A 72,089-nucleotide genomic window follows, 5' to 3' on the forward strand; every position below is an offset into this window, starting at 1 on the left:
GGGTTTTCCTGACGTCCAGGTCCAGCATGGTAGGGACCCCACAGCCCCACTGCTCTTTGCCTTTCTCTGTCTCTTTCTCTTTCCCTTGTTCCGTTTTTCCTTTGATCTTCTGTAGTCAACTCCTCTTTCTCAAATGCTCCCTTCTGAGGCCTCTGGCTCACTTGGTGTGTTAGACACTTGGACTGAGCTCAAGCTATTTTCCAAAACCCCAGCTGTGATGATATGTAGCCATGCCTCTCCCCTTGGTGCCCCGGTCATAGGTTTATTTTTATAATGAGCCTCTGCCTCTTGTCTCCACTGTAGACTTAATTGCCCGTTACACTAGATAGAATGCCAACTGCTTTATGCAGAAACTGAGCAAAATTGTACTATAATGGTCTACTAATTTCTTCCAAACTATTATTTATTTATTTGCCCACCTTTTTATCCTAGTGGTGAAGGGATCAAAAGGGGAAGAGGAGGGAGATTTTGTTAATTCAAATTTATTTATCATTTCTAGGATCATGTTCTCTAGGAGAGTCAGAGAAATTCCTAAAAAATATGTTTAACTGTCCATCTCTTGGACATTTTAAAACAAGATCCTCTTTTAGGACATTTGTATCAAGCTTGGGGGCAGGGTAGGGACCATTCATTGCAGAACGAGCTGTTTGCCAACAAGAAGGGGGTGGACAACTTCCCCACCAGGCACGTGGGCTCAGTGCCCAGGGCTCTCCACTCTCCATCCTTTTAGGAGTGTATTCAAAATGTCTTAATTTCTTTTAAAATCAGAAGAAAGAAAATGAATGTAGTGGCATTTGTCTTTATACTAATGCAGTTGTAAAATGTAAGCTTTCTATTGTTTTATGAAGAAGGAACCGTGAAGTGGAAAGTGCTCCAGGCCCAGGGAAAGCAGAGCACCACCCACTCCATCCTGTCATTGCCAAGACTGAAGTCTCTCTCCCCTCTCCCTCCCTCCGTTTCCCTCTCTTTCTTTATTTCTCTCCTTTCTTCTTAAGAATCCATGCTTAATGCACAAACAAAAGGTGGTAACCTCTCTAAGGAGACAGTGTAGCCACACAGGGCTGAACCCAGGCAGGAAAGTGCCTGTGTTCCTCTCATGATACCCTGTTTTGCATGACCTTCCTTCCTTCCTTCCTTCCTTCCTGCCTGCCTGCCTGCCTGCCTCAGACTCTTGGGCTCAAGTGATCCTCTTGCCTCAGCCTCCTGAGTAGCTGGGACTACAGGTACCTGTGACAATGCCAGGCTAGTTTTTCATTTTTAGTAGAGATGGGGTCTCCCTCTTGCTCAGGCTGGTCTCAAATTCCTGAGCTGAAGCAATCCACCCGCCTTGGCCTCCCAGAGTGCTGGGATTACAGATGTGAACCACTGTGCCTGGCTGACCCTTGGCTTTACACTGATTTTATTTTATTTTAATTTAATTAATTATTATTATTTTTTTTTGAGACAGAGTCTCACTTTGTCACCCTTGGTAGAGTGCCATGATGTCACAGCTCACAGCAACCTCCAACTCTTGGGCTAAAGAGATTCTCTTGCCTCAGCCTCTCTTGTAGCTGGGACTACAGGTGCCACCACAATACCTGGCTATTTTTTGATTTTGCGTGTTTGCTTTTAACAGGCTCAGGCTGGGTTCAAACCCACCAGCCCCTGTGCGTGTGGCCGGCACCTTAACCACTGAGCTACAGGCGCTGAACCACTGATATTTTTTTAAAGTCATGAAGTGATAGAAGAGAATGGGAATGCAAAAGTCATCAAGTGCCACAGTTTCCAAACCATCTTTTAACTGCAGAGCATTTATTAAAACAACAACAACAAACCAAACCATCCATGGCAGCATTTGCAAAATAAGAGAGAGAAGGCAGAGAGAACCAACCAAACATGGGCTGCCCAAGTAGAGAGGTGACACCACCCCAGTTCCATGGGGCTCTCTGGAAGGTTCAGAACACTGGGCCTCCTCCACCTGACCCTAACAATGACTGATCCAGCCCAGCCCCAGTTCCTCACTTCACAGGGAGACAGAGGAGCTGGAAGTCTTATTTCAAACCCCAGGGCTTGACAGCAAAGGCCCATTCTGGCCCCCATGGTTCTCTTTCAGCATTGGTTCTCCTAGACCAGACTTCAGAACTCTTTAATTTGGTTTGGCTATAAGGATTCATTGATGTCTCTTTAGCAACCACAGGTTAATGTGCAGCAAGATGGATTTTAGGGCAGGGTAAATACTAGATGTCCAAAATTATACTCTTATAAAATCCCTACCACCACACCATGAATCAGGTGTTACTTACGTCATTACAGGCAAGGATCCAAGCCAGTGCCCTTTCTATAGATTTTGCTTTCTCTTTAAAAAGACAGGGAAGTGTTTGGTCCCTGGTCCTTTCCCTTCCTCCCTCCTCCACTGTGCTCCCCTCTTCTCCCTCTCCCCTCCTTTCTTTGTCCCCTTGTCCTCCCTCCCCTTTGACAGTGGAGGGAAGTGGGTTCTGGATTCTTGACAAACGCTTGATAGTGAAAATAAAATACAACATTATAACATTTCATTGCACAGTTGTGAGCCAAAAGAAAAAAAGTGTAATTCTACCATGCATTATGCATTGCAGCATTATGTCATGTGCCTTTGCATATCCTGTGTGTGTGTGTGTGTGTGCGCGCAGACATGTATTCCCTTATATTCAATAAACTTAGGGTTTATAGAAGTGGTAACATTTTGGTTACCTATTTCTCACCTTTTCTGCCTTTGCCCCCCCCACCCCCTGCCGTCAGCACTTTCTAATTCAATTTTCTGTATCATGCTTTAATTCCTGCCTAATATTCCTTACATTGGATAAACTAATGAATTTAACATCCTTACATTAAAATCATTTAGTTTATTTCTTGTAGCTTTGACATCATAAAGGTGTAGAACAATTGATAAAGACGATTTTGTATTTTACTTTGGTCTTTGCTCTCCCTCTGTAAAGGAGGGAGCCACTTTCTCTGTTGCAGGAGCACAAAGCCATTCTTTCTTCCTGGCTTTTGTTTGAGTAAGTGTCCATTTATTGAGGGGATTATGCAAAGAGCAAGGGCAAATAGCTTTGTCTGGGAGTGGAGTTTGGGAATCATCAGAGGGAAGGAAGAGAGAGGCAGGACAGGATTCTGGGCCTGACAGTGCAGGGGGTGCCAGGTTCTTACTGGGAGCAGCTGCTGAGTGCTGACCTTGGGCGATGGGCTCTTAGCCTTGACAAATACTCCCTCTCTGAAGGCACAGAACCCAGGTGCTGCCTTTAAGAGACCAGGCCAGCTTTGAAAAGGAAGCCCTCAGTGCTCACCAGACTGGGCTTCATGTAATCTTTCTGGGACTAGAGACCCTAAGAAGAGATAGGAGTCTCTGAAAGGGGCCATGATTCATTTGTCATTTTCCTGGTAGGTTGGTGGGGACACTGTTATATTCATTTTGGTTTAAAAGTTATAAAGTAGGGCGGCGCCTGTGGCTCAAGGAGTAGGGCGCCGGTCCCATATGCCGGAGGTGGTGGGTTCAAACCCAGCCCCGGCCAAAAATCACAAAAAAAAAAAAAAATAGTTATGAAGTAGACTGATATTTCTTGCATATCTAAGTCTACAAGTAAAAAACATGCTTCATAATTGGCATTTCAGTGAACACCTTTGCACATACCTATAATTATCTCATTGAGATGCAATCCTAAAAGTGAAATTGCTAGGCTAAAAAGACATATTTTTTTTAAAAGCCTTTAAAAAATTATCCTCAGAAAAAAAATGTTGGCAGTTTTCACATCTATCAGTACAATTCAGGAGTGCTCATTTTCTACACAACAACTTCTGGTCCATATCAGTATTGAAATCCTAAAGTCTTTTGCCTCAGCAATGGAGGAAGTTTCCTATTTATTTATTTTTTGAAACAGGGTCTTGCTCTGTCTCCCAGGATAGAGTTCACTGGCATCATTGTAGCTCACTACAACCTCAAACCCCTGGGTTCAAACCATCCTTCTGCTTTAGCCTCCCAAGTAGCTGGGACTACGGGCATGGCTGGGTCATTTTTTCTCTTTTTGTAGGTGGGAGGTTTCACTCTTGCTCAGGCTGGTTTTGAACTCCTGGGCTCAAGCGATCCTCCTGGCTTGGCCTCCCAAAGTGCTAGGATTACAAGCATGAGCCACTGTGCCTGGCCATGTTTCCTAGTAGGTTTGACATTCTAGGCAGAAATTCCTGAAATCCTTTATCAACTGGGGTTTCATGAGAGAATAAAGCAAAAAGTGATTCCAGTGACTATATTTCCAGTTTTCCAGAGATAGGCACATAGCTAGAACCATCCTAGATCTGTGGGAAACAAATGAACTGGCTCCTGGCAAGATGTGTTTTGGGCTTGGTTTCCTGGGGAGGGGTCTGTTAGAAAAGGCTGTTAGAGCCTTGCCCCGTGTGGTCCCAGGCTCCACCCTCTGCAACTCTTCCTTTTCCATTATCCTCCAGGATCATAGGAAAAGTAGGTATAGAGGCTTCTACTTCTTCCTTCCTTTAGGAGCTAAATTTTCTATACTTATTTTGCAATTTGAAACCCAAGCTTCATATCTTGAACCGTTTATTTATTCAGTTTCATTTCTTTTAGAAATTCATAGTTTCCTTTAAAATTTAGAAGACTTGAGATTGCTTTCGTGCAGTGCTAAGTGCTAACTGACCTCTCTTATTTTTTTCTTTGCCTCCTCTCCATCCTACACTGTTAATACAGACTTTGTGTCTCCCTAGAACAGTGGTTCTCAACCTGTGGGTCTCGACCCACAGGAACTGTATTAAAGGGTTACGGCATTCAGAAGGTTGAGAACCACTGCTTTGGAACCACCTTTGTGAAGGATATACCCTTCCTAATATCATTGCCCAGAGTCACTTGGTTCCCCTGAGAAGTTTTACTGGGTTTGTGATTTAAAGCCTTTAAACATTCTATCTTGTCTTATCTAGTCTAGATATATTTGGCTTTTTCACCCCTCATTGTTGAAAATATCTGAAGTCTTTCTGTTCTCTTTTATTTCTGGGTAAATAAACCAGTCATTTTCCTAAGTGCAGCTTTTTCTTATTATTTCTTGCCAAATTCCACATATAACAACCAACATCCACAGCTCATGTTTTGTCTTCTAACCTCTTCTCTCTCCTCTAGGACCAGTAGGCATATGGTCTGCCTTCGAGTCACTTCAGATGGCAGATGTTCCAAATTCTTGCCTCTGTATAGCACAGACAGCCAGCCTCCCAGCCTGTCGATGCTACCGCCAGCTAAGCCAACACCATTTTCAGTACTAGTTTTTGTACTAGTTAGGGAAGGCAAAATGCTGAAATCAACAGCCTCAGATCTCAATGGCTTACTGCCATAAAGGGTTCTTTTTTGCTCATGCAGAGTTCCATAGGGGTTTTCAAGCTTAGGAGGCTCTCCTGGCTGTCTTTCTCTAGCTGGTGACCTTAGGCTTCTTCCAGCGTATAACACCAATAGCATGTGGCCACCAAAGTCGCTGCAAACAGGGAAGAGAAGGAAGATTGTGTTGTTGTTTTTAAATAGGGTATCAATTTTTAGATAAGTTCTATATCTAATTTTAAATCCATATCTACTAACTTTCTCTTAATATTTCTACTTTTAGTGTTCTTCCTTAAAGTATATATAAATATTATCTGTTTTTATAATAAAATCCTATATTTGGGTATAATTTATTTTAAAAGAATGGGGGAGATGAAGGGATTTCTTATTTTCCAAATGATTAGTCAATTGCCCCAAGACTATATGGACTATATCTTATTTTATTGTTCTTTACATGGATGGAATATTTAGGTTCTTAATTATAAGTTATTAATTATAGTTGTGTTTGTTTCTGTGTTTGCTGTTCTGTTTCTGGTCTTTGTTATCTGTCTAGACTAGGGGTCCTTAAACTTTTTAAACAGGGGGCCAGTTCACTGTCCCTCAGACCGTTGGAGGGCCGGACTATAGTTTAAAAAAAAAAAACTATGAACAAATTCCTATGCACACATCTTATTTTGAAGTAAAATAACAAAATGGGAACAAATACAATATTTAAAATGAAGAACAAGTAAAGTTAAATCAACAAACTTACCAGTATTTCAATGGGAACTATGGGCCTGCTTTTGGCTAATGAGATGGTCAACATCCGGTTCCATATTTGTCACTGCTGGTCATAACAAGTGATGCAAGTGTGCATCAGTTAGTCTAGATCTGGTTTGAGATTTTAGATGTTTCATTCTGGAAAAAGTTTGTTCACAGACATAAGTGCTACCAAAGAAGGTTGCCATTTTGAGTGCATGGTTCCTGAGATTAGAATATGTCTCAGAGGGGAGAGACCCATAGAAATTAGGAAGGCTGCTTGACTTGAATGCATCTTTCAGAGAGTCACAATTCTGCAGTTCAGCCAGTTCCATTTGGTAAATCATATCCACATTTTCAATGTCAATCGAAAATGGGTTATGGAAAAGCTGTATGCCCTGTTCATGGAGATGAAGCTCTTTAAATCTAAATTGGAACTTCTTTTGCAACTTTTCCAGTGAATCCACATATGTTTTATTTGAGAATGCAACCAATGGATTTTCTGCTATGAGATTTTGAGTTGTGGGGAGATGGCAGAAATTTTCCTCTTTCACTTGTTTGATGAGGAGGCCTAATTTTACTTCAAATGCTTTCACATGTGATTGCATGTCACAGATGAGCTTCCCCTTTCCTTGAAGTTGAACATTGAAATTGTTGAGTAGCTCTGTTACGTCTATCAGAAAGGCAAGGTGCCATTTCCATTCTGCATCATTGAGCTCTAGTACTTGTTTTTTGAAAGCAGAAAAGCTGTAATCTGTGGAAGTAGGTCATAGAAATGTTTCAAAATTCTCCCTCGACTCACCCAATGGATTTCTGTGTGTTACAGAACATCTTCACAGGCAACATTTAGCTCAGACAGAAATTCCTGAAATTGTCTGTGGTTTAGTGTATTACCTCTAATGAAGTTAACACAAGATACCACACTTTTCATAACAGAGTCCCATTTCAGTGATTTACTACATAGTGCTTGTTGGTGGATGAGGTAGTGTATAGCTATTGGATGAGAATGGTTATGTTTGTCCATCTCTTGGTTAATGCGAGCAATTACTCCTTTTTTAGACTCCACTATGCTAGGAGCACCATCAGTTGTCACACTGGCTAGTTTTGCCCAGTTCAGCTTCAAACTATTCACAGTTTGGTAAAACTTTTCATAAATATCCTCTCCTGTAGTTGTTCCTTTGATGCTTTCCAGTGCAGCAAGCTCTTCTGTGACTTCAAAATAGTCATTCATACCATGAATAAAAATTAGAAGTTGTGCAGAATCACGAACATCATTACTTTCGTCAAGTGCCAAGGAAAAATAGGAAAGGTATTTTGCGGAGTTTTGCAAATGCTGATGCAAATTGTCTCCCATTTCTTCAATCCTTCATGTAATTGAGGGCCCTGAAAGACTCACTGTGCTAAATAAATCGGCCTTCTCTGGACACATCTCTTTGGCAATAGAAAGAAGGCATTCTTTAACAAATTCTCCCTCTACAAATGGTCTGCCAGTGCACGCTATTATCTTGGCAACTTGAAAACTTGCTCGCAGTGATGAAGTATTTAGCTGTTTCTGCTTCACAAAAGTATTTTGCTGAGTTGTTAATGTATATTTCAGTTTTAATATTTTATCTTTTCTCACTTCTCCGAGCAAACTATCATATTTATCTTTATGTTGAGTTTGATAATGTCAATGCAAATTGTATTCTTTGAACACAGATGCTATATTCTGGCATATCAAACACACAGCTCTTTCCTTATACTTTATGAAAAAGTAATCATAAGTCCACTGTTCTTTGAATATCCCACACTCCAAGTCAATTTTTCTCTTTCTTGATATCATTGTTTCCTAGGGATTCCAAATTGCTATTAGTAAAATACATACATACATATATATATATATATATATATATAGTGCTCCAAAAACAATATAGCAGCAAAAACTTTGCCCACACAGAGCCATATAGACTACACTGCCCATCGGTGCAGTCTGAAACAGTACTCATCAATGCAGCCTTGCCAGTCCACATCATTTCAACCTCGCCAGTGCCCATATGGCGGAGCTCCGCTTTTACCTCAGGCTCATGCTGGTGTGGTGCAGGAACAGGCATGATTACAGAGCTGGTTCCTCCACCACCTTTCCAGTTCACACTACCCTGTGCAAACTACACTGTGATCTGTGAACTTGCACAGGAATCTGATCTCATGGGTGAGAATACCCATGTGATCAGATTCCACTGCAGGAAAAAAGAAGGCACGTATGCCTTTTTTCTTCCAAATCTAATGCAAGTTCAGCCATATAAGTATATGGATAAGTATACTTATATGGCTGAACTCGCACTGTTCAGAGATCACAACAGTGTGAACCGGGGCTTACACAGCACACAACATACAACATCATACACAACTGAATAGCAATCAGAATGTAAATGCACTTGCTGGCAATTAAATTGGGTTTCCTACTCCTTGGTTGTCTGCAGAGCTGGATTAAGTTCCCATGGGACCTGAGGCAGATTACCAGTTTGGGGCCCCCATGTGATAACACTGAGCACTGACCATTTGCATTAACACTGACCACTGACCATTTGTGATAACACTGACTGCTGACAATTTGCATTAATACTGAGCACTTACAATTATCATAACCGCTGAGCACTGACTATTTGCATTACATCTGAGCTCTGACCATTTGCATTACGTCTGAGCACTGACAATTTGCATTAGCACTGAGCGCTGACTATTTGCATTATCACTGTGATGCAACCCCCCTAGAAACTGCCCCCAAACAACTAACCAACTTCAAATTTTGGGGAAATACTTTGGGAAATACTTTTCCTAACTTCAAAAAAAGGCTCTTCTAACTTCAAAAAAAGGCGCCCCCATCAGCCAAAAAAAAAAAAAAAAGACCTCCTAACTTCAGAAAAAAAAGGCTCCCCTTAACTGCAAAAAAAATAAAAAGGCCTTACTAACTGCAAAATTAAAAAAAAAAAAGACCTAACTTCAAAAAAAAAAAAATCCTTACTTGTTCTTACCTCAGTACTTAGGCAGCAGAAGGCTCTGCACAGGCAACCTGGTGACTCCTCCAATGACACCAGAGACTGAGATGAGGAGTCGAGAGACAGAGAGAAGGAGTGGAGTCGGAGAGTAGGAGGGGAATTGGAGAGTGTGGGGCACATTCCACACATGCGCACTGCGGCCCAGACAGTGGATTGCTAAGCAGGACGGCAATAACACTCGGCAGGGAGAGACAGAGAGAAGGAACAGAGTTGGAGAGTTGGCGCACATGCGCACTGCAGCCTGGGCAGGACAAGTCTGCTACTAAGCAGGACAGGCAGCTGTGGCAAAAACACCCAGCGGGCCAGATAAATGTCCTTGGCGGGCCGTAGTTTGAGGACCCCTGGTTTAGAGCAACCCCAGGGTCACAGTGTTTTAATTATTATATTTTAATAGTTAGCAAGGTATTTTCTTAATTTATTTAAGAAAAAACTCTTTTAGTCTTATATAATCTTTAAGATAAATACTAAAATACTTTGGGAAAAATTAAAAAAGCCCCTTAGAGATTAGATTGAAAGAATTTTAAAGTCATGAGTTAATTTGAGAAAAACCAATCTCTTTACATAGTAATTCTTTCTAAAGAGCAATCTGCTACATTTCTAATTTTTACAGCTCTTCTTCTATGATTTTTTTCAGTGAAGTTTTAATTTTTATATATACTATCTATTTTCATTATGGCTATTCTTTAGTATTTTATCTATCTATCTATCTATATATATATATACATATTTTGTTGCCATAGAGTTTAAAATTTTTTACGCTATTACAGATTATTTCTGGCTTATAGAAATGATATATATTATTGTGCTTTATTCCATAATTGGACATATTGATAAACTCTCTTATTAATTTTCATTAGACTTATTAGTTTTTCTACTTAGACAATTACATCATCTCCAAATAGCAATAGTTTATCTCTTAATTTTCAGTACTTATTTCTATTATCCCCTCTTCTTTTATTTAGAAATGTACAAATAAAAGTGGGACAAGATGCTCAGTTGATCCTATGATTTTCTGCACGTTATTTCACAAAATGTGTTCAATGGTAGTCCATTCCTGTGGATGTTAACGGTAACATTGTTTAGGGTTAAAGATGTTAATGGTCAAATTATTTGGGGTTAAAGATTTAAATTTTTGTTTACTATAGCCATTCCAAGAGTTTTTATAATGTATTTAACTATTCTGAATAGGTATTGTACTCAAAAATAAGGATGTAGTATGCGTTTTTTACTAAAATTTTTTAAAATCGCAGAACCCCTTTTTACCCCCAAATTTAGGAAGAAAAGTGGAAGTGAGGACACAGAGGCAGGTGTGCAGACAGCATGTTCACAGAGTTCTTACTCAGCATTCCCTCTGGAGCCCTGTTCTGGTGTTTTACTTTCTGCCTAACATTGGTTTAACATATTCTGTGTCTTGTTATGGAAGTATCATTCTACCCCCAGTTTACCAAGAGCTTTTATCAGTTATTAATCTTGATTTTTATCAAATGAACATGTATCGAGTTCATCATGTGGTTTTTCTCCTTTGACTTACTAATATTCACTTGCCAACTGCAAATCATCCTTTTATTTTTAGAGTTGACTTTCTCTTGGCTGTATACTTTTGATATCTGGATTCAATTTGTTTTATTTTTTACATTTATATTGTCATTTATTAAACAGACTTATCTATCTGATCACAGGTAATGGACTTATACATGGAGGAAGGAGGAGGACTCCTGTTCTTGAGAAATTTGATCTCAATAGGAAAAGGGAAGAGTTGTATCAGGAAACCCACTCCATCTCTCTGGGCTGGACCAAGTTAGGGGTGTTATAGTAACAGAGCATTTTCTTCCTGGGAGACAACACTAAGAATACAAAGAAATATTCATGTTCCTCCTTCTTCACTATGGCTGGTTTCAGGTTTGATAGTAGAATACTAGAACTCACATAGAGTCTGTGTTTTTTGTACAGTAAGGCAAGCATTTTCAGGTAGAAGACAACTCAAGGCCTCATTTATTGGGCCCAGGGCAAGAGTACAATGGAGGCCCATTCACCATGTACCTTCTATTCAAACATTGGAAATCAAGCAAACACATTATTAAATCATGCGCTCCAGGTTTTCACCATGAGAAATGCACCTTTCATGATGAACTAGAGAGTCAAGTTAGAATTTGGATTTGAACTAAATATGGACTTCCTCAGTTTTGGCATTAAACATTACAGTTAAGAAGATTTGGTTTCTGGACCATGACCTGTGGCCCAGCATGGGTCTCCTCACACCTATGGGACTCATGTCATAAGTCTATATTTTGACCTCCCAGACGGTGTATCCTAGCTCAGCTCTTTCTGGTCACAGTCCCCCTTTGGCCACCTCTTGGGCCTGGCGGTGTGTGGGCTCAGTGATGCCTGGATAAAGAACCAGAACCTAGAGCATGGTCTACAAAGGAAAATGAAGGTTATGAGATAGGGACATGTTCTCCTGGGGAGGGATATGGCTAGAGGAGGGCTGGGGAGCCTTCTAAAGCTTGGGGCTCAGAGAAGGGGCCTCTCCTGGGTTTGAGGATGACCCTGCTTAGGGGTTAGGGCAGGAATAGAGCATAGAAGGTGATGCGTGCACTCTGTTTATTCTTCAGCATCATAACACAACAGCGGGGCTGGGCTGAGTAAGCCTCCAGCTGAAGTTTCCAATGAAAGGAATCTACTGAGAAATTGCAAATAATACAGGTATCAAGAGTCTCTCTCATCTTTTCCACACTCTTGTTACCAAAAGTTAGAGGATTTATCCTCATGGCCAAACAAAGAACAAGACCAAATAGTTTGAGGAGAAGGAAAGAAGAAAAGAGAAGTTTATTAATTTGATGGCAAATAGGGAGGATGTTGGGTTCACATCTTTAAGTACCATCATCCTGACTATAAGCAGAGATACAGAGCTTTAAAGGGGAGTTTTCAGCTGAAGGGTATTGCTGTTTAACCATTTAAAGTGAAGACAATCTTGTGGTTTCTGCCTGGACATGTCAGTTGATCCATCTCCTGTGATACAGAAAAACAGTAATTCTCAGGTTACTGGCCTTAGGCAGGGATGCAGGTTTTAGTTCCCTGAAAGGGTGAGGAGATTTTAAAGAGACGTCTCATAAAACACTTTGCTCTATTCTAGGCCTTTGTCTCTGTTGCACTCTGAAATGTGGGATAGACCAGTGATCATTAAAATGGTAGGACCAAATATGAACCCTTTTTTCCTTCTAACATCCCTCCTTTCCTCTCCCTCCCACCTTCTCTCTCTTCCTTCATTCCTTCCTTCCTCCCTCCCTCTGTCTCTTTCTTCCTTCTTTCCTTCCTTCCTTTTATTTCATCCTTGGCCCCCTCTTCAGGTTGACAGAAACTGATTTATGGACCATATGAATTAAAATAGACGAGGATGTTCTAGTCCTGTCTGATTAGCTGCATGATTTTAGAAACCATCTCTTCTCCCACAGCCTCAGTTTCCTCATTTGCTAAATGAGAAGTTGCCAATAGACATTTTATAATATGACCAACAGACATTTTAATAGGAAGCAATGCTATGATTCTGGAAATAGGATTCCTTAATTCTACTCTTTTCATTTTCTTTCTCCTATAAAGAATTATGTTCAGAGAAAGAAAGACATCGGTGGACATTGAAATACTGGACCTCCCACAGTAACAGTTTTCTACTCGTTGTGGTACAAATGGAAGGAGTTGTGGGACATACGCTATCTCCAATCTGCAAACAGCTTCCATCCTTGCCTTCAATTTTAAGCCAAGGATAACAGGAATGTCAGACTAATTCCCCAATCAGAGAAATTGTTGTTTATTAGTTTATTTAAAATTTTTTTTCTTTCATTCTTTTTCTTTATCATATTTTTAAATGCACCATCTTCTGTAGGTGTGGAAATGTGACAGAGAGTACAGACTCAGCAAATGCCAGAGCTGGACCATCTATAGATAAATAAAAGCTCTTGCCTCCTTTATCACTTGGAAATCAATACAAAATCCTCGATTCTATACAATTTTCTCTTGTATAGAAATGAGAAGCATTATTGACTTAGAATTTTATATTAATTGAAGAAAAATTGCCATCTGTCTTGTCTCATCTCTACTGTCTGAGAGTAAATTCCCTGAGTGCAGAGGCTGGTGTTCGGTGTATCTGGCGTCCTCCCCAGGACCTGTACTGGTGGAGTGGGGAAATCACTGCTGAATGGCTAAGAAGTAGAAGCCTGCCAAGGTGGGCCCTGGCTTTCCTTCACCTATCAGTTAGCTGTAACATTATTAATCTTTTCATATACTTATTGAGGGGGGAAAAGAACCTTCTTTCTATCCTCTTACTTTCTCTGCCTGGGCCTAAGAATTAAATGGACACAAGACAGTTTGAGAGGGGAAAAGCAAAGAAATTTTATTTAATATTTTACATATACATAGGAGTTGCCAAAAGAAAAATTAAGAACTCAAGTAGCTGTTAGTCCCTCACCCGAATGTATATACCTTTGTACACAAAGAATTATAAATTGTGGGGCTATGACAAGACAAAGGGTCTGGGATTAAGGGCAGTAAATTGTGGGCTGGTGGCTAGGAAATACATGGGGGAAACTAATGGAAGATAAGGGTTATTTCAGTAGTTTTGTTTTTATAGGTCCATTTTGTCATGGACCCCAGTCTTTGGTGATAAGAATGTCCTCCTCTTCCTGGTACAGGAGGGCACCTTTCTCATGGGAAATTTTATGAACTACTTTTAGGTGGAAAGGGAAGTCAGGGAGGCTTTCCTGCAGCTGGTGTTTCTCAAGTGCCTGTGGCTCAAGATAATCAATATGCCAAAGTGTCAGATTTGGGGGTGGCATGTTCTGAACCCCTTTACTTACCAAGAGAGTTGTGTCAAGTATGTTTTGGGGGGATAGGCATTGTGGTAACAACCCAGGGAGCTGAATACCCCAAACCAATGTGGTGGACCAGGCCTGGGAACGTGAAGGGCACTCTTACTGTCATCGTAATCCTGCAGTCTCCTGTGAGATTGTGCACTGGTGGGGACCACAGCACCTGTGAGGGAATAACAGTGATCTTCTGTAGATGTGGAGAAGGTGACAGAGTACTGACTCAGAAAATGCTGGAGCTGAACGTCTGTAGACAAATAATAGCTTTTGCCTCCTTTATTGATTATTGGATATCAATAAAAAATCCCCATTTTTATTCTGAAAAGAAATTATACCTGACAGCGAATTATATCCTGACAGCGAAAGGATCTACTGTCATAAACACAACTTCTACTTTGCCAGTGAGATCTGAGCTTGCGTCTTGCCTGTGCTTTTGCTAACTACTTGCATAAACCTGGGAAAGTTAGTTCATCTTTCTAAATCTCAGTTTCCTCATCTGTAAAACAGGTATAGGAGGATTCTTGTGAGAATCAAGATACATTTAAAGCATCTACCTCAATATTTGAGATAATAGAAGATTATTCATTAAAGTCCCTTTTAAGTCTAAGAGAAAGCCTGAATCTCCAGGATTCTCAGACATTGAGAATTCCCCATAGATGTTCCACTTTTGGAACAAAAATGTTCCAAAATGTTCTCACTTGCTGGACTTCACAACAGCCCAGTGCTGAGAGCTGGCATGAGTTCAGAGTTTGAGACTTCCCCAGAATTCTACGATAAATAAGGATGCAACAAGATCCAGAACCAGATGTAGAACTGGATTTTCTGACCACTGCTGGGTCCCCATCAGTCCCTGGAAGTCATCATGGTGAGACTGCATTTGTGATTTAATTTCAGCTGTGTTTTTCAGCTTTAGATTTGAAAAAATGTTCGATTGCTCAAGATGACAAAAGAAGCCTATAAAAACCAGCTGGGCAACTTAAAAAAATTTAAATTTATGCTTCATTAATAATAGTTACTATTATTTTGGGTTATCAATTCTATAGGGATTGTGTATATTGTACATTGGGACAGTTTATTCCATCCAGTTGACCCCCCAAATGCTTCTATGGTAGGAATTTTTAGAATTTGTCTGGGCTTCCCCCCTGCCCTTAATTCCTTAGAGCTGAGGTGGAGAAGCCCCATACTCAGTTCCATCTCCCCTAGTTATACACATAAACAAACTGAACAACCACATGTTCTAAGGAGTCCATCTCAATTATTCTCAGCAAACACAGTTATATCTGCATCTGAAAGAAACTCCCTGGTTCACAAAGATGCAGGCATTCAGGTTGTTGGTACTGGAAGGAACTTGGGAAATCATCTATCTCATTTTCCAGTTGGGATGAGAACTGGGGAGGGAATGTGACTTTGCTAAGGACTTGAAACTTTAAGAACCCAGAATTCCTGATTCCTATTTCTTTGGTATTTCCACCACAACATACTGTGATGTCCTCTGAGATCTTAAGAAATGATGAATATAAAAAAATGGGGCTGAGGAACCAAAGAAAACTTTTGAGAAATGCCTAAGTGTTGGGGCCAGGTAGAGACGAGGGTGCGGAGGGAAGGATGGTAGGTAAGCTTGTCAGCAGTTGGCATGCTGTCCTCAGGTGTAAGGGAAGCGATAAAGGCTACTTGGAATAACAGGTGTCCAAAATCCTGCAAAGGCATGAGGAAAGGAAGTTGGCTATTTTTTTCTTCTTACTAATGAGTAGTGAATCTTTTAAGAAAAATAATATGAAAAACTCTTTTCCTTCAACGTGAGTTTGTCCAGGGCTAGGATCTTGTTGTGTTCTCAGTCTAGAGCAGCACATGGCACACCCAAGTACTCAGGACTGGATGCAGGATCTGTACAATTATAATTCACAGTGGCCTCTGGTGTTCCTCTACAGAGAATGACAGTTTATATTAATGTGATTAATGCATTTATTTGACTAACTTACAGCCTGTGGCTTCTCTGTTGATTATTTAATCTCCTATTGTAAATACCCCAGCCAAGATGGTTCAAAACAGTTATGAAATAACAATTTTACAGTAACCCAATTTTGAAATAAAATCATATAGATTTCTGTTTGAATGTTGAAACAACCCTGCTAATGCCATGGGTGGTTATGATCTCTGTGCCCCTGAATGTGCCATTTCCTTTGCTCATAATTCCTTCTTCTCTGTCCATTCCCTCCCAGCCCCTCACCTGAGAAGCTCACCCTACCCTTCCTAAGATATTTGCTTTCTCTGTTCTGCTTCTACTGTACACTATATTATTTGGTTAAAATACTTATATCACGTATTATCTTTATTATTTGCTTAATTTTATTTATTTACTTTTTTTGCTGTTTATGGTTGGGGCTGGGTTTGAACCCGCTCCCTCTGGCATATGGAGCTGGCACCCTACTCCTTTGAGCCACAGGCACTGCCCATTTGCTTTAGTTTTGCTTGTCAAGTGATTGGAAGCTCTTTGGGGGCATGTCACTTAGCTGCATGTGAGCTCAGTTGCAGTCCCAGGCCCTAGCATGATTCCTGATCAGAGTAGGGATGTCATCATGTATCACAGACTTAGTGAATGAATTCAGAGTAAAGCTGTCTGGTTTTCCTTTCTCTTCCTGTGATGTAGTGAAAATAGTACTAACACAGGAGTCATAAATCTGGTTTGGTTTTCACAGTTTATGCCTAGGGTTTAAGAAAGGAGCATATATCTGCCAAACTGACTATATTTTTTAGTTGCAGACAACAGAATATTCTCTACCTGGTCCAAGAAAATGAGATACATTACAACACAACAGTGGAGGAAGGGTATAAAACCGTGTTCTTAGCTACCTCTCCTACCACACAGTATCATAGGAAGTTAGGAACGAACAGAATTTACTTTGTGTTTCTGGGAGCAACTCCAAAAAACATACCACTGGACTGGACCAACAAAGGTCAGCCAACTCCAGAATCATACTCTTTTGCTAACCTCTGCACCAGTAAAGCAAATACATTGGCCCTTGCCAAATGTATGTGGACGGTGGAATAGATATCATACTCTTGACTCTATTAATGCAGACTGGAAAGTGTTTTTACCTTTTCAGACTATGGTAGGTTGGCATGGAACTTGCACAAGACAATCCACAGTAGCCACCACTCAAAAATCTCAGATTTCTTATGAGCACAGTAGGTGTGGTAATGCTGGTGGTTATGATGATGGCAGTGGTGCTGATGGTGGTGGTGGTGATGGTAGTGGTGATAATAGCAATGGTGATGATGATGGCGATGATGATGATGGCAGAGATGATGGTGGTGGTGGTGATGGTTGTGATGGCAGTGGTGATAGTGGTGATGATGATGGTGGTGGTGATGGTGGTGGTGATGATGGTGGTGATGATGGTGGTGGTGATGATGGTGGTGGTGGTGATGGTGGTGATGATGGTGGTGCCGATGATGGCGGTGGTGATGCTGATGGCATTGGTGGTGATGGCAGTGATGATGATGGTGGTGATGATGGTGGTGGTGATGGCAGTGGTGATAATGGCAATGGTGATGATGATGGTGGTGATGATGATGGCAGCAATGATTGTGGTGGTGGTGGTGATGGCAGTGGTGATAGTGGTGGTGGTGGTGGCGATGATGGGGGTGGTGATGATGGCGGTGGTGGTGATGGCAGCGATGATGGTGGTGGTGTGGCAGTGGTGATGATGATGGCGGTGATGATGATGGCAGCGATGATGGTGGTGGTGGTGGTGGTGATGGTGGTGATGGCAGTGGTGATAGTGGTGGTGGTGATGGTGGTGGTAATGATGGTGGTGATGATGATGGCAGTGGTGATGGTGGTGATGGTGATGGCGGTGGTGATGATGGTGGTGATGATGATGGTGGTGGTGATGATGGCAGTGGTGGTGATGAGGGCAATGATGGTCGATTCCCATTTAAGCAATTAGCATGGAGCATGTGCTCTTTGACTCATCTTTACTCACTTTATCATCCTCCTCAAATGCTCACATTATTATAATTTTCATTTTAGAGATGTGGAAATCAGGGTGCAAAGCAATTATATAATTTGCCCAAAGTCACCATGCTATTAGCCGTGGAGGCAGGTATAAACCTATGTTCGTAGCTACCTCTCCTCTCTACCACACAGGATCTTTGAATCCTTCAAAGATCAAAGATGAATGCATGTGTCTTTGCTTTGTCACCTATGAAGCACATGCAAATGTTCTTTAATATTTTTCTTAATCATATAGTAACTCAACTTCACTTAGCTCCCTTCACAACTCAGAGTATTTTAAAAAACACCAGTTGCATAGATGGTAGGTGTTCTACTAGCACAGAGATCCAAAGAGCCGAGGGGGGAGAATCATTATTCCCATTTCAGAGAGGAAGTGAGGTTAGCCCTGGAGACCCAACTCTCCAATACTTAAGCCTGCTTCCTCTACTGTATTGCACATTGAGAAATGATCACAGAGACTCCAGAAATAAAATGCAGGAGTCACAGACCCATTGTTCCCCATTCTTTTCCCTCTAAGGCTTTGTGTAGACCTCTTACTGTCACAGCCAGATGCAAGTTTCTTTTGGTTGCATTGGACTTAGAAATAGTAATTTTAAAAGTTGAATTGTTTGGCAAAGGCAGGGGAGACATGGACATGCATTTCAGTTTTTGGAGATCAATGGTATGATGAAACCCACATAAAAGAATCCCATTTTGTAGAAATATTAACAAAAGCTTTTGGGCACAAATTATACCCTATACAATAATATAGTAGAGATTTTTAAATTGAATACTGTCATTGTTACAAGAGTACAGTTCCTGCACACAAAATCAGATATAGTGGGATATTTTCAATTAATTGGAGGACTAAAGAATATATTTTGAATGCACTGCATTGAAAAAAGTGAGAAATAGATAACATTTCATACCAATAATTGATATAAGAAATAAAACAATAAATATATAGTTTAAAGCATCAAGATGACATGTAATAATTTTCAGCCTTTTTATTAAAAATGGTTTTAATTTTGACTCTGTCTTTAAAAGCTTCAACTTTAAACTATATAATACATTACTATGCTTAGGATTGAAAACTAAAATATGCTCAATGACTCATACACTGTAGCAACAGCCAAAGTGTAAGGAATTAACGTGGAAATTTAACCAATTGCAGATTTTCCCCCCAGCCACTGTGGCATCAAATACTTGCTGAAATCATTTTCTGTTACTATACTTCTGATCCAGGAAATGCGTCTCCTCATGCATTCCAGCAAGACATTACAGAGTCCTTGGGTGATGGGTGGCATCTCCCCATGGGGAATCCAGACGTCTTTGTAACTTTTACCCAGATCAGAAGGTTTATAAATACTCGTTTGCTTGTGTGTTTAGCAGCAGAACCAATTTTGTTCTCCGAGAAAAAATCTTCCCAAGGGACTCAGGACTGGGCCGATGGGTGACAGCCCCGGAAGGTCGTGGGTTGGAGTTACACTGGAGGTTTGTGTATTTTCTCTGCGACTTGTTAACTCTATGACTCTCAGCAGGAGAATCACCCCTTTGGGACCCCCAGCTTCCTCATCTCTGTACTCCTTGTGCGATTTTAAGAACATCCCACAAGTGAGTTGACGTGTGCCTTCTTCGCCTGTGCATTAGAGACACACCCTTGTTCTTCCCTCAACGAAGCTGCTGTGAGGAGGAGGGTGAGGCAGCTAAGCTTCCAGCATAGTGCCTGGCACATGTGCTAAGAATAAGCCCATAGGCTGCCTACTTTCTCCTTTTTCCCTGATGGTGTTCATTCCCTGCTTCTTCTAATCTTTCATAATTTGGCCAGTTTGTGTTAAACTCTATATGCTCTGATTTGACCTTCCTGTAATCAGCTCACTCTGCTGAGACTTCCACAAGCGTACGGGACACTTGTAGTTTTTGCCTCAGCAGCATGAATGACCCCATCTTTGGCCATCCCTGCCCCAATTTTTCTGAGTCTTAATGAGATTGCAAAACCAAGAGTTCTTGGGCAGCAGGCGGGTATCTGTCCCACATGCAGTGACAGGGTGCTCTCTCCTGGGCATTTAAATCTCGCAGGAAGACAGTTAGAGCTATTCAGACAAGGGCCTTTCCACTAAAGTCCTATTAGTGCTTCAGTAGTGGCTGTTCAGAGGTGGCCTCAGTAACCCGCACTCAGAGTGACATACCCCAATCAGGCCTCTAACTCTCCTGAGCTCTGAGTATGACCGTCGGAAGGGAGAACACGGTTTCTCACAGCCAGGCTTTTCTCTCCCTCTTGGCAAGAACACTCTTGGGAGACCAATTGGGGGTGAAAACTGCCTCTAGGATTCTGATCACCCTCCTCTAGCGACTAGTATCTCTCCTAGAAAAATTTCTCTTCACCTGCCAGTCCTTCTAGCTTTACTTTCTTTTGCACAGAAAAACCCTTGCCTGATTTCCTAGCTTTATTAACCTCTCCCTCAGAAGAACCTCACTCTCCTATTACAAGTACCACATCTTTCTTAAAATAAAACTTCCGATGGTACATTGCCATATAAAAGATACATAATCATTGGAATATTTTCATTATATCCTTAATTATTATTAAACTGTTAAAAATGAGCAGGCCCCAGACCACAGAACCAGTGTGAAACAGTGGGACTCTGTTCTTGGAAGCATCCGGTTATATTTCCACCCTCTGCCCAACTCCTTCCCCCGGGTCAATATTAGTTATCCAGAACATCTTCTTCTTCTTCTTTTTTTTTCTTTATAAGAAGTGCCAGCGCTCCTCTCTTACAAAATGGAAAGTGCTTCTCTGTCCAGGCTGACTCGTGATGTCATTCCGGGCAGTCGGAGGCGGTCAGGAGAACACCAATTTGTTGAGTGGATGTGTTTCAAAGTCACTTCAGGAAAAAGGCTTGTTATGGTTTCTGCTGTCATAGAAAACACACAACCTTTGCTATGACAATTTCTAAAAACATTGGTATATTTACCCTGAAATATTAACCCCTCAATAGCTTGTTTAAAATCAGTAATTAAAATACCAATGTGAAAGTGGATGGGTCACTCCAGTGTCTGTGGTCTCTTCCCACGGGGACTATCTATCAGTAATTGCCAATCATCATTGGCCTGTGAAGCAATAATTCATTTTCTTATTATTTATTTTCCCAAAAGATTAGAAATCACATACACAAATTTATACAACAAATACCAGAAGAACAGATTGGAAAATACATAGAAAAGGCAACTTAGCTGGTTCAGAATAAAGCAGCAGATTGTAAAAGTGTTTTGTGAGTAGGTTTCTAGATGACTCCAACCCCCGTTTGCCCTTGTGTCCCTCTCCCCAGAGGGATGGAGCAGAAACATTTTCTCAGACACCTTCCCAGTTAGGGATAGCCTCAAAACCCAGCGTGGACCAGTGAGATGTATTTTGTTGTTGTTGTTGTTGTAGTTATAGTTGTCATTGTTTTTTAGGAGGCCTGGGCCGGGTTTAAACCTGCCAGCCCCAATGTATGTGGCTGGTGCCCTAACCACTGAGCACGGGTGCCAAGCCCAGTGAGATGTATTTTGCTGAGACTTTCTGTTTCTTTACAAGGCTATTTTCAGCACATTCATAACTGCTCATTGAAGCATTTTTACCGTGTTTTGAAATCTTTCTCAGGTATTGCTCACAACTCTATCTCAGTGTCTGCATCTATTAATTATTTTTTTCATTCATTTTGAGATTCCTGGTTCTTGCTAAGATAAGTGATTTTTGATTGAATTCTGGACATCTTAGTATTATAAGACCTCGGATCGTATTTCAATGTATTTAAGCTGTCTTTTTTTTTTTTTTGTAAACACCGCTGTAGCAGGAGAACAAGGGAGGGATGAAGTTCTCCACTCAGCCTCTGCTATCCCCTGAAGTGGGGAAAGGGGTTCCTGTCTCTTGATGGGCAGGGGTGGGAGTTCCAGCTCCTAGTGTGATCTTTCTGGTGGGGGGAGGTGCTCATTAATAGCTGATGGGGGTGAAAGTTGTGGCCCCTGCTCAGTCTTCTCTGACACTTCCACTTAATGAACAGTAAATATATTTTCTCTTCCTTATGATTTTCTTACAACATTTTTTCCTCTAGGTTCCTTTATTGTAAGAATACAGTAGAATATAATCTACTGTAGAATATAATCTACTGTATTCTTATAATAATATATAACATATAATATAAAAATATGTGTCAATCAACTGTTTATATTATTGGTAAGGTTGTTAGCAGTTAAGCAGTGGTTAAATTTTGGGGGAGAAAAGATATACATATACACATACACACTGTCTTATGTATAGTATAAATAAAATTTTTTATAACCTATAAAATTCTACAGATAAAAGGTTTTTTACTCATAATACTGGATTTATAAGGCTTGTTTATATTTATTTCTAGATAGCCTTTGATGACTTACTGTGTTTTGAACCAAAACAATATATAGAAGACAAACATGCAAAAAATGCGGTTTTGCAAAACTCAAAGATGTGTCTTTGATATTGAACTTATGACAAATTAGAGATATTTGTGGTAAGGAGAACAGAGAGAGAAAAGGAAAGAGAAGATGAGATTCCAGGGATAATAACTGCCTACTGATTTCATCAATTTATGTAACACATGAGCTTTGTGTCTAGGCTGTGAACATTGGCAAGCAGGTAGTGAGATGTCAAGTGGAACCTAATAATATATTGTCCCAATTTGTAGGCACGTTGGCTAAGGATTTATGACTCTTTTGCATTAGAGGAGAGTTCTCAGTTCCCATCAGGATACATTTATTAGGTAGACACTAGATCTGAGAACTGGGCCATCTCTGGGAATGCGTGATCAGTTGGTGGTGCTGTTGAGGAAGGCAGTGCCAGCAAACTTTGCTTGTGGGGTGGTGATCCTTGTTCTGCCACTTACTAACTGGAAGACTAGGAAAATCCCTTAACTTTTCTTGGTTTCAGCTTACTCACTTATAGTAGTTGGGGTAGGTGATCTGCGAGCTATCCTCCACTGTGATGATAACCGTACAAGGATGGCCACACTGGAAATCTCATTTCCTGCATGGCCTGTGAATGGGCTAATTGGACACTCATGTTTTACCTCTTAAGTACAAAAGTACTCCAAAGTTCATCAGATCAGCTCTCTCAGCTTGTGACTCTTTTTAAGATGATAACACTTGGACTTTAAATGGAGAAAAGAATAATTCCGTGCTATTGAGGCTATTAAATGATTGTAATTTTCTTTCGACTTTCTGAATAATTCTCATTCACTGCTGTCACCACTCTTTTATTATAATTATTTTTTCTATATGCATATACATGTGTTTATTTGGTTTCCACTTTTTGCCTTCACAAAATTAAAAAGGCTTTAAATTTAATAACAGTAACAATGTTTAAGATAAGAACTGGAAACAAAAACCTCATAAAGAACCAACAAAGATAAATACATTCAGAAAAGAAAATCAAATGATTGCCTCAATGAAACATTGAGTAATAATAATCATGCAAAAAAAAAGTAACATTCACATTGTCAGATAAGAGTATGTCTATCATAGAATGCTTTGACTCTGAGGTTCAGTATGGAGTCATCAGTTAACTTCTTCTTCTTTTTTATTTTTCCAAAGTCTCAAAAAATAGACAAATAATATTTATAAATAAAAATAGAAGATAATGTCAAGAAAACAGATCATGCCAAATCTTATAGATAATAGAAAAAGATGAAATTCTTCAAAATCATTCTACTTCATCTGGATATACCTGATGTTAAAATTGGAAAAAATATATTATTATAAAGGGAAATTACAAACATATTTCACTTATAAATGAGGATACAATATCCTAAACAACATATTAACAAGTTGAATTAAAAATTATTGCTCAAACATCTTTCCAAAAGGAATGTATTAATTTGCATTCCCACCAGCAGTGTAGAAGTGTTCCCTTTTCTCCACATCCACGCCAACATCTCTGGCCTTGGGATTGTGTGATATGGGCTAATCTTACTGGAGTTAGATGATATCTCAAAGTAGTTTTGATTTGCATTTCTCTGATGATTAAAGGTGACGAGCATTTTTTCATACGTCTGTAGGCTGTGTGCCTGTTGCCCAGGCTGCAATGGGATCATTTGTTCTTTTCTTGCTTATACGTTCGAGTTCTCTGTGGATTCTGGTTATCAAACCTTTGTCGGAGACATAACCTGCAAATATCTTCTCCCATTCTGAGGGCTGTTTGCTTGCTTTACTTACTGTGTTCTTGGCTGTGCAGAAGCTTTTTAGTTTTTCACTAGTGTTTTTTGAAGCTGCTTCAATTGCCCGGGGTGGTGGGGTCCTCCTCATAAAATACTCACCCAGACGGATTTCTTCAAGGGTTTTCCCTGCACTCTCTTCTAGTATTTTTATAGTTTCATGTCTTAAGTTTAAATCTTTAATCCAGTGAGAGTCTATCTTAGTTAATGGTGAAAGGTGTGGGTCTAGTTTCAGTCTTCTACAGGTTGCCAGCCAGTTCACCCAGCACCATTTGTTAAATAGGGAATCTTTTCCCCACTGAATGTTTTTAATTGGCTTGTCAAAGATCAAATAATGGTAAGTAGCTGGATTCATCTCTTGGTTCTCTATTCTGTTCCAGACATCTACTTCTCTGCTTTTGTGCCAGTACCATGCTGTTTTGATCACTACTGATTTATAGTATAGTCTGAGGTCTGGTAGTGTGATTCCTCCTGCTTTGTTTTCATTTCTGAGTAATACTTAGAGATCTAAAAATAGATCTGCCATTCAATCCTACAATTCCTCTACTAGGTATATACCCAGAAGACCAAAAATCACATTATAACAAAGATATTTGTACCAGAATGTTTATTGCAGCCCAATTCATAATTGCTAAGTCATGGAAAAAGCCCAAGTGCCCATCGATCCATGAATGGATTAATAAATTATGGTATATGTATACCATGGAATATTATGCAGACTTAAAGAAAGATGGAGACTTTACCTCTTTCATGTTTACATGGATAGAGCTGGAACATATTCTTCTTAGTAAAGTATCTCGAGAATGGAAGAAAAAGTATCCAATGTACTCAGCCCTACTATGAAACTAATTTATGGCTTTCACATGAAAGCTATAACCCAGTTATAACCTAAGAATAGGGGAAAGGGAGAGGAGAGGGAGGGGGGAGGATGGGCAGAGGGAATTCACCTGCAGTGAATCTTACAAGGGTACATGTGAAACTTAGTAAATGTAGAATATAAATGTCTTTACACAATAACTAAGAAAATGCCAGGAAGGCTATGTTAACCAGTGTGATGAAAATGTGTCAAACGGTCTATAAAACCAATGTATGGTGCCCATGATCACATTAATGTACACAGCTATGATTTAATAATAATAAAAAAAATTATTGTTCAAATAATGTACTTTGGTCAAAATTAAATCCAATTTATGTGAGAATTAGTTACTATTTTCTTTTCCTTTCCCTCGCCCCCCCTTCTCTCTGTCTACTGTCCCCTTCCTCCACCCCCCACCGTGTCATTAATTGTCCTCATATCAAAGTTGAATACAGCATTCATGTTTCTTCATTCTTGTGATGCTTCACTAAGAATAATGTGTTCTGCCTTCATCGAGGGTAATACAAATGCTGCAAAATCTCCATTTTTTAATGACTGAATAGTATTCCATGGTATACATATAACACAGCTTGCCAATTCATTCCTGGGTTGAGGGGCATTTAGGCTGTTTCCACATTTTAGTGATTGTAAATTGAGCTGTGATAAACAGTCTAGTACAAGTGTCTTTATAATTAAAGTTTTTTATTCCTTCTAGATAGATGCCCAGTAATGGGACTGCAGGATCAAATGGGAGTTCTAGGCTGAGTTCTTTGAGATTTCTCCGTACTTCCTTCCAAAAAGGTTGTACTAGTTTGCAGTCCCACCAGCAGTATAAAAGTGTTCCTTTCTCTCCACATCCACGCCAGCATCTGCAGTTTTGAGATTTTGTGATATGGGCCATTCTCGCTGGGGTTAGATAATATCTCATTTTAATATTATGTTAAATAATATTAAAAAATATTAAAATATTAAAATTATTTTAATTTGCATTTCTCTAATAATTAGGGATGATGAGCATTTTTTCATGTGTTTGCTAGCCATTCATCTGTCTTCTTTAGAGAAGGTTCATCTCTCTTCCCCATTGATGTATGGGATTGTTGGTTTTTTTTTTAATGTGGATTAATTTCTCTATAGATCCTAGTTATTAAGCTTTATTCTGATTCAAAATATGCAAATATCCTTTCCCATTGGGTAAGTTGTTTATTTGCTTTGGTTGTTGTCTCCTTGGCTGTACAGAAGCTTTTCAGTTTAATTAAATCCTATCTGTTTATTTTTGTTGTTGCTGCTATTGCCATGGCAGTCTTCTTCATGAAGTCTTTCCCTAGGCCGATATCTTCCAGTGTTTTTCCTATGCTTTCTTTGAGGATTTTTATTGTTTCATTCCTTAAATTTAAGTCCTTTATCCATCTTGAATCAATTTTTGTGAGTGGAGAAAGGTGCGGGTCCAGTTTCAGTCTTTTACATGTGGATATCCAGTTCTCCCAGCACTATTTATTGAATAGGGAAGCCCCCAGAGGACGTTCTTGTTTATCAAAGATTAGGTGGTTGTAAGTTGTTGGTTTCATTTCCTGGTTTTCTATTTGATTCCAAATGTCTATGTCTCTATTTTTGTGCCAGTATCATGCTGTCTTGACCACTATGGCTTTGTAGTACAGCCTAAAATCTGGTATGGTGATACCCCCAGCTTTGTTTTTATTACTAGAACTGCTTTAGCTATACAGGTTTTTTTCTGGTTCCATACAAAATGAAGAATCATTTTTTCCAAGTCTTGAAAATAGGATGTTGGTATTTTATTCGGGACGGCGTTGAATTGATAGATTGCTCTGGGAAGTATAGACATTTTAACAATGTTGATTCTTCCCAGCCATGAGCATGATATGTTCTTCCATTTGTTAAAGTCCTATGCTATTTCCTTTCTTAGGGTTTCATAATTTTCTTTATAGAGGTCCTTCACCTCTTTTGTGAGGTATATTCCTAAGTATTTCATTTTCTTTGGGGCTATGGTGAGGGAGTTGTGTCCTTAATTAGCCTCTCATCTTCGCTGTTGTTGGCATATGCAAAGTCAACTGACTTTTGGACATTGATGTTTTATCCTGAGACATTACTATATTTTTTGATGACTTCCAAGAGTCTTGTGGTTGAGTCTTTGGGGTTCTCTAAATATAACATCATATCATCAGCAAAGAGGGAGAGTTTGACCTCCTCTGCTCCCATTTGGATGCCCTTTATTTTCTTGTCTTGCCTAATTGTATTGGTTAGAACTTCCAGCACTATGTTGAATAGTAATGGTGACAGTAGATTCCATCCCAGGGAACTTCCAGCACTATGTTGAATAGTAATGGTGATAGTAGGTTTCATCCCAGGGATGCAAGGCTGGTTTAATATATGTAAATCCATAAACCTTATTCACCATATCAACAGAAGCAAAAACAAAGCCTATATGATCCTCTCAATAGGTGCAGAAAAAGCATTTGATAAAATCCAGCATCCTTTTCTAATTAGAACAGTGAAGAGTTTAGGCATAGGTGGCACATTTCTTAAATTGATTGAACCTATCTACCCACAGCTAATATTTTAAGGAATGGAGTTAAACTGAAAGCTTTTCCACTTAGAACTAAAACCAGACAAGGCTGTCCTCTGTCACCACTCTTTCCCCTTTCTCTTGTTATACAGAAGGAAATGTGAACTTTATGCTCCAATGTGAATCTTTCCTTAAAGAAGTCAAATTTGGGACATTTCTTCCTTTTCCTGATGGCTAACAAGAGATGCTAGCACCATTGTAAAACATAAGGAGAGCTTTCTTGGAAAATAATTTAGTGTTTAGTCTTAAATGCATTCATGTCTTTTGATCCTGTGAGTCCTCTCCTGTTAATCTATTGTAAAGATATAGCAATCAATGCTGATAAATCCATTCACAAATATGCATATCATAGCATTGTTCACATAGCTGTTAGAGATGTCTTTAACATTTAGCTGTAAGGAAATGGTTGAAAAAATTTGCAAACAAGAGATATACTTATAATGGAACAAGGGACAGCAAGCAAACAACAAAAAATGAGTGCTTATAACTATGTCAAACAGATATGTTATCAATTAGCATAAATTTAGGTAATATGACATGTACTTTATAATTATCTCGCTAAATATTCGTAGCAACCTCAGGCAAGTTATATAATTCCCATTTTATAGCGGAGGAAACTGAAGTTTAGAAAAATCAGATAACTTGTTTAACAGAGCTAGGAAGTGGCAGGGCTGGGATTTTAACCTGGCTCTCTCTTATATAGTTGTGATTATGTCTAGGGGGCCCAGGCCTGACAACCTCACAAAGCTTTTGGGTGTTCACTCAGTGCAGTCTCTCCACTGTCCTGATTACCCCCTTTGGTGACTGGAGGCTGGAGATATGCAATCCTCCTGGGGCCCCACAGTTCAGTGAGACAGAGCCCAGGGAACCCAGCTGGCAAGCTCTGAGTCCCCATGGCTGCACAGCTGAGGGGGGAGAGGTCAAAGGGCAACAGGGACGCAGCACACAGATTCAGGAGACCCCAGCTGAGGAAGGCATGGGAGCAGTGCTGTGAGGACGGACAGGAAGCTGCTGTGGGACTTGCACTCAGGAAAGGTTGTGCTGGGGGAAGGGCAGATGCAAGTTAAACACAGATGCTAAGTTTCCCTGAGGAAAATAAGGGAAGAGTAACCCCAGCCCACCCCGGTTACCCCCAGAATTTTGTTTTCTCACTTTCTCAAATGAATGCAATTCTTTTTAATGGCTAAATAAGTCTCTGGGAAGTCTCAGCTCTGGAGTTTCCTGGGAGCCATCTCTTTGAAATGGGCTTGTCTGAGGACATAACACACCTGAGAGGACAGAGGCCTAACTCTGTCACTTGACTCCAAGTTGCCAAACCTACCTAGGCTGACAGGTTCTAGCCACTTAGCTGCAGAGAGGAGTGAGCTTCTGTCTCTGTGGACCCAGTAGCCTGAATGGAGCCTGGTGCAATGCTTATTCTGTCGTCACATGCTTTTCTTTCCTTTCTAAAAAAGAGTTTGGTTGTTACCTATGATTTATTTTAAAACTTGAAAATTCATAACTGAAAAATCTAAGGGGATGTGAGAGAACTTCTGTTTCTGCAGAAATGCCTTTGAATTGGAAGCCCTACAGAACAGCCAGGAGGGATTGCTGGGCACTCTTGGCACCCCTCCCCACCCCCACCAGACTCCAAATCCTCCAAATGGGGAGAAAGTTTCCTCTGGCTTTTCTCTAAAGAGCAACAGCCTTCTTTTCCCAAGGAGAGATCCAGTGACTGACTCCATGAGCACAGCAGGAACAAATTGCTGTTCTTTGGAAGGCTGCTGGCCTTCAAGGATTGCTTGGGAAAGGATGGTTCCAGCTTTAACACTTCAGCCAGAGGGCCTTGCAGTCCCTCCTTCATTCCTTTCTTCTTTTTTTAACATCTGCATGTGGATGCAATAAAAGTGTGCTGGGTTGTTGGGCGCTGGGAGGAGAGGAAGAGGTTGAGTGCTGTAATTGGGCTGTTACTGCCTGCCTCTCCAGCACACATTAGCTGAATAAAACATGCAGTCAATAAAACACAACAAAACAATAAAACTGAGCCCTTTGCTGCTCTCTTATTGGGTATTATGCAACCTAGAAACCTGTGGCCATAAAAAGGAGAATGAGGGAAACTTTACACTTGCAGGAACAAAGACGCAAAGGCACTAGGTTGAAAATAGAGCTAGCTGGGCTCCAGTTGTATTCAGTGGGCACCTGGAAGCAGTTAGCTCTGAAGTCTGGGCAGGCTCAGCTCACAGGCCTTCCACGAGGTCTTGTTAGGAACATAAAGAGAAACATGCTTTTCATTAGCAAAGTCATTGATCCTCTCTGCAAAGATACATTTATTTTAAATGATAAATGTATTAGCCATGGGCAGAAAGATCATGTGCAGCCCTTCCCCCTTTTGGGGGGAAAACCCACCGTTTGGAACTGCCATGGAGTGCCAGTACCTCTAGGCTGTCGTTCAAGACAGTGCTCTCTTTTGACTGGTGGAAAATTGCAAATCAAACCTCAACACTTTCCTAGTCCCTGTAAGACCAAAAGAAAATGGGAAGTTTTTATTGTCGGTGCCTTGTTAGGACTCGTTAAGTAGGCCAAAGCAATTTGCCTATTTTAGGTTTTAGAAACATTTATTCTTCCCACAAGAGGTATTTTCAGTACCTTTAGAACTAAGATAGCAGTCACAAACAATTCATTAAAAGTTTTTTTTTTTGGGGGGGGGGCTAATTTTAAAGCAAAGATTGTTGTTGATAATGATGATGACTAATGGCAGGGCTCCCACCTGGAGCCTCAGCTGTGCCTATCCCTGGACATAGGGGATGTGGGGCAGTCTGCCAGGGGCTGAGGCACTGGAGGACTGAGGATTCCTGCTCCCACCCCCCAAGACACAACTCATCCTAATGGAAGAGAATCAGATTTCAAGGAAGAGCATACTCCTGGCCAAGTAACAAAGACTGAGTCATCTGTGAGGAAGAGCCATTCTGAGTCAAGTCTGTTGTATTTTTACTGAGATTTGTCTCCCAGCTTAGCTTCAACTGGGTTCACATCTGAGTGATATGGTGAATGGGGAGAGTGGTCTGCATTGAAAGTGGTGATTCCATAAAAAGTCATCAAGACATAGGGAACAAGAACAGATTTGAGGGTACAGAATAAAGGGGAGGCAGAGTTCCCTGATAGTTGCTGGGTGTACTCTGGGGATGTTCAGTAGAGAAGGCTGTGGGAGGAACGGAAGACTAAAACTGCAGCTGGCATATGGTCACATACTGGTTTTTTTATGAGCACTTGGGAGAACCTTCCTAACTCTTCTAAAATTGACTGGGCATGTCTGGGTGTACAAATATATTTGTGGCATTTGCAGGGGGCAGGGTAGACTTTGCCAGAGTCCACGGTCCTGTTTAGCCGGGGTTGGGGGTGGGAAGAACAAGTAACCATAGCAACATTTTTTTCCTTTTGAACATTGGTCTTGTTAGGAGTTGTAAGCACTCTGAAAACAGCCCATATTTATATTTCACAATGGTGTCAAAATTACTTGAGCTTGGATAGATAAATAGGCTATGGTGGTTAATGAACTTGTTCCGATGAATTTATTCCCTTGGTAAACTTTATGCTATAAAATACTGTCTGCACATAGGTGTCTGATGTACTCTCAATCCCCAAATGATTTTGAAAGTATAACTTCTCCACATGCCTGTGCTTCAGCACATGTGGGAAATGTCTGTGCTACACAAAAAAGCCTGAGTATTTGTGCTGTCTCCTCACAGAGAGAGCGGCTGGTGCTGCACGCTGGATTTCCTTTCTCACACACAGAGTCACGGACCATGCTTCCTACCTGTTACCTGATCTCTTAGTTTTTACTTTAAAATACCATCTGAAGAAACTTCCTGATTTTTCCCTGGTCCATTCTGAGTAAAAGAAAACACAGATATCCTTGCACATGTTAGCGGAGGGTTCCTCGAGACTATTTTTCCTTAGTGCTTGGAGAAACTGTTACCAAATGAGTAAACCACTCAGTAAAAAAAAAGGTTCTGCAGCAGAGGCAAGCAATGAGAGTCTGAATAAATTCATCAGAACAAGTTCATCTTTTATTCTTGAGATTCTAAATTCCTGAATCCCCAGTCTACATTACATGATGTTTTAAGCCTTCTCTTTCGTACAGTCTTAACTGTGTCATTTTTTATGTGGAAAAATCTTAGTTTTATCTGTAAACATTTTTCACTCATCTTTCCCATCCATCTATCCATCTACCCATCCACATGTGTTTTCTACCTTACTTCTGTGATTGAGGGACTACCCCAAACCCGTAGTTTAGGATTATATTCCTATTCTCTACTACTTTTTTTCCCTGACCAAGAATTCAAATCTGTGAACACAAGTGGCAATATTGCTGGGTGAACTCTCAAAGCAAATGAAGTAATTCCTTGGATCCTCCCTTTCTGGACTTAGAGAGAAAGCCTTGCACACCCACAGGCCCCTCCCCTCTCTTGCTTCACCCATCATGGAACGAGCTCTCAATGGTGAAACAATCACACTTGGTCACACCCCACTATAGTTTATAGGAACATATATTAACAAATATAACCCCCAAATAAGTCTAAGAGATCCCTTTATATCTAATGGGGCTCAGAAACATTATTGGAGCCCTCTGGAGCAGAAAGCCATTCATTTATTAGACACCGAGCAGGTGCTGGGCATTGTACCCAGTGCTTTCAGTGCTGAGGACGATGGGAACGATCCCTTCTCAGCACTTGCCCTGTGTTATTTCATTTAGTCCTCAGAAGTCAATGTGCCATTACAATTCCATTTTGCCATACAGGAACCGAAGCTTAGAAAGATTAATTAAGCAATTTGCCCAAAAGTACACAGGAAATGGAAGGATGAAATTTCAAACCTGGTCTGATAGATGAACTCTCCTGACACTGTCATCCTTAAATGTCAATAGGCCCCTTTCAACTTAGGGAAAACTCCCATCCATGTGAGAACAGGCTTGCAGAAGAGGAGTTCCTGGGGGGAACTTGTCTGGACACGGCTCATCCTTGAATACATGAACTATGAAATTAGAGTTAGTCCTCATCAAGGTGTGAGTTCTGAACATCTGGTATCCTCAACATCAGGCTTGAGGCAATGAGAGCTAATCCTGGAGGGATGCTGGAAGCTTCACCCAGTGAGGGTGGCCTGTGCCAGGGCATCCTCAGGGGAGGCAGCAGCCTCTACTTAGGGCCATCTCCTCTGATCTTCCAGGTCAGGCCAGGCCAGCTCTCCTTTACGTTCTCCTCAGCACCTCTTTGTCTCACTTGGCACTTGTAGATTTATTTGTGTATCACCATTTGTTTAATAACTGCCTTCCCTGCTAAACTTCTAGAGGCAAAGATCAGATTTTTCATATTAATTGCTGATCACTGCATGAGGCACAGATACCAGTGAATAAAAGCTGAGTGGTCCTCAACTATAATAGAACTCATAGAGGAAACATAAATATGAATCAAATAATCACAAGAAGAATGTGAAATTTTAGCAGTGACAGGCCCATAAAAGGGCTTCTGCTTCTGGCATAATGGTGAATTAGAAGCTTTGAAAGCCCCTGTTACTAAAATAACAGCTAAAGATAACATGAACAACTTTAAAGATTGCTAGACCAGGAGTACAACAAAGGAAACTGCTAAGAGCAAAACAAATTTGTAAAACCTAATTGCTTGGAAAAGAAATTTCTATATAATTAATTGATCAAATTTTGTTGGTGTGAATTTTTTTGATTTTTCTCCACTTGTTTGAAAGATATACTTTAAAAAATTATGGTGGTGGTTATAATTAATTTTTTTTTTTGCTTCATGTCTTTGAGGCTTTGTTACTTAAAACATTTACATTTATAGCTATAAAATCGTTCTGGTGTATTAAATCTTTTCTCATTACTTTTCCTTCTTTAACTCTAATCATGGCTCCTACCTTAAAGTTTACTTTGATATTAGTATAGCTATGTCAGCCTTTTGGGGTTGGTATTTTCATGCTAAATCTGTTTCTATCTTTTACTTCCAATCTTTCTGTATTTTTGTTTTCAAGGTGTGTTTCTTATAAGCAGCATATAATTGGATTAAAGAAATCCAGTTTGAAAAGCCAGTGAGATAAATTGAGACATGAATTCACTTCAGTCGAAACCATTTTTAAAAGAGTCTGATTAGTTGGGTGGCGCCTGTGGCTCAGTTGGTAAGGCGCCGGCCCCATATACTGAGGGTGGTGGGTTCAAACCCGGCTCCGGCTGAACTGCAACCAAAAAATAGCTGGGCGTTGTGGCGAGCGCCTGTAGTCCCAGCTACTCGGGAGGCTGAGGCAAGAGAATCGCTTAAGCCCAGGAGTTGGAGGTTGCTGTGAGCTGTGTGATGCCATGGCACTCTACTGAGGGCCATAAAGTGAGACTCTGTCTCTACCAAAAAAAAAAAAAAAAAGAGTCTGATTAGAATGTTTAGTCCATTTACCAGACTTTTTTTTTTGTGGCTACTCCAGCGATTACACCATGAAATCCTGATACAGTAAATTATAACAGATATTAGTGCTTTAATCACTTTTCTGACAACAGAAGGCCCACAGGACCCTGTAAGTCTCACTGATGCTTCTTCATTCAAGGCAGCAGGTTTCCATTTACAGGTGCTTTTAAGACTCACTCCTTGGTTTTCAGAAGTTTTACTCTCATGTACCTAGGTTTCTATTCTGTCTTGCTTTGTTTTAAAATTAATTTCCATAATATCAAAGGCTATTCTTGCATTTTAGTCTATGTATTTAAGTATAAATTATTCAAACAATATTCTCTTTCTGAACACAGTAGCAATGTCAATACATTTTACCCATTAAGTACCCTCTTTCAGTCTCTTGTTATTGTTGCCTGGGGTCTAGGTTAAATTCTTTATTTCGATATAAAAATTATTATTTTTATCATTGTTTTTTTAAGTTCTAATTAGAATGTTAATTTCTATGTATTGTTCACTCTTATGTCCCCCCAAATTTTCTTTAATAACTGTTTAAGTTCATTTTGTGGGTGATATGACACCTTAATTTTTATATATTAGAAAATATTTTCATATTTTGCCCTTATTCATGAGTAATAGTTTAGCAGGACTCAAATTTCTTTCTTTCTTTTAATTTTTGTGGTTTTTGGCTGGGCTTGGGTTTGAACCCACCACCTCTGGCATATGGGGCCGGTGCCCTACTCCTTTGAGCCACAGGCAAAGTTCAGGGCTCAAATTTTTTAATAGAGAGTTTTTTGTCCCTCTGCAGCAGCAATGATACTTTCTCTTCACCACTGATGTTCTTTTAATTTCACTGTAAACACCATAATGTGAAGTTAATGTGCTTTTGTTGGGATTATGACTTTCTTCAATTCTGCAAAGTTCTCAGCTCTTATTTTTTGAGTATTGATTCTCTGATCTTTCAATACTCTTTTTCTGAGATTCCCCATCCTCCATGCCTCTTAGATGCTATTTCATGTTTTAAAATCTTTGCCTTGGCAGGCGGCAGCAGTGGCAACCAGCCCCACCATGGAGGATTGCAGTTCCCAGTTTGTGGGGGAAACTAGATATTGTGTGGAAAGATTGGTAAAGTGTGGACTCCCGAGTGGAATTAGGCAGCCAGAGTGGTGTAACACTCAGACGGGAAAGATTCCAGAGAGGAAGAGGCCATTGTTTTGGAATTTGGGAGATGACGGTTGCTGCAGCAACCTTTCCGTTTGGGCCAGGAGCAACGATTTGAGTCTCACCCACAGACAGCCGTCCTACACTCAGAACTGGCCTAGGATATCCCGCACTTCATGGGAACTGTTGCAGGGAGAATTTGAGAAACCTACCTGTGAAGATTTTTTGAGACAGGTGGAATCAGCAGTTCGGCAGGGTCTAGGCGCCAAGCAGGTGATGGGTCAACACCAAGAACAATTTCAGCCAGGAGACAGGTATAAGCCTGGAAATCCCTCATGGCGCCACCTGGTGTCCAGAAAGTATATCGCAACATAAATATATTCCTACTAAAGTCTATCCCTACAACATATATAAGTTGTATACACATACACACACACATATATAATTTTGTTGCCTTTTTTTCTATCTTTGCTCCTTCTTTTTTATTTTTTTTCCTTTTTTATTTCTTGTAGGAGTTATTGTTAAATTTTTTTTCTTTCTTTTTTTTTATACAGAGTCTTACTATGTTGCCCTTGGAGGAGTGCTGTGGTGTCACAGCTCACGGCAACCTGTAACTCTCTCTCTTGGGCTGAGTGGTTCTCTCATCTCAGCCTCCCAGGTGGTTGAAGCTGCAGGTGCCTGCCACAGTATCTGCTGTTTTTTGGTTGTGGTAGTCATTGTTGTTTGGTGGACCCTGGGCCAGGTTGGAGCCCGCCAGCCCTGGTGTATGTGGCTGGTGCCCTGGCCACTGGGATATAGGCACCAAGCACTTCCCTTCCTCTTATGGTTGCTGAGATTGCTTACATGACGCTATTCGAGTTTTTTTCTGTTTTTGTTTTCGATTGTTTGTGTGTCTGATTTTTTTGTTTGTTCGTTTTGTTTCAATGTGCCTTGTGTTCTGCTGAAACCTCTGGTTGGCTATTTTCTCTACCTCTATTTTCTACATTCAACAAGAGCAAAGGGGAGTGGGGGGGTGATAGCCAACTGAAGCCAGCTTTCAACAGAAGCTCCTGTCCAGAGGGAGAGATAATGGCCAGAAAGAACACAACAAAGCTGGAGGGTGGGAGCTGAGCTGAGAGGAGAGATTGACAATTGCATGTCTTCTCTGCTGAGGAGAGACCTGCAATTCCAAGGAAACAAATTTCAGGTACAGAACCTACCCCAAAGAGGGTGTGTATCCTTCCCCTCCCCCCAAAGAGTTGCTTCCTTGCTTGCTGTGAGATTTCTACTAGTGAGTGTTGAACCGAGGTCCTCTTCTCTCACCCCACAGGAGCGAGTTGCTGAGAACTGGGACTCCTTCTCCAGAGAAGGGAGCCTGGGCATTCTCTTGTCTGGCATGAAGGTTGAACAAATATTTTCCCTGCCACTTTGAACTCCCAGTCCACTCTTCCCCTGGCCTGGTGGTCTAGAAGCCCAACCCCTGCAGAGACCAGAACATTCAAGATTCTTTGTTAAGACTGGGCATTACATGTTCTGAGGTAGTGCAGCTGCACTGTACCTGTGAATCCGGTAACAGTGCAGAAAGGCACAGGGGGGAAGGTGTTGGCTTGGCTCTGAGAAAGAGCAAGTTAGCAGCGGGCAGAGGCTTGGGTCTCCGTATGATGGGTGGAGGCTCGGGAACCATTGAGGCATGGGAACCCGAGTGGAGACACCTGCCACCTAGAAGCAGCATTAATAGAGTGATCTGACTGGGGTCAAATTTTGGAAAGACACCTCCCCAATTATGTGGACTGCTGGAGGGAGCTAGATCTTGCATTGCAGGGATGCCAGAGGAGCAGAGCAAGTGTGGCAGAGGCACAGTGTCTGAGGGCAAAAAGCATTTGCTGCTTTCTTAACCTTTGGTTTGGAATGAGCTCAGGTGGAACACTCACCAGTTTCCATAAAGCACCCAAGGTAATCAGACTTTAACTTCCCCAGCTGGCTGGTGGCAGAGTGTGGTCACTTGGCCAATGAGGCATTGACTTCTATCTTCCCTCTGATTCTAGCAGGCCCAAATCCCTGGTGCATTGGCTCATTGGAGGAAACTGGGCCATAGCCCCATGAGGTTACCAGTGCTGGGTGTGACAGAGGTGCAAGGTGGAGGAGGAGGCACCAGCCCCCCCCCCGGACTATTTTGGAGTTGCCAGTGGACCCCTGCTGCCTAGATGCTGAAGATCTTTTGAACTCTCCAACCTGATTGGAATTTGTGTTGCTCAGGACAATTGGTTTGGAATTCTTGACCTGGGCCGATCACCTGGGGACCTACCAACGTTGTACCCTGGCTGTGTTGTTGTGGGAGTGTGGAATTCTCCCTTTCCAGTTGTTGCCTGTTGGGGTGGTGTGGGGTGTCTTAGTTGCTTATATATCTCCATACCTGAGATTTTAGCCCAAAGTCACTAACTAGGACTGGACAGAGACTAGCTGAATACAGGTCAGAGTCATCTAGCCCCACCACACCAAGCAGGTCCCCAGAGTTTCAGGTTGTAGTACTGAATGGGACCTTTGTAAAGCTCTAAGGGAAAAGCTGCAATCACCAGTCCCAGTTATTTGGTAAAGGGCTGGTTAATTACAACTCCAGGAGCCCTCAATTCAATTTCACCTTGCCAGCTTTTCTAGCCAAATGGTGAAAAATAATTATAGGACAGAATCAGTGGAAAAACTCTGGCAACATGAATAATAAGAGTAGATCAATTCCCCCAAGGAATGACAAAGGGGACACAACAGAAGATCCCATTCATAAACAAATGGCTGAGATATCAGAAATCGGATTCAGAATTTGAATTTCAAATAAGATTAACAGAATGGAGGTAAAGATGGAATTAGAAATTCAAGGAGCAATTCAAAAGTTGTCTCAAGAATTCGATGAATTCAAAGACAAATTCTCCAAAGATTTTGACACATTGAGGCAAGAACTTGCAGCCCTCAAAGATCTGAAAAATACAGTAGAATTCCTCAGTAACAGAATGGAGCAAGGTAGAAGAAAGGATCTCTGACATTAAAGACAAAGCTTTTGAATGCTCCCAAACACTCAAAGAGGAAGAGAAGTGGAGAGCAAAAATGGATCATTCCCTGAGAGAATTGTGGGACCACTCCAAAAGAGCAAACATTTGTCTCATAGGAATCCCTGAAGGAGAAGAGGATGGTCCAAAAGACACAGATACTCTACTCCAAGAGATAATTGAGGAGAACTTCCCAAGCATGGCAAAAGATACTGATATTCAGATAGCGGGCAGTTTCAGAACTCCAGCATGACTCAACCCAAATAAAGCATCTTCTAGACACATTGTAATTAACTTTGCCAAAGTTAATATGAAGGAGAGAATCCTGCAAATATCCAGACATAAGAAATTCATAACTTACAAGAGGAAGAATATTAGAATGACTGCAGATCTCTGTGCTGAAACTTTTCAACCCAGACGAGGATGGTCATTGACCTTCAATCTCCTAAAACAAAAAACCTTCAGCCCAGGATCCTGTATCCAGCTAAATTGAGCTTCATTTATGACAGAGAAGTTAAATACTTTAATGACATACACACATTAAAGAAATTTGCCATAACCAATCCAAATCTTCACGATATCCTCAGACCCATCCTCCATAATGACCAGCACAACGCTCTACTACCAAAGTAGAGACAAAAACCCAATTGATCAAAACCCAGTTTCCACAGTGGTGAAAAGATTCAAAATGTCCACTGGACTTTCAAAAAACTTGATATCCAAAATATTACTATGCTTATCAATACACTCAAGTGATGTGAATGGCTTAAACTGTCCTCTTAAGAGTCACAGGTTGGCTGACTGGATACAAAAACTCTGGCCAGATATCTGCTGCATAGAATAATCTCATCTCACCTTAAAGGAAAAATATAGACTCAGGATGAAGGGATGGACATCTGTAATCTAGGCAAATGGAAATCAGAAAAAAAGCAGGGGTGACAATTTTATTTACAGATACACTAGGCTTTAAACCAACAGAAGTAAGGAAAGACAAGGATGATCAACATGATGAGATGTCAATTATTAACATTTATGTGCCCAACCGGAATGCTCCTCAATTTATAAGGGAGACCCTAACAGACATGAGCAATGTAATATCTTCCAATGCCATAATTGTTGGAGATTTTAACACCCCTTTGGCAGTGTTGGATAGATCCTCTAATAAGAAACTAAGCCAAGAAATTTTGGACTTAAACTTCACCATACAACATTGAATTTAATAGATATCTACAGAACATTTCATCCTAACAAAACTGAATATGCATTCTTCTCATCAGCCCATGGAATATCCTTCGAAATTGATCACATCATAGGTCACAAGACTAACCTCAGCAAATTTAAAAGGGTAGAAATTATTCCTTGTATTTTCATGCAATAAAATTTGAACTCACCAATAACAAGATCATCATGCAATAAAATTTGAACTCACCAATAACAGGTATCTGTATACTCATACAAAGACATTGAAACTAAATAACTTCTTGCTAAATGATAGCTGGGTCATAGACAATATTAAGAAGGAATTTTTTGGAACAAAACAATAATGAAGACATGAATTATCAAAACCTGTGGGATACTGCAAAGGCAGTCCTAAAAGGGAAATTTATGGCATTACAAGCCTTCCTCAAGAGAATAGAAAGAGAGAAAGTCAATAACTTAATGGGACATCTTAAGCAACTGGAAAAGGAAGAACATTCCAACCCCAAGCCCAGCAGAAGAAAAGAAATAACTAAAATTGGAGCAGAATTAAATGAAATCGAAAACAAAAAATTAATCAAAAGATCAATGAATCAAAAAGTTGTTTTTTTGAAAAATTCAACAAAACTGATAAACTTTTGGCCAACCTAACCAAAAATAGAAAATTAAAGTCCCTAATATCATCAATCAGAAATGACAAAGGTGAAATAACAACAGATACCTCAGAAACTCAAAAAATCCTTAGTGAATACTACAAAAAACTTTATTCTCAGAAATATGAAAATCTAAATGAAATTGACCAATACTTGGAAGCACATCAACTTCCTAGACTTAATCATAAAGAACTGGAAATGCTGAACAGACCTATATCAAGTACTAAAATAAAATCAACTATACGAAATCTCCCCCCAAAAGAAGAGTCTGGGACCAGATGGCTTCACATCAGAATTCTACCAAAATTTTAAAGAGGAATTAGTACCTATATTACTTAACCTTTTCCAAAACATCAAAAAAGAAGGAATACTTCCACATTCTATGAAGCAAATATCATCCTGATCCCAAACCATGAAAAGACCCAACAAGAAAAGAAAACTATAGACCAATAGGTTTAATAAACATAGATGCAAAAATATTCAATAAGATCTTAGCAAACAGAATCCAGCAACACATCAAATGAATTATACACCATGACCAAATGGATTTTATCCTGGGGTCTCAAGATTGGTTCAATATACATAAATCTATAAATATAACACATAACACAAACAAACTAAAAAACAAAAACCATATGATTCTCTCAATAGATGCAGAAAAAGCTTTTTACAATATCCAGCATCATTTCATGATCAGAACACGTAAGAAAATAGGTATATAAGGGACTTTTCTTAAACTGGTAGAGGCCATCTACAGCAAACTCACAGCCAATATCATATTGAATGGAATAAAACTGAAAATATTTCCACTCAGATCAGGAACCAGGAAAGGTTTCCCATTGTCTCTACTGCTTTTTAACATAGTAATGGAAGTCTTAGCCATCACTGTCAGGCAAGAGAAGGTGATCAAGGGTATACAAATAGGGTCAGAGGAGATCAAAGTTTCACTCTTCACAGATAATATGATTTTATACCGGGAAAACCCCAGAGACTCAACCACAAAACTCTTAGAAGTGACCAACTAATACGGTAGCATCTCAGGATACAAAATCAATACTCACAAATCAGTAGCTTCTATATATACCAATAATAGTCAAGCTGAAAAAACAGTCAAGGACTCTATTGCCTTTACAATTGTGCCAAAGAAGATGAAATATTTGGGAATTTACCTAACAAAGGACGTGAAAGATCTTTATAAACAGAATCATGAAACTCTAAGAAAAGAAATAGCTGAAGATGTTAACAAATGGAAAAACATACCATGCTCATTGGCTAGGAAGAATTAGCATTGGTAAAATGTCCATATCACCCAAAGCAATTTACAAATTTAATGCAATCCCTATCAAAGCACCACCTTCATACTTTGCGGATCTGGAAAAAATAGTACTTTGTTTTAAATGGAACCAGAGAAAACCTGAAAAAGCCAAGGCATTACTCAAAAATACAAACAAATCAGGAGGAATCATGCTACCAGACTTCAAACTATAGTATAAATCTATAGTGATCAAAATAGCATGGTACTTGCACAAAAATAGAAAGATAGATGTATGGAATAGAACTGAGAACCAAGAGATGAACCCAGACACTTATTGTCATTTGATCTTTGATAAGTCCATCAAAAATATAAATTGGGGGAAAGATTCCCTGTTTAACAAATGGTGCTGGATGAATTGTCTGGCAACTTGTAGAAGACTGAAACTGGACCCACACCTTTCACCATTAACAAAAATTGACTGGATAAAAGATTTAAACTTAAGACATGAAACTATAAAAGTTCTTAGAGATTGCAGGAGAAACACTTGCAGAAATTGGCCTGGGAGAATACTTTATGAGGAGGACCTCCCGGGCAATTGAAGCAACACCAAAAATACATTACTGGGATCTGATCAAACTAAAAAGCTTCTGCATAGCCAAGAACACAGTAAGTGAATCAAGCAGACAGCCCTCAGAATGGGAGAGGATATTTGCAGGTTATGCTTCTAACAAAGGTTTGATAACCAGAATCCACAGAGAACTCAAACTTATTAATAAGAAAAGAACAAATAATCCCATTTCATTGTGGGCAAGGGACTTGAACAGAAGCTTCTCTGAAGATGATAGGCACATGGCCTACAGACACATGAAAAAATGCTCATAATCTTTAATCATCAGAGAATGCAAATCAAAACCACTTTGAGATATCATCTAACACCTGTAAGAGTGGCTCACATAACAAAATTCCAAAACTACAGATATTGGTGTGGATGTGGAGAAAAGGGAACACTTCTGCACTGCTGGTGGGAGTGCAAGCTAATACGTCCCTTTTGGAAAAAAGTTTGGAGAATACTCAGGAATCTAAAAGTAGACCTGCCCTTTGACCCTGCAATTCCTCTACTAGGTGTATATCCAAAAGACCAAAAATCACTTTATAACAAAGATATTTGCCCCACTTTGTTCATTTCAGCTCAATTCATAATAGCCAAGTCATGGAAGAAGCCCAAGTGCCCATCAATTCATGAATGGATTAATAAATTGTGGTACATGTATACCATGGAATATTATGCAGCCTTAAAAAAGATGGAGACTTTACCTCTTTTATATTTACATGAATGGAGCTGGAACATACCCTAATTAGTAAAGTATCTCAATAATGGAAGAAAAAATATCTAATGTACTCAGTACTATTATGAAACCAATTTACAATCACTCACACTTTCTTATGAAGAATAGATCACAACTATGGCCCAAGGAGGGAGGAGGGGGTGACGAGAAGGGAGGGGAGAGGTCAGATTGAGGGAGGGTGAATGGTGGGATCACACCTATGGTGCATAATGCAAAGGTACATGTCAGATATATTAGTATACACTATAAATTTCAACACAATAATTAAGTAAACGAGATGAGGTATATATTAACCAGTGTGATGTAAGCATTCCTAATTCTATATGAAATCAGCACATTGTACCCCATAAATGCATTAATGTATACATGATCTATGTGTTACGAAACTAATGTAGTACCTTCACATGAAAGCTATAACCCAGTTACAACCTAAGAATAGGGAGAAGGGGGAAAGGGAGGGGAGGGAGGGGGGAGGTAGGTGGAGGGAGGGGGATTAATGGGATTACACCTGCAGTGCATCTTACAAGGGTATATGTGAATCCTAGTAAATGTGGAATGTAAAGGTCTTAGCAAAATAACTAAGAAAATGCCACGAAAGCTATGTTAACTAGTGTGATGAAAACGTGTCAAACGGTCTATGAACCAAGTGTATGGTGCCCCATGATCATACTAATATACACAGCTATGATTTAATAAAAAAATAATAAAATAAATAAATAAATAAATAAAAAGAAAAATAAAATCTTTGTCTTTCTATGCCTGTTCTGAAGAAATTCCTCAGAATTCTTTTTAACCACGATTTCAATCTTTGATCATATCCTGAAAAAATAAATAGAAAATAATTTTAATTATTTAGTGTTTAATGTACAGGGTTTAGTTACTTTTTCCTGTTTTCCTAGTACTAGTGAAGATCTCCACGTAACCAACCTTTTTAATTTCTTTGATTATTTAAAGCACGTTATTGTTATATTTTTATCAGCTTCTTCTAAAAATGATTTCATCTGAAGTGAATTCAGGTCTCTATTTATTTCAGTGACTTTTTCTACGCATTAATTTCTTTTTGTGTTTTGTCATTTTGTTTTTTTTTTTTCATCTTTTTGGTTAACCATTTTTTAATTTTAAAATTTGGAACAGTCTCAAAAAAAAAAAATTTGGAACAGTCTCAGGCTTATAGGAGAGAAGCAAATGAAGTACAAAGAGTTTTTCCTGAGCCTTTTAAGGGTAAGTCGCCAACATGATGCTCCATTGCCCAGTATACTGCAGGACAGGGTGAATTTCTCAGAGCCAGGGATGTTTTTTTATTTATTTTATTTTTTTATTTTTATTTATTTTTATTAAACCATAGTTGTGTTCATTAGTATGATCGTGGGGCACCATACACTTGGTTCATAGATCGTTTGACACATTTTCATCACATTAGTTAACATAGCTTTTGTAGCATTTTCTTAGTTATTTTGCTAAGACCTTTACATTCCACATTTACTAGGATTCACATATACCCTTGTAAGATGCACCGCAGGTGTAATCCCATTAATGCCCCTCCTTTCCCCTCCCTCCCCCCTCCCTCCCCTCCCTTTCCCCTTTCTCCCTATTCTTAGGTTATAACTGGGTTATAGCTTTCATGTGAAAGTCCTACATTAGTTTCATAATAAGGGTGAGTACATTGGGTACTTTTTCTTCCATTCTTGAGACACTTTACTAAGAAGAATATGTTCCAGCTCCATCCATGTAAACATGAAAGAGGTAAAGTCTCCATCTTTCTTTAAGGCTGCATAATATTCCATGGTGTACATATACCACAATTTATTGATCCATTCGTGGATCGATGGGCACTTGGGCTTTTTCCATGACTTAGCAATTATGAATAGGGCTGCGATAAATACTCTGATACAAATATCTTTGTTATAGTGTGATTTTTGGTCTTCTGGGTATATGCCCAGTAGGGGGATTACAGGATTGAATGGCAGATCTATTTTTAGATCTCTAAGTGTTCTCCATATCTCTTTCCAAAAGGAATGTATTAATTTGCATTCTCACCAGCAGTGCAAAAGTGTTCCCTTTTCTCCACATCCACGCCAACATCTCTGGTCTTGGGATTTTGTGATATAGGCTAGTCTCACTGGAGTTAGATGATATCTCAAAGTAGTTTTGATTTGCATTCTCTGATGATTAAAGATGAGGAGCATTTTTTCATATGTCTGAAGGCCATGCGCCTGTCTTCTTCAGAGAAGTTTCTCTTCAAGTCCCTTGCCCAGTGTGCAATGGGATCCCTTGTTCTATTCTTGCTAATGCGTTTGAGTTCTCTGTGGATTCTGGTTATTAAACCTTTGTTGGAGACATAACCTGCAAATGTCTTCTCCCATCCTGAGGGCTGTTTGCTTGCTTTACTTACTGTGTTCTTGGCTGTGCAGAAGCTTTTTAGTTTGATCAAGTCCCAATAGTGTATTTTTGAAGCAGCTTCAATTGCCCGGGGGGTCCTTCTCATAAAAAACTCGCCCAACCCAATTTCTTCAAGGGTTTTCCCTACACTCTCTTCTAGTATTTTTATAGTTTCATGTCTTAGGTTTAAATCTTTAATCCAGTGAGAGTCTATCTTGGTTAATGGTGAGAGGTGTGGGTCCAGTTTCAGTCTTCTACAGGTTGCCAGCCAGTTCACCCAGCACCACTTGTTAAATAGGGAATCTTTTCCCCACTGAATGTTTTTAATTGGCTTGTCAAAGATTAAATAATGGTAAGTAGCTGGATTCATCTCTTGGTTCTCATTCTGTTCCAGACATCTACTTCTCTGTTTTTGTGCCAGTACCATGCTGTTTTTGATCACTATCGATTTGTAGTATAGTCTGAGGTCTGGTAGCGTGATTCCTCCTGCTTTGTTTTTATTTTTGAGTAATGTCTTGGCTATTCGAGGTTTTTTCTGATTCCATATAAAATGAAATATTATTTTTTCAAGATCTTTAAAGTATGACACAATCAACATTCATAAATCGGTAGCCTTTATATATACCAACAATAGTCAAGTTGAAAAAACAATTAAGGACTCTATCCCATTCACAGTAGTGCCAAAGAAGATGAAATACTTGGGAGTTTATCTAACAAAGGACGTGAAAGATCTATATAAAGAGAACTATGAAACTCTGAGAAAAGAGATAGCTGAGAATGTTAACAAATGGAAAAATATACCATGCTCATGGTTGGGAAGAATCAACATTGTTAAAATGTCCATACTACCCAAAGCAATATATAATTTCAACGCAATCCCCATTAAGAGCCAGGGATGTTTTCCTGCATAACCACAAGCAACTACAAAAAGGAGACGTTAACTCGGAGACAATGTAATCATCACACCCCGTGTGATGTCAGTTGTCTCACTTATGCGCTCCATAACAAAAGGCTCCAGTCCACAATCAAGCTTTGCATTTAGCTTCTTGGCAAACTTGAACTTATCTGAAGTTTCTTCCTTAGACTTATGTTATGTATTTTTGGCAAGAACATGACAAAAGTGACAGTGTGGTTATTTCACTGTATCCTATCAGGTAGCATCCAATTTGGATTTGTTCTATTATTGAATATATTTTCTATAGCCGCAAAATTAAAGTGGTGTCTGTCTGCTGGAAAAGTTACCCTTTTACCATGAGAACTAGCAAGTATTTCAAAGAATGGTGCTTTGTGTAAATATCACACTCTTCATCAAGCTTTCAGTTTATTTATTTATTTGATAGAGTCTCACTCTGTCACCCTGGGCAGACTATGTAAGTCTGAAGTGTCTTTTTATAGAAGGTAAGTGTTCAAAGAATGATGAGGGCACATCTAAGGGCCACAAAAGCAGCTTGAAGGAGTCCTACTGTCCAAATCTGGCACAATTAGGGCATTAAAATACATAATGGCATAACTAATCATAATCTGTTGAATAAAATAAGAAGCAACAAATCTATACTGATTTAAATAAATCAGTAGATTTATAAGTATACATAAATAGTGTATTGTATATAGTATAAATGAATCAGAGTAGAGTGCCGTGGCATCACAGCTCACACTAACCTCCGATTCTTGAGCTCAAGCGATCCTCCTGCCTCAGCCTCTGACGTAGCTGGGACTACAGGCACCTGTCACAACGCCCAGCGAGTTTTTCTATTTTTAGTAGAGATGGGCTCTACTTAGAGCTCTTGCTTAGGCTGGTCTGGAACTCCTGAGCTCAAGTGATCCACTCGCCTCCGCCTCCCAGCATGCAGGGATTTACAGACATGTGCCACCACATCTGCCCAAGATTTCAATTGACACAATGATTTATTTATATCAGTATAGATTTGTGGTTTCTTATTTTATTCAACAGATTGTAATTAGTTATGCCATTATGTATTTTAATGCCCTAATTGTGCCATATTTGGACAGTAGGACTCCTTCAAGCTGTTTCAAGGGCCCTTAGATGTGCCCTCAACATTCTTTGAACACTTACCTTCTATAACAAGACACTTCAGGCTTATGTAGTATTTTCCCTTTCCCAGCCATGGGATTGGTCATTTCTCTAGGTAGCTCTGGTTCCTGGTAGTGGAGAATGGTTTTTAGAGACTAAGATCTGAGTTCTACATGCGCTCATTGCTGTTGGGATTTTGGTGCCTGGCCCTCTCAGTAGATAGAGAAGCTAGGGCACACGCACACACACACATATGCATTTATATTTGTATTCATTTCTATACCTTTACATACCTGTATGTGCATACACAAATAAATATGTATACGTGAGTTTACACCTATACCTTCAATTCCATTCCCACATGACAGTGCTCATCCTGGTTTTCTCTCTTTTCACATTTATAATTTTCCTCTTTGCCATTTAGAAACCTCCTCCCCACTATCCTCAACATATTTGCTTATTTGATTAATCTCCCCATATGTAACTAATCTCTGATTTCCATCACGACCCTTGTCCCTACACAGTTGTTACTATCACTGCCGGTTCCTCATGAGCAAGCCTCTTCATCCTGTCTGTGTCACAGACACTGAGCTGGACTGGCCTGCCCCCAGGGGATCTGCCCCATCTCGCCAGGCTCCACAGTTTTGCACCAGATCATGTACCTGCGTGGAAACCCTGTTAGCTGTTCAATTTTGTTTGAGGACTCATTTTGAGTGGGAGGTTTAATTTTAGTTTGGTTCCCTTTTTGCTTTTCATGTTCTTCTTGTATTTATCTAATGATCGCGTTGTATTTCTACTCATCCTATGTGATTTCCACCCCCACTCCCAGGTCCATGGTCGAGAAGCAGTTTACGTAATGGCTTCAAGGCTCCAGCTTGGTTGTATCACTGAAGACATTACAGAACTAACTGCAGAGCCAGCGGAATCTGTTTCTCTGTTCATGCTGCCCAAAGCTCTGCAACCGCACCACTGTCTATGAAAGATAGCCTTATGAGGAAAGTTACCTGCAATGTTCTTTTAGCCTCCTATAATCGGGGTGGGGGGGTGCCCTTGTCTAGCCTTTGACTGCATGCAGTGGGCCTGGCTCTTATCCCAATTCTTATAAAAACTTTCATCCTTTTGCCCTTACATGAGCTAAGTTCATGGACATTGCTATCTTCTACTGGATTCAAAGCAGTCCTCCTCTTCATTTCTGTTTTTAATTAGATGTCTGTTCCATGACTGTTTGATGGAGATATTTGCTGTGTTTTGAGCAGGGCACTGTCATTTGCTTTCCTATTTCTACACTTTATCACCATTAAGTAGAGCTCTGAGCAAGTGCCTTGCTCACAGCACCCATCACTTTGTTATCTTGATCCCAAGTTCTTACGTCGTTTTCAATTCATCCTTGACCGTTAAATGATTTTAAATAATAATGTATCCCTACACTTAAAGAATAATCATTTCTGGGAAATGTGCCAACCATTCAAATGGTGGCAGCTGAGTGGTTTGCATCATAGGACTAATGTGGACATTCTAGTTGTGAGAATGAGGTTAGCTTTTAAAATCTATCTCACTGTGGCAAGATTGTTGAGAAAGGCCAGATGTGCAAGTGGGGTCATGTGTTCTCAGTCGTGTGAGATGAGAAGGAAATACAAGTTTCAACCTCTGGACTTATGGCTCCCATTGCTTTGGAGAAAAGATTGGGGACCTGTGGCTTATCTGACAAAAGTGACAATTGAAACAGACTTAGTCTCATTCTTGCATCTTTCCTTTATTCGCCACAGCTTCTGGATTTATTATGTTTTAAAACCTGAGCATTGATGGATTGTTGTCCAGAAATACTTATTCCTTCCACCCCCTCCCCACCTCCATGGGTGGAGTATACATTGGCCTTGGAGATCATTTTCCTGGGCCAGCGCAATGTTAGTGGCCAACTCTACCGAAAGTTTAAAGTGCACATTTGCAACTGGGCTTGCTTTTTGGCACTTCTGCTTTCACTGCAGGAAGAACATGCTTGGGCTGGTCCACTGATCCAAGGAGGAGGATGCAAAACATGTGGAGCAGGGGGCCACCAGTGCCACTCCCAGCCAAGCCACATCTGCAGCCATCCAAGGCCAGACAAAGGACAGTGGGCACAAGGGAGCTGACTAAGACTGTCAGAGCACCCAGCTGAGACCTGTCCCCAGCCCTTTGTTGATGCACAAATGTATGAATAACTAAATGCTTGCTTTTTCATGCCAGTGAGATTTTGTGGTTAGTTACACAAAAACAACTAAAATACTGGAGGCAAACTATACCCCTTCCATGACTTACAACTCATCTTGTCTGAAACTGGTATTCCATTTTGGAACCTCAGATTCTTGTCTTGAAGATCTTAGTTTTCATCATTGTTATTTTTTTTTTAAATTAAAAAAAACTTTATTTTTGGTTGATTATAAAAGGAATGTCCACACATAAAATAACAAAGTCCAAAGTGAAAGTTTATTTAATCTTACTTGAAGATTACTTACTGTCAACAGCTTGTTACATAATTTATATTCCTTGTACATATTTATTTTTTTATTTTTGAAATTTGAGTCTTAAAATTTAATTATTTTATATCATAGATATTTTATTGTATGCAATCAGAAGCATTATTTTGGGAAGGGGGGCTCATGTACTGCCAAAGAGGTCCATGGCAAAAAAAGCAAGGAACCCCTGGGGACCTTAGGGAAGGCTTATCAGACACTTAAATTTAGTTTTGAAAGACAAGTAGGAGTTTAGGTGAGTAAGCTGGAGAATGTCAGCAGTCTATTGGGGGGAAGTGCTGGTAGCTCAGTTTTTTTTTTTGCCATTATTATTATTATTATTATTATCATTGTTAAATCATAGCTGCGTACATTAGTACAATCAAGGGGTACAATGTGCTGGTTTCATATACAATATGAAATATTCTCATAAAACTGTTCATGGCATTTTCTTAGTTATTGTATGTAGACATTTGTATTATTTTGAATCAATATTTTTTTCTGTTTCCTGTCTGGGACACCTGCATTGCATCCCCATGCCTGATTAGACCTGGAATCTTTCCCTGCCTCTTTAATTTTTCATTTCATGAGGTATGGCTATTTCCAACCCAAGTCCATTGGCAAGGGCCTACTATTGGGTGATACTTCATTTTGTGCTTATACAAACCTCTGATACCAATGTGTCATTGTAAGATTTTTTTTCTCTATTTTCAAATACCTTTTAAACTGCTTCCTAGACTTTTGTTTCATTATATTTTTGCTTGTAATGCTTTTAATTCTTATTATTTTTCTTCCTTCAAGCATCACAGTTATATACAGAAAGGATTCAGAACTTGTGCATGTTTACTCCTGTTACCACTGTGATGTATTTTACCCCAGTGCCAGGGTGAGTTAGACCTTGTCCTTGCCTCTTCCTTTCTCCTCTGTTCTTTGCAAGTCCCTGGCTGTAGTCCATCCCTTCATGAGCAGTACGTTCAGAATGACATAGTGTGAATTAATGGTGGGAGACTGGGAGTGGTGGGTGGGGATTTACGGAGAAGAGCTGTCAGAAAATGGAAGCCATCAACTCATGGCAGAGAAGATAGAGAAATGAGGCTGAGCTATCCATCTGGCTGCCCGCCAGGAATTCATGGGGTGCATGCTTTGTGGGGTTTCTGTGACAGGTCCTCATCTGCTGGTCTTCTCACCCAGAAGCTGAGGCTTGTAATCTTGTACCAACCCCCACGTTGTGGCTCTTCCAGTCTCCTTTCCCATCTTTGTGCTATCTGTCCCCATCTCTGTTCCACTTGGAGTTTACCCAGGCAGGGTGCATGGCCCGCTTCCCTGGGTGTTGATCATTCTCCAGCCCTTGACACCATCTTCATACCACAGTTTGCACTTGGGTTTTCCCAGATATGTCACTACACCTTACAGGCCGACTTTTGGGGTGCTTTGCTTTAGTTTGAGGCTAGTAGCAAGCATAAATTTGAATGTCAGAGGTCATCTTCTTTCCATGATCTGCATGATCTCCCCAGCTCTTTGCATGCTGTCTACAAAATTCAGAGATTTGATTTACACATTCACTTCCTCTCAGGGTTGTTTGACAGTCACTGACTGGGTATTTGACTTGGCAAATGCTGAGAAGGGAGTGTGTGGCTATTTGCAGATAGTAATACATGCTGTTCTCTCAATGGAAAATATAAATCGGTGATGGATTACCCAATGCTTCTTGCTTGCTTTAAATTGAAGCATTCTATTGAACCTACCCTAAATGCGATTCTTATAAATAAACAGTCTTTCTTGGATTTTATGACTGTGGGCTCACTGCCAAATGCAAGCATTCCTAGACTGGGGCACAAAAACCCAGTGAAATAGAACAGAAAAAGCGAAAGAGGGATGGAGGGAGAAGAGGTGGGGGGGAGAGAGAGAGACAGAGAGGAGACAGAGAAAGACAGAGAGAGAGAGAGGAGATAAAGCTATTTTCTTGAGAGCAATCAAGCCTGTGGTTAATTTTGCAAAGCACTGTGGAGCCACACACTCAGGGGAGCCCTCCATTATGTGGAAGCAAGCTAGCTCGCCAATACTGCGAAGCTCCTGAAGGTTGTTAGGGAGCAAGATCTATGCCCCCGTGCAGCTGGCATCAGATACTGTAGCTCACCCATCTTCCAGCCACATTTGACGAATAACGCCTTTCTATTTTGAATATCAATGTGTGAAGTCAACTGTTCTCTAATCTATACCCACTACTGGGACAGTTCCAGGGCTTTGGATTAAATACTCCTGCACAAATCTCTTAAAACCTTTCCTAAATAAGAAATTATGTGAGTCTGTTTAATGAAAGATTCTTGCTCCCAGAGAATTAAAACATTGGGCTGTGTTTGCTCTGCTGTGAGCAGAGGGGCACGGGAGGCTGTTTTCTAATTGGCTAATGTCATTGGTCCTGCTGAGAAGCTGCCTCACATGGCCTCACACCCTCTCTGGAGGGCCCATTCCTTGGCTATAATCTACGATGGGCACAGGTTTTTTGTTTTTTTGCTGTTGTTTTTCCCTGGTTCTATTATTCATCTGGAAGTGGAGTGGGGAGAGGTTCGCACTAAAATTATCACAATTATTCTTCACCATAAGAAGAATGAAAGCATTATTGGACCCTCTGCTGTGTCACTTTGTGGCAATTGTCATTTGGTTCACTTGAGAGAATTGTGTTTTTATTTGTTGGCTAGGATGCAAATTTTTTTCCTGTATTTTAGATTTGTTATTTATTTTCTCTCACTGACTCGAGAAAGATAAAAGAACCTAAATTGTTGCTATTTGTGTTATTATTTGGCTGAGGTTTTAGAAATTGAATTTGCTTAGGCTTAATTTTTGCCTCAGAGTGAAATAACCCCTCAATGCTCTCAAGTCATTCAGTGAAACATAACTGGAAATATGGAGCCTTAATATGTCCATAGGTGAAAGTAACACATGTGGCTACACAGAAATTTTCTATGTTTCCCAGAAGTCTCGATTTATCGTCTTTATACAAACCCTTGTGTAAATTATAACTTCTCTCTTAATTTTATAGACCCTGGAGATGTCTCCAAGTAAGGACTGAAATGTCCAGATTGTCATTTTGTAATGTCAATTTTGCTACAGTGAGAAGGGAGATCTGTCACTATGAGGAAGATGAGAACAGGAACTCAGAAGAGGGAGCAGATTTGGAGACATGTCTCTGAAGGGCAATGGCAGGATGTCTGGGAGTAAGGAGCAGGGAACGAGCCCGTCTTGGTCTCTGTCTTGGGAATATGATGCCGTAGCAACTCCATTCTGTGAGAGGGTATGTCAGTTGTCATTCTGTTCAGAAAAGACAACACAATCCAACTGAGAGTCCTGGGAGGAAAGACTAATGAAGGGCTGTTTGAGAGGTGTGGGCAGGTGTAGGGGAGGCTGCAGAGAGCCTGTGCTCAGCCCTGGGGCCCCCATAGTGGGGCTGTGGCCTCCACAGGGGAAAAGGGAAGGGGGAAGTTGCTGGCAACCAGGGATCACAGGGCTGCCTGACAGCAGCCGTGACCTTCACTAGAGAGACACAGAAGTCTGGACATGGCCAGCCCATCACCACAGCAGAAGGCAGCTGAGGAATCAACACCTTCACCTCACTCTTCTCTCTCTTTCCAATTTTCTGCCAGGGACAACCTTTAGCCAAACACACCTGGAAGCCAAAGGCAAGGGAGTCCCTTGAAGCAGTTCACACAGGTCAGCCTCTCAGAGTGCAGGACAGCTTGGGGAAGGAGCCCACGGAGGGCTGAAGCGTCCCGCTAGAGCATTCGGCTTAGGTCAGGGTGGATGTGTGGTACCTGGCACCACACTAGTCTGCAGCTAGAAAGAAGATCAGGTTTGATTTACATCTGGGGAAGCCTCAACCCGAATGCGTATGCAGCACTTAGGACAGTGACTGACATAGTGTAAACACGCGGTAATTATTACTTGTTCTTACTAATTGTATTGATAAATGGTGCAGAGATATGAAATAAGTGACCAGGACACATGGCAATCAGGACATGTCAGGGTTGAATTCAGACTACAGAGAGCTGAGTAGTAAAAGAGAGGTGAGATAGTGGTTGTAGTGTGTGTACACTGCTCTTGTAAAAAGTTGGATGGTGAAGAGAGGAAGAGAAATAGGGCAGAAGCTACAGGAAAAAGGAGGAGGGAGGTGGAGGAAGGTGCTCTTTTTCCTAGGTGTGGGATATAATTGAGCATATTCTTGGAGAAGGGAAGAGACTGCCAGGGAGAGTCAGCCACGTCTACAGCAAAGAGAAAGAAAGGCATTGATGGGGGTGAGATACTGAATGAACTGAAAAATGAGGAAGGCAGGCATGAAGATGGTGATGATGGTGGTGTGAGATGGTGACCGTGAGTAATGCTGATGTCGCTGACAGTGATGATGGAGGAAAGAGGAAGAGGAGGAGGAAGACACAGTATCAGAGCAGAGTGGGAAACCTTAACCTTGGCCAGGGGAAAGACACTTTTCTGAGATAAGGGCCAGAAAATAAAGATAGAAGTAAACATGTTGCATGAGGCATGGGGTGGGGGCAGAATAAATTAAAGGCATTTGGATTAGATAGTCTATACTTCCTAGCTAATATGGGAAGAGAGAGGGTAATAGAAAAGACAATGATAATATTAACTTTGGCTACCATTGATACTCTCTGCATTTTTTCTTACACTAAATTCATTCAATCTTCATACAACCTCATAAAAAGCACTATTATTATAATTCTCATTTCATAGACAAGGAAACTGAGGCAGGTAAGGAACTTAAGCAGTAGAGGCAGAGATCTGAAAAGAAACACAAAGTGTGATTCCACTGAAGTAGGGATGACAGAAAGTGGTACATTTGCCACTGTTCCTCTCTGCACCATGGCAAACACCATCTCCCCACTGTGCCTGAGGGGGGTGTCAGAATCATCTCAATACAGTGCTCTGGGCAGTCACTGTGCTGGTTGGCACAGGTGCCATGATATCTTCTCTGCCTTCCCCATTCTAGAAGATGGCAAAGAAAGCCTCAGGACCCAGAGGTACTGTGAGAGCCAGGTGCAAGTTCACACCAGCCCCTGCATGGAGCCGGCCCACTGAACTGTGGGGAGCAGTTTCTTGGTTCTTCTAAACCTTTCCTCTCGCTGACACACACACACTCTCTCTCTCTCTCCCCTTCTCCTCTCTTCTCTGCCCACATCTTCCTCTGTCTCTGGATTACCAAATGAATTTCTCTCTTGGCAGTTTGGGGCACACTCAGACCCATCAACCTTCAACTCCAAACACTTATTAAGACATTTTCCTAAATAAACACAACTGCTTTACCAAAAGAAATGCTAGAGCCACCTGTTACTTTAATAAAACTTTTTTCCCCTTCACTTCATTACACTTGTTTCTTCCCATTCATTTAACACATGAGGGCTGAACTGATGTAGAACTCTCAGGACCTGACTTTGTATTAGGGACCTGGAGTCTTTGAGGTTAAACTTAAAACTAAAGCCCCTGGTTGATGCTATTCAGTGGACACTGCCCCAGCCCAGATCTCCCAGCAACGGCACCATTGTCTTTCCAGGCCATGCCCGGCAGAGTATATGTCAGGATGACACAGCTAGAATCTACCCAGCCTGGCAGGGTTGAACACAGGCCTCCCCTTCCCTTTATGTGTTCTTCAAGTAGAATTTATCATAGCACTTACTTTTGTCATTGATTTTAAATTATTCCCTGTGCTTGAACCTTTCCACAGGAAACCTGGGATGCCTAAGGACAGCGGACTAAGCACCTCATAATTCAAAGTTGTCTTTATGGTTTAGGATAGTGTCTCCCGTGTGTGCTCCACTGATGACAAGTGACACGGTTTAGGTAGAATGTCTTTGATTTTAATGGCTACTTATTATTGTATTTTACTTTTCGTTTAAGACAAATGATATTTGTTTCAATTTATGGTGGGGCCATAAAGTTTCTATTAAAAAGAATTCTATTTAAGCAAAAAAAAAAAATTAAGTGAACTTAAAAATAATACGAGCAAAGGGTTTTGGATATTGGCAAGACCTTGAAGTGATAAAGGAATGATGATATTGAGAGGAATCCTTGTTCATCATTGCGGAAAGTGATATTTTTACGGTTTTTCCTCAGCTCCCTTTGCAACTGCCACTTGCCGGCAGTAGAGGGCGCCATGTCGTGAGCGTCCCGGTCCCAGCAGTAGAGGGCGCCACGTCCTGAGAGTCCCGGTCCCAGCAGTAGAGGGCACCAAGTCGTGAGAGTCCCGGTCCCAGGCCCTGGTGCCCACGAGGATAAACTAGCTTCACCTTCCAGGGATTTCAGACGCTACTCCCACAGTGAGAACAGCCGTGGGCAGGACAAACACAACGTCAGGAGTGGAAGGCCTCTCCATGCTCTGCCTGGTGCCCCAACGTGACCTCCACCGGCCACTGAACTTAGAGTCCTGCGTTCCTTTGTGGGGGCTCCGTGGTGCCCCAGGCTCCTCTGCCTTGGCTCTGATTCCGCCTGCTCGGAAACGCGGGAACCTGGCAGCGTCAGTGGGTGCGGCCTTGGGGGTGCTAGCAGGCGCTGGCGTGCGGGGGCACGTACAGGGAAGCCTTCACGAAGATGCTGCTCAGACTTTGGGGATGGACTTGGGGTTATTTATGACTACTAGATCCTTGGGGTATACAGAACTATCATTTTTATTTTTTACATAAAGTCCCCTTTGGCATTGAAACCCGTTTCCATAGTAATAGATGTGGTAGCAGGGCCCCTGGCTGCCTGGTGGGTGGGAGGAGTCGTCTGCATTTTCAGCCTCTTGAAGCGAGTGGGGCCATTGCTCTGCTCTTTCTTAGAATGGGAGGGGAGGTGGTGTTTCACTTCCAGGAGAGACTAAGGCAGAAGGGTCTTCTTTCCCAGCTCAACACGTACCCATCTTGGATCGTGTAAGAGAACTCTTGGGATGCATGGTCATTTGGACTGCAGCTACTTGAGTACTCATCTTCAACTGCTAAGTGAGAGAAAACAAAACTTTACTGTTTTTTAAGCCACTGTCATTGGGAGAATCTCCCCAATCTGGTAATAGATTCTCCCTTAAACATCATGCACTTTCAACACTGATCCAATGTTGGGCTCTTCACATCTGCACCTGTTTGTATTTTTTAATATACAACAGACTATTGTTTTAGAGCAGTTTAATCTCTACCGGAAAACTGAGCAGTATGTACAGAGGGTTCCCAGATGCCCCTGCCCCAAGACACGCACAGCCTCCCCATCATTATCCTGCACCAGAGCGACACCTGTTACAACTGATGTTCCTGCACTGACACCTCATTATCACCCAAATTCCACAGTTTACTGTAGGATTTAGTTTTGCAGTTGTACTTTCTGTGGGTTTGGACGGATGTAAATGGCATGTATGCACTGTTATATTATCATACAAAATCCATCATCCCCCCAACACCTGACCTTTCCACTGTCTCTCCAAAGTTTTGTCTTTTTCAGAATGTCACGTAGTTGGAATCGTGCAGTATGTAGTCTTTTCAGATTAGCTTCTTTCTCTTAGTAATATGTGTTTAAGTTTTCTCCATGTCTTTACATGATTTCTTTCTTTTAGCAGAGAATAGTATTTCATTACCTGGATGTACTATGGTTCATCCACACACCTGGTGAAGGACATCTTGATTGCTTCCAAGGTTTGGCCATTATGAATAAAGCTGCAATAAACATGATTTGGTGTGGAGAGGGAGACAGATACTCTCTCTCTCGGTATTACCTCTGGATAATAACAAGGAGCACCATTGCTGGATTATGTGTTAAAAGTATGTTTATTTTTGTAAGAATCTGCCAAACAGTCTTCCAAAGTGGCTGCACTTTGCATCCCCACCAGCAATAGATGAGGGCTCCTGTGTGTTGTGAGGCATGTGCAATTCGTTTGAGACATAGAATACCCAAATATCAAAACTGATGCATAGCAAATGAAATGTGTGCCCACTGAAAATGCACCTGTTTGTTATGGATTGAATGTTAGTGTTGCCCCAAAATTCATCTTTTGAAATCCAAACCCCCCATGTGATGGTATTAAGAGGTAAGGCTTTTGGGAGGTAATTGTGTCACTGGAGCTCTCATAAATGGGATTAGAGCCTCTATTGAAAAGAAGAAAATGCAAGGGCTTGCTTTCTCTTTCTTTGCTTTCTAACAGGTGAGGAGACAAGGAGACTGGCATCTGGAAACCGGGAAGAAGGCCCTCTCAGACACGGTCTGCAGCACCTGATCTGGTACTTCCCAGCCTTCAGCACTGTGGGGAGTGGGTGTTAGTTGTTGGAGCGGCCCAGTCTCTGGTAGTTTGTCTCAGCAGCCCGGGCTGGCTGAGGTGCCAAGTGCACCCTTGCAGGTGTTTGCTGTTGCACCTCTCCTTTGGTCTCAGCAGTTTTTCCTTTCTTTTCCTAGAGACTGGCTAAGAGTCATAAACTGATGAAGACAGTGTTTGTGACTGATTCACATTTTTATCATCAGGAACCCCTAGAGGTCATCTGTAAATACTTAAGTGGCAGCAAGAATACATGAATCAGAAGGAATCAGCTGGCCATTCTAGCTGTGCGGTGGCGTGTTGTGACCCGGCACACCTTGGAAAAGAGGTCAACAGGGTGAGTTTAGTTAGTTCCAGATCTGCCGGCCGCACAGGGGTGACTTGTGATCTGAACCTCCAGGTGTCGGTATTTAAATCGAAGCCACTGCATTTGGGCATCTCAGGTGTTGTTGACCTCTCTCACTCTGTGGTCCAGCTTCGCTCTGACGGGACCACCTCCCCTTTCCTTCATCACTTAGCTGTGAGGGAGACAGTTACTCTCTCTTCCAGGTTCAACCTAAAGATCACGTCCTCCGGGGAATCTTTCTGCCCTTCTCATGAGCACTCCTGGGCTAAATTACTGCCTCCTACTGCACTTACTGAATGCATTTCCACACCACGACAGTCACCCTCTCTGTTGCTATTTGTCTATCTTCCCAGCTTGGGACAGGCTTTCCAGGGTCTGTCTGAATTGCTTCTATTATCTCCCTGTCCCCAGCACAGTATCTGGCCCAGAGAAGGGGCTTCATAAATATTTTTGAATGAATAATAAATGAATGAGTAAATAAATGGGTCAAAACTTTATTTTTTTTTCTGTTTAATAGAAATAGTCTTCCCATGACCATACATTTATTTTCTTAGTTTCCTGGACCTCAGCTGCACTTTCTTTGTAGGGGGATTTGCATAGCCATGGGAAAAAAAGTAGCATGTGCACACCAGGACAAGGCTCTGCTTTTCTGACTGTACCTTCATCTCCAGTGTCTGGTGGGCTAGTTTAGCCTTACCCTTGAGTTATAATAATACACAACCTCTAGAAGAATAACACAAACTAATGACCATTAAATTTATACAAAGACTATTTAAACTTCTTTCTCAATTCATGCTGCAGGGATTTGCTAGAAAGGGAGTAAATGAGAACTCAGCCAACATCTCAAATCCTATCCTAAGAGAATTAATTTCCTAGAATCTAAATCAAGCCATTAGGCTCTGCTTTTAATTTAGATCTAGCCATTGCTCAGACTTGTTACAAATGTGGAAATGGAAAGGGGAAAATGCATTTGATCTCAACTGCAAATAACTGGGAGTGTTACCTAAATGTAGAGTCTTTGTCATTTACTTTTAAAACTGCATTCTATGTTGCCTCACTAATTGCTTTTGTGTAGATGATGTGCAAGAAATAACAGCCGGGTTGTCTTTAGAGGCTGCTCATGTCAGGGTGTGAACGTGCAGCTTGGCCCTTCTGAAGTGGGATGCAGCTACCAGATGATCCGTTTAACAAATATGCGCTGTTGACAAAGCACTTGAAGGGAAGAGAGAAGAACCTTCTTTTCACTCTGTGCTGCTCCTGATTAGAAACTGTCATCGCAGTGGGCCTGGAGCATGGTTAGAATCTGTGCCCTCCTTCCTCTTCTCCACATCTGTGATGGGAGCAGAAGCAACACAGGATTCTGAAAGTTACTGTGGGGGGATAAGCAGATGCCTTGAAAAAAATTTTTTGAGACAGAGTCACACTCTGCCACCCCAGGTAGAGTGTGATGGTGTCACAGCCCACAGCAACCTCAAACTCTTGAGCTCAAGAGATTCTCTTGCCTCGGCCTCCTGAGTAGCTGGGACTATAGGCACCCTCCACCACACCCAGCTAGTTTTTTCTATTTTTAGTAGAAACGGGGTCTCACTGTTCCTTAGGCTGGTCTCGAACTCCTGAGCTCAAGCACTCCTCCTGCCTCTGCTCCCAGAGTGCTAGGATTGCAGGTATGAGCTACTGCACCTGGCTTTAAAATTCATTTTTACATCAAGAAGAGGCTGATTAAAGGTCTACTTTGGTGGTACTTAACTGGAGTTAACCTTGCCTCCTCCTTATGCCAGGGGACACTGAGTGATGTCTGGGAGCATTTTTGGTTGTTTCAATGGGAGGACTGCTGCTGGCACCTGAAGGGCAGACTCTGAAGCTCCTGGAGTGCACATGACCCGCCTCATAGCAAAGAAGCACCAGGCTGAGCATTGATAGTGCCGTCTGTCACCATACCTGGTGTCCTGTGCTAGAGAAATAAACATAAAAGCCCCCAGCATCTCTTTGGCATCACAGCTTTAGGGCACAGACCCGTTGTCATATCTACCATGCCCTGGCATGAGGCCTTGTGGTAGCTCAGCAAGGCAGGCAGTCAGGAGGAGGCAAACCCAGGTCCGGCTTTCTAATATGTAATGTTCTAAGGATCTGGTTGGTTTTGGAAGGCCTTGCCACCTGAAAGGATGGATTTGGTGGATGGAACATGGATGGAGTGTTGTGTTGTGAAAGAATCTTGACTTTGAGTAAATACCATCGATTTGCCTCTGAGGTCCACACTAGTTGTGTGACCTTGAACACACCAGGTACCTTCTCTAAGCCTCCTGATCCTCTCCCCTCCATAAAATGAACATATACTATTTTGTCATTTCTTAGTGATGTTTGTACATTTTCACGTGTCTTAAATTGGGTTGCCTCTCACAACTGACGGCATGCCATAGTTTAACCAGAAGTGGTTTTTTTTTAAAACCGATGTATAAAATAATGATATGCATTGCAAGTTGCGGTATGTCACCTTCCATGAAAGTGGCTATGATAATACCTGTAGGAAGCTCCCAGTGAGAATGCGTAGCAAAGCCAAGTTCACACCTTGGTGGGATGAATGAGGACTTTGGGGCTGCACCTCTGGCTCAGTGAGTAGGGTGCTGGCCACATATACCAAGGGTGGCGGGTCCTGGCCAAACTGCAACAAAGAATAGCCGGGTGTTGTCACAGTGGGCACCTGTACTCCCAGCTACTCGGGAGACTGAGGCAAGAGAATTGCCTAAGCCCTGGAGTTGGAGATTGCCGTGAGATGTGACGCCACTGCACTCTACCGAGGGTGATAAAGTGAGACTGTCTCTAAAAAAAATCATTTTACTCCATTTCTTCAAAATCAACCCCCCTGCTGGGAAGGAAATGGGGTCTCATTTTTGTGTCCTGGTTGATACTTAAAACACTCCAGGCGTTTTTTCTCTGAAGCACGTGCCCTGTGTGTGCATGAATACACGTCTGTGTTCAGAGAGCTGCAGCAGCACCCCCCTTTGCAGACCATACCCATGGAAGGAGCCAAGGCTCCCGCACACATCCGCAAACTGGCCCAGGAGCTGGGCTATGCTGAGGCTGTGGGGAGCAGAGGCTTTAACACCTGGGACCAAGCAGGGGATGGCAGCAGCCAGTCCCTGGGCCCAGAGCCAGAGCTGTGTGTGTGCCAGGCTATGTCCATGAAGGGTTCTGCCCTGGAAGACTGTTTTCTAGTTGTTGTTACTTTAGTTACTGTGAAGGAAGATTGGGATAGATTAAATGCTGGTTTTGAAAATTAATATGGAAATGGCCAAACTACATGTTGTTTTATTCTGCATGTTTTTATTTGATTTCTGGACATGGTAATAGGATTTAATAATAGCTACACTCTGCTGCTAACAGAGTTGTTTACAATGAACTTGAATGGACCCCTGTGTTGCAGAGAGCCAGTGGCCCAGCACCTGTGTGCTTCTGTCCTGGGTTATCCTCCAGCAACCGCAGTGCACCTGGCAGCCCCCTCAAGCCGCAGGCAGCACACTGGGGGGGGGGCTAGAAAGGGCTCCTCTTAGGGTGGAGTAGCTCACAGGGCTGCGCTTGGAGTGACTTTTTGTAGCACAGTAGAATCTAAGCCACTCCCTATGGATGTCATACACCTACAACTGAGTCTGCCCAGACTGTGAGAATTGGACAGAGCTGTGAGTCTGAACTTGCATGACTTTGGGCATTTCCTTCCCTAAGCCTCAGCATCTGCACTATGGTGCAACTACAGCATTGCTGCTGCTGCAGCTCCCACCCATCACACTTAAGTATCAAATGAGATAAAATTATGAAAGGTTTAAAAAATGTAAGTACTGACCCTCCTGTTGATTTTGTTTTCTTTTGTTCAGGCCCCTTCCTTTTATTTTGCTCCAGATCTCTGTGTGTAAGTCGATCCTGCATTATGCCTCAGGCCCTTGGCCAGATCCCTCAGGCAGGTGCCCCTGGCATACACTGTGACCTTGGGCAGAAATAGCGGGAGGGGCAGCCATCGCGACTTTCCCAAGTGAAAAGTGTGTGGGCACATTCCTACTGACAAATACCCTCGACCTTAAAGAAACTTTAAGAAGACTATCACCTGAGCCCACTCAAGTTTAGGATTTAGGCAGGGTCCTGCATTTAAGCAGCTCTTGCCCCCCTGCCCATTGCTGACCGAGGCTTCCTCCAGCCAGCACTGGGAAGGTAACACAGTATTTCATAGGAAACCATGAAATATTCTGGCTCCATGCTTTTGTTCCCGTTCGCATTTCACTGCCAACCACAGTTTTGTGCCTAGGCCGAGGAAGTCAGCTGCTGCTGATGATACGAATAAAAAACATAAATAAAAAACAGCTGCTGCTGTTTTAGATCTGAATAAAAAACATGATTTTTACTTTAGGGCTTACTCAGACTACTGAAAAGTGATCCACTGAGCAGGATGGCTGGTGGGCAAGCAGTGGAAATTGCAGTTTCTCAGCTGTGGGCCTCATCACTTTGTGGGCTTGGGACAGATTGATGGAAATTTGGGGCTGGGCAATTACTGGTCATGCTCCCCTTAGACAGCTGGGGCCCCAGCCCGGGAGGAGGGACCTGGGAAGAGCAGAGTGATGTAAGAGCAAGGCCTCGAGTGGGAGCTCAGAACTGACGGCCAAATTGCCCTTTGGATCTTCCAAATTAGATAGACTCAAGTTGTTTCCAAGCAGGAGGAGAATCTAATAAGTAATTGATTTTTTTTCCTGCCTATTAATAACATTGTTTTCTTAAAAATAATCTGAGAAGGTCTCGGGTGAATGATTCCTTGAATTTCAGGCTTTGATAGTGTTATTTCAGGCTGATGTTTTTTGGCCTGGAGGATGTCACTATGTGTCTCTTGGCCTCAGTTTCCCCACATACACAATGTTGGGCTCTGGGTGGTGTATCTTCAAGGTCCCCTTCAGTTTTTTATTAATAACATAAAACTTACCATGTTAACTGAAAATATATACCCATTAAACGACTCTCTGTTGTGTCTCCCCCCCAGCCCCTGGTAGCCACCGTTCAACTTTCTGTTTTTGTGAATTTGACTACTCGGCATACCTCACATAAGAGGCATGATACAGTATTTATCTTTTTACAACTGGCTCATTTCACTTTGAACAATGACCCCAAAATTCATCCAAGTTATGTCATGTATCAGAATCTCCTTCTTTTTTGAGGCTGAGTAATATTCCACTGTATGTACGGCATTTTGTTTATTCCATCCATCCATGGACCCTTGGGCTGCTTTTGGCTATGGTGAGTGCCACTGTTATGAATGTTGGCATACACATTTCTCTTTAAGTCCTTACTTCCAGTTATTTTAGGAATATACCCTGAAGAAGAACTGCTAGATCATAGAGTATTTCTCTTTTTGGTCTCTGAGAAACTACTATACTGTTTGAACAGCAGCTGCATTATTTTAAACCCCCCAATGGTGGGTTCCAATCTCTCCACATCCTTTCAGCAATTATTTTCTATTTTTTGGGGGGGAGGGGTAGTTGTCATTCTAATAAGCATTAAGTGGAATGTCACCTACAGTTTTAAAGATTGAGTAATCTTGGTGGCACCTGTGGCTCAGTGGATAGGGCACCGGCCACATACACCTAGGCTGGTGGGTTGGAACCTAGCCTGGGCCTGCTAAACAACAATGACAACTGCAACAACAACAACAAAAATAGCCAGGCATTGTGGCAGGCACCTGTAGTCCCAGCTACCGGGAGATTGAGGCAAGAGAATCGCTTAAGCCCAAGAGTTTGAGGTTGCTGTGAGCTGTGATGCCACGGCACTCTACCCAGGGCAACATAATGAGACTCTGTCTCCCCCCCAAAAAAAGTAATTGGGTAATCTTGGGACTTATTTTCCTTCTCCCTTTACATTTTCTGTTGCCAACAAACTAACTGTCATGGCAGAACAAAGCTTTTCTCCTGATCTTTGCTGTTTTTCACACCATCATCAGCATAAAAACTCCACCCCAAATGGATACTCTCAGTTTTAGTTTTATTTTATTTAGTTTTCTTTCTGAAGAAACCAGCTTCTCTGAATTCACATGTCGAAATGGCTTAAACATACTGAAGTATTTACTCAACAAACATCCAAGTGTTTATTACTGTGCAACTGTAAAGATTACTAAGATAAGCCAGGAATGGCTTTGCCCACGGAGCTGAGCCTTGCTTGCAGTGGAGGTGAGACAAGTGTGTTCATAACTGTAGCACCAGCAGCAAGTCAGCTTTGTGGGAAGCAGGGAAGGCCAGTGAGTGTGTGGCTCTGAAGATGGCTGATTGTTACATTTGGAGGATGTAACAAATGTTATCAACTTTCCACTGGTTTGTTGGTGTGTCCAAAGTGCCTTTGTCATTGGTCTTTTTTCTTGTTTGAGTCCAAATTAGGAGGCAGGCTTCCTCTAGGGAAAAAGAAAAGTCTGTCCTTTAGTTCTGTACCATCAGTCCCTACTAGGAATTGACCAAATAAATATTTAATGAATTTTTGTTGAATAAATGAATGAATGAATAAAAAAATTTACCACCAACATTAAAAGACCAAAGTGAGTTTGTTAGAATTTTAGTTTCTGAGATATTCCTTGAAAACATGAGTTCCTTCATCAAACACATTGTGTTCCACATCCCCCCGGGGAGGGAGGGTCATGATGTGTCTCTGCAGGCAAAGGCTCCGCGAAGCCCTGCGGCAAGGCAGCCTGAGAAACTTCATGGAAATGCCATCCAGACGCCCATCTCAAATGTTGTCAAAATACCTGTCCTTGTCTTCCTAGGTATTTTGCTTCCCACTTCCTAGCCCCTCGGCTGAATGCTAGTCAGATTAATGTCTAAGCAAATGCATGAATGAGATCTTACTTAGTAGCCACATGACCTTAGGCAAGTTCTTCATTTCTTTGTGCCTCAGTTTTCTCATCAGTAAAATAGGCATAATCATCCTGCCTTCCTCACAGGGCTGGAGGAAGCCTTAAGTGAATTAATATTTGTAAATTACTAACAAATAGTGTCTGAAAATAGTAGGTGACACATAGATATTCATTAAATAAAAGAAACATTTGGTGGTGAAGCAGCATCCCAAACCTCTTGCTTTGGGCCTTGGATCCCAACCACATATTATTCTCATGGCTTTCACTCTGGAGCTCCAAACTGATGCTTCAAAACACCTTCAGAGGGGCAGCCCCTGTCTCTCTGTAGCGTGCGGCCTCTCTGTTCAGTCGCATCCTGTACCTGCATATTGTCGGTCTAGGTGGGATCTGAGAGATGGGGCATGCTGAGGGTTCCTATAGTCCAGTTTCTTCAGTTTATAGACCTTGGAAAGGACTCTGCAGAGCTAGAGAATATAAGAGACAGCGCCGCTAATTGCAGTTATTTTCAACACATTCCTCTAGGTCACTGTTTTCAACCTTTTTTTTTTTTAATCTCTTGGCACACTTATGTTGTTAAAAAAAAAAAAGAATACACTTACTATACTTTGAGCTTCTTTTGGAAATGATTTAATTAATGATCTTACAACACACCTAAGATTCTCTCATGGTGCCCCAGTGTGCCATGACGCACAGATTGAAAATCACTGCGCTAGGTACTTTGATAGATTTGATACAAGGTCTGCCTTGGGACCTCACAAAGTCTAAAGACAGTAGGCTGTCACCTGGCTCTCCAGAGTCCCTGCCCCTAAAGGTGAAAATGCTCCCAAGAATAGCCACTTAGGCCCTCCACCTGGCTGCACCTGACCCTACCTACTGAGCCTGCCCATGGCATGTGTCTAGGGCTAGGGAGAACTCCACAGCAAGCACAACTGAGGGGAGTGACCTGGAGAGGTGGGGTTAGGACTGACACTTGTTTATAGAAGGCACATCTCTTCAGTGAGCTCATTCCCCTGAGTGGGAGAGACAAGTCTCACCTGACCCCCAGGCCATCCAGTCTCTACAACCCCCCAGGCCCCTGTGTGGGACCCTAGTCTTCCAATCTGTGTACTTTTTGCACAATATAGGCTAAGGTCCTGATCGACTTTTTTTTTTTTTTTCCCAATCAGGGGCCCATCCAGAAGCACCAAATCTTTACCAACCCCCCAAACAAACAAATAAACAAAAAAAGATGTGTTAGAGATAGTGAATGGGGATTTTCAAGGGAAAAAAGTGACTCAGTGATTGTCACCTTTTGTGATGATTTTGGGACTGAGTGAGCTGTGACTCTCCTGTGTATCTGGTTTTAGGGGGTTGACATGCCGGGAAGTTAGGCATGCCATAGGCAGCACTCACCTTAGCAAGCTTCCCAGAGTGTTGTCTGAGGACCCCATATTGCAGATTTCTCCACCTGTCCAAGCCCCTGGGTCTTCTACTTCCTTTTTGGGAAGTGTCTGGTCTCTGGGCCCTCTTCTTCTTTCAGCTGCCAAGCTGACCAAGGGACCCCAATGCCCAAGACTGTGACTCCTGTACACTTTGTGGAAGACCCTCTCTGTCATGTTCTTAATTGTAATAGATTAAGATAATAATCTTAACAGCAACCCTGTCATCACCATGCATTTGTTCTACCCTTTACTTAATTGATGGAGCCCTTCTCCTGCCCTCATGCCCCTGATCCTCACTTAGCTCTGTGAGATGGGCTGGGCAGGTGTGATTGGCTCGTTTATTCTGGAAAGAAGATCCAGACTCATGAATAGAGGGAAGGACGGTCTGAGCTGGGATCCTGACCTTCTGAGCCTGCATCCTGGAGCTCTGCCCGCCTCTCAGCCATCCTCGAAAGGAAATACTCTTTTAGGGTTGTTTAAGGGAGTGGCAAAAAGCCCAAGCCCAAGCTGGTTCCCAAAGGGCAGTGCTCTAAGGTCAGAGGATGAACCATGCAGGCAAACCCAGCTCACATGCACTCCTGAAACACATGGCTCTGGGGGCTCTGGCCCAAGGCCAGCAGCAGCCCCCAGGCTGGAGGCTGGATGACTCGCCTCCTATGCTTATCCATGAGGCACTCCAGAGGTTTGGACAAGGTACCGCCTGTCTCCGGGCCTCACTTTCTTCCAGGACCAGTGGACTATGACTCCAGGGACCCACTTGTGAAGGACCCTGCATGGGAGATGTCCCTGCATCTCCGTCCTCTGGCTCCCTTCCTCTCTCCTCCCCCACTTCTGAGATTAAATAGGAGAATCAAAATTCCTGAGACTTATTCAATTTTTTTAATTTCTTTGTCTTATTCCTTATCTCTCTCTTTTTCCTCTTTTCTATCAATGGAACACTTTAATCTCATCACAGTTATCTCTATTCCTAAAAATAATTACCAAGTTTATATATCCTCCAAGTAAGCAACTCCTAATTTATGTGGGCTGTCTGTTTCAGCCCTCTTTGGGGGAAATTATAGGTCTTTTTCATCTTGATTTACTCGTAACTGGAGAGAGAATGTTCATACTGCCATCACACACAGAGCCAGAAAAGAACTGGCCATTTCCCCTCAAGTATTAGAATCATAATGAATAGTTCAAATATGACATCATGGTCTTTCCTATGCCAAGACACTGTGGGATCATATTGAAAACACTACATTAGCTCAGCAAATGAAGGCAAACAAAAATGAATTGGGCTAGCTAATGCAGAAGTATATGTTTAAATATGACACCCCAAAGCAAAGAGATGTCACTCACTCGGGGCTAAGTGCAAGGTAAACCATTTCTCATAGAGGGACCCCTCACCTCTGCCCACAGCCTGCAGGGGCTGCTACTGGGGTGGTGTTTGGGCCCGAGGCTGAAGGGATGCTTTTCTGATCAGCCAATGCCTAAAAGTGAGATTTTTGTATGTTATTTTCATTCCCACAGAAAAGCAAGAAGAAGAGCCAAATGTATTCCAAATTCCCTCAAGCCTTCCCTTCTTTGAATCTGTCTCAGAAAACCATCTCTTCTCCCAATCTGGTCTCAAGAAAACTGAAGGAACATGAAAGAAAAGTGATTTCAGAGCCTTCTTGCTGTGTTTCCAAATACCTCAGGAAAACTAAGGGGATGTCTGAATTCTGTAAAAGACCCCTTGGTGTCCTGCCCCAGTTTCCCAGGTGAGGACATGGCTGAATAGGCTCTCCCCTGAGTGAGATCCTGGACTTTACCTGGGGTCTGGGCCGGGCTGGGCCACAGGCAGACTCTGGAGGTTCTGTCCCTTGGAGGGGGCACTGCAGGCAGCAGAATGCTCCCAAGGACGAAGCTATCCATGTTTGGCAAAGTCTGTGATGACCCTCTGGGGAGCACACGGGAAACTTTGAGCCAGGGTGGCTGGCAGCAGCTCAAACCACAGAGGTGAGCAGAGGCCAGAAGGGGATGCTGGAATTCTGGATCCTGGTTCCAGGTGGAAGGGGGCTGGAATCGGTGTGGGCTGAGGAAAGAAGAAAGAGGAGGGAGCCAGGAAAACTACCCGTGTGGTGAAGAAATTGTTGGAGCTAGGCATGGTTTTTGTGGGCATGTGGGGTTGAGTGGCTGTGGGGTAACCGAGCACTTCAGGGGAGGAGGCGAGAGCAGGAAACTTGCCTGTTGATTTGAGGTGGTGTCTGTGGGTGCTTCATCTGTCCCCTCATAGATCCTAAGCTGTGCTGATGTGTGCCTGGTGCAAGGCAGTTGGTGTCACTTGTCCAGGGGTGAGGAAATCAGAGGCGGAGGTGGTATCACATCTGGGTCAACATAGTGACAATCGGACACAGTGTGTGAAGGAAGCTGAGATATAGAACGGCCAGAGACAAATCCTATGCTCCAGAGCCCCATAAATTTATTCAAACCAGCTATCTCTAGTCCTGCGTACTGCACCTTTTGTGTTCCTTCCCAAGGAAATCACAATAAAGGCCTGGCCCACGTCTTCTCCTCACTCCACCTGTCTCCTGCCAGGCCTGGGGCTCCTCTGCTTGCCCCATGATATCATATGCCCCTTCTTCTTGGAATCTTGGAGAATAGTAAACTGTCTTTTCAATGGCAGTCATCTCTGATCTGTTGACCTCACCATACCTGGGTCCTGGTGGGAGAGGAGTCAGAGAAGTCTTCAAAAAGGAGGAGATGTGTGAGTTGTCCCTTAAAAAGTGAAAGTTCTTTGGTATCTGTGCCCACCCCAGGGTGTGGGTGGAGGAGTGAGCATGTGTGACATCTCCGGTGACAAGCACGGATTCTGCTGTATCAGGTGGTCAGTGACAGAACCTTTAAACTAGAGAGGACTTGTGTTATTCCAGATTAGAACGCAGAAACTATTGTCCTACAGGCTGAATTTGGGCTGTATGTAGACATTTTTGGGCTTAAAATACAGAATCAGTAGTCAATATTTAATAACGGCAATTTCACATGAAAATCGCACTTCTCATGCCTAGACAAGATCATTGCCGCAGTGGATTGGGGCTTGGGGCTAAGGCTGAGCAGTGCCTGCTCTCTAGGATGGGCATGAGTTCTTCCACTTTGCCCTGCCCTCATCTGGCCACTTCCTTCTTATCGCTGGGTTCTTTGATGGAACCTGGAACAAGCTCCCTACCTTTCTGCTTCCTTTTTGTGTTAATTAAAGATGAGAATATTGAGACATGAGATGGGAAGTGACTCACATACTGGCAAGGCAGGGACTCCAGCCTGGTCTCCTGACTCTCGGCTTCCCACTAGGAGTTATCTCACCAGCAGAAAATCGCATCTCCACTGCCTGAAATGCAGTGTGACTTATTTCACACTTACAAACTCAAGGGAAAATTATCTGATCACTGCACAATGTTGAGACACTGGAAACTGAAAATTGAATTTTGAGTGAAGAAGTAAGGGAAAGGATAAAAAAAAACAGGAAAAGAAGAAAACCAAGGATTAAATATGTTTTTACGTTTTTGGAGCTTAAATTAAAAGTCTGGAATTCTCTATTCTTAGAGAAAGATAAGAAATCACTTCAGAAGGGAAAAACTTGCTACATAGATCACCAAATCAACATATGATGTACCTAACAAAGCTGCAACAATTAGATGTTGGCTGAATTAAAATAAACTGAAAGCTGAGGAGTGTGATAAACTGAGCTACTAAAACCATGATGTGAAATAACCAGAACTCATGTTTTGTTTTGGCTTTATCTGCAAAATAATTTTTTAAAAAAATGTCTTAAAATGTAGAGGTGGTTAAATGGATTAACACTCTGCTTTACTAAGGTAAAAATTGGTTTGCTGTAAGCTGATTAATATACCCTGGAGTCTTGGGCATCACATCTGATAATTTCCCTTTTGATATCATCTATACTGTAGTGATTTGAACAAAACAGTCATTCACAAATATAGGTACGTAGATTTGGATTTACAGCATGTACTTAAAATGAATTTTATCATTTTGAATCCCTAGAATAAAAGAACTATAATATTTTAGGACTTGGAGGGACATCCACTTTAGATGAGCAGGCAGACACAAAGCAAAAGTAACTTTTCTCATACCATGAAGCTAAATACAGTTAGAACCAGGCACTGGGTCTTTTAATATCAAAGATAACTTTATTTGGAAATCTCTGAATCTTTATCATGGAGTTTTTATTTTTTAATATAGTCAAGGCATCTAATAAAAATGGGATTCCACACATGGTATTTGTAAGCTTTTTTTCTCAATGGATCATAAATGTCTCCTCAATAGGAATGTAAATGGCTCCATAGTTGCTGCCATGTGACTGATCCGTAAGTTAGTCCTTGACTACTGTCACATATTTGGAGTTTTTCAATTTTAACCATTAAAAGAATTCTTTTTTTTTCTTCTCTCTTTTTTTTTTTTTATTGTTGGGGATTCATTGAGGGTAAAACAAGCCAGTTACACTGATTACAATTGTTAGGTAAAGTCCCTCTTGCAATCATGTCTTGCCCCCATAAAGTGTGACACACACTAAGGCCCCACCCCCCTCCCTCCATCCCTCTTTCTGCTTCCCCCCCCATAACCTTAATTGTCCTCATATCAAGATTGAGTACATAGGATTCATGCTTCTCCATTCTTGTGATGCTTTACTAAGAATAATGTCTTCCACGTCCATCCAGGTTAATACGAAGGATGTAAAGTCTCCATTCTTTTTAATGGCTGAATAGTATTCCATGGTATACATATACCACAGCTTGTTAATCCATTCCTGGGTTGGTGGGCATTTAGGCTGTTTCCACATTTTGGCGATTGTAAATTGAGCTGCAATAAACAGTCTAGTACAAGTGTCCTTATGATAAAAGGATGTTTTTCCTTCTGGGTAGATGCCCAGTAATGGGATTGCAGGATCGAATGGGAGGTCTAGGTTGAGTGCTTTGAGGTTTCTCCATACTTCCTTCCAGAAAGGTTGTACTAGTTTGCAGTCCCACCAGCAGTGTAAAAGTGTTCCCTTCTCTCCACATCCACGCCAGCATCTGCAGTTTTGAGATTTTGTGATGTGGGCCATTCTCACTGGGGTTAGATGATATCTCAGGGATGTTTTGATTTGCATTTCTCTAATATATAGAGATGATGAACATTTTTTCATGTGTTTGTTAGCCATTCGTCTGTCGTCTTTAGAGAAAGTTCTATTCATGTCTCTTGCCCATTGATATAAGGGATTGTTGGCTTTTTTCATGTGGATTAATTTGAGTTCTCTATAGATCCTAGTTATCAAGCTTTTGTCTGATTGAAAATATGCAAATATCCTTTCCCATTGTGTGGGTTGTCTCTTTGCTTTGGTTATTGTCTCCTTAGCTGTACAGAAGCTTTTCAGTTTAATGAAGTCCCATTTGTTTATTTTTGTTGTTGTTGCAATTGCCATGGCAGTCTTCTTCATGAAGTCTTCCCCCAGGCCAATATCTTCCAGTGTTCTTCCTATGCTTTCTTTGAGGATTTTTATTGTTTCATGCCTTAAATTTAAGTCCTTTATCCATCTTGAGTCAATTTTTGTGAGTGGGGAAAGGTGTGGGTCCAGTTTCAGTCTTTTACATGTAGACGTC

This window comes from Nycticebus coucang, chromosome 6 (genome assembly GCF_027406575.1).
Source record: "Nycticebus coucang isolate mNycCou1 chromosome 6, mNycCou1.pri, whole genome shotgun sequence".
In the NCBI taxonomy this organism is placed as follows: domain Eukaryota; kingdom Metazoa; phylum Chordata; class Mammalia; order Primates; family Lorisidae; genus Nycticebus; species Nycticebus coucang.